The 72,089-nt window shown below is 34.2% G+C and overlaps 1 protein-coding gene across 1 annotated transcript; it reads left to right on the plus strand.

Annotated features, from left to right (window-relative positions):
• Positions 1-9,689: 9,689 nt before the first annotated feature.
• Positions 9,690-48,168, plus strand: LOC120157416 (gibberellin 20 oxidase 1-like). Its single transcript, XM_039168540.1, has 4 exons — positions 9,690-9,774; positions 46,334-47,135; positions 47,228-47,546; positions 47,628-48,168. Exons 1-4 carry the CDS (start codon positions 9,690-9,692, stop codon positions 47,889-47,891), a joined length of 1,470 nt encoding a protein of 489 aa, XP_039024471.1. The 3' UTR covers positions 47,892-48,168.
• Positions 48,169-72,089: the final 23,921 nt, after the last annotated feature.

Genomic DNA, 72,089 nt, shown 5'->3' on the forward strand with positions numbered 1-72,089 from the left:
ACTCTTGATTTATCTAGCCAGCGAAACCGAAAATTTCGATATGATGTACGACATTACTACTGGGACGAACCATTTCTATTTAAGTAGTGCGGAGCCCAAATAATCTGAAGGTGCATTCCAGAAGAAGAGCAGCAAGATATCCTACTTCAATGCCACTCGTCACCATATGGAGGGCATTTTGGTCGGATGAGGATAGTAGTAAAAATGCTTCAGTCGGGATTTTATTGGCCAACCCTATTCAAAGACGCGCATGAATTCTACAAGTCATGTGATAGATGTCAACGTACAGGAAACATCTCGAAACAAAATGAGATGCCATGGAAAAACATTATGGAGATTGAACTTTTCGATGTATGGGGCATAGATTTCATGGGACCTTTTTCAACATCATTCGGAGATATATACATTCTCTTGGCAGTGGATTACGTATCAAAATGGGTTAAAGCCATTGCAACACCTAAGAACGATTCCAAGACGGTGTTGAAGTTTTTGCACAAAAATATATTCACCCGCTTTGGAACACCAAGAGCTCTCATTAGCGATGAAGGGACACATTTTGATAATAAATTAATTGCCAAGGCATTGAAAAGATATGGAGTACGATATAGAATTGCTATGGCGTATCACTCTCAGACGAATGGACAAGTTGAAGTATCTAACTGAGAAATCAAGCAGATCCTTGAAAAAATGGTCAACCCAAGTCGAAAAGATTGGTCGCCGAAGCTAGATGAAGTACTATGGGCTTATCGCACAACATTCAAGACACCGCTGGGAATGTCCCCGTTTAATCTAGTCTATGGAAAGCAATGTCATCTACTGGTTGAACTCAAACACAAAGCTTATTGGACAATCAAAAAGATAAACATGGATGCTCAACTTGCTGGAGAACGAAGACTATAGGAACTGAACGAGATGGATGAATTTTGAGCACATTCTTACGAGAATGCCCGTCTTTAGAAGGAGAAAAAAAAACGATAGCATGACAAAAAAATATTTCCTAGGCAATTTTATTTTGGACAACAAGTACTGCTCTACAATTCAAGCCTTAAGTTTTTCCCAGGCAAGCTAAAATCACGATGGTCAGGACCATTCATCGTACACCAAGTCCATGACAATGGAGCAATTAAAATTCAGAACCAAAATGATGATTACATCTTCAAAGTGAAGAGACAGAGACTCAAGGATTACAAAGGAGCCCCAGTTATGTGCGACAAATCGATATCGTTGGCACATGATGACCAAGAGTTTGCTTTTCTTAATTGAGCAAATATAAGTTGCCTAGGCAACGAAAATCTAAATTATGTACATAAATAAGTTAAGTTATTTTATGCTTTAATCTGTTTTATTTTATTATTTTCTTCTTTCATATTGTAGGCGAGCAGGGAACACGTGGCAGCATGGGGAGTTGAAGCATGCATGAAGAAAAAAGGAGAAGCCTAGGGTACGTGTTTTGGCGGAAAAATAAAGAGGGAAAGAAATCCATTCTTCCCCTTTATGTCTTATCAAATATTTCTCATTTACTGAGAAATCTTTCCCCCACCGTGTAAAGACCAAAATGCCCCGAAACCACCCATCACTTTCCAAGAGAAACTACCCACTCTTCATCTTCTTCATTGTGTTTCCTTCTTTCTTTATAAACTAGAAAATTTCTTTTCTTTCTCTCAAAATACCTCCCCATCGCCACCACTAAAATCAACCAAGAAAAATTGTGAGATCGAGACCAGCCCCAACCCCTAGACAGAGTTTCGAACATTTCCAAACAGCCGAAGAAGAAACACAATTCAAAACCATTCAGCAACGCCAAGTCTATTTGGAAGACAGATTCATTTTTCCAGCCGAAGGAGAAGAGCAGTTTGGCTATGAGGTGATGGACGTCATAAAGAAGCATAACTAGAGAAGTTTGCTCGTAATCCTAACACCGTAGCACCAACAATGGTGAAGGAGTTCTATGCCCACCTCGCTGACACCTCTAACCACACGGTATATGTTCGAGGAAAACTCATTCTCTTTTCCCCTTCTGCACTTAATAAATACTTTAAGTTGGGGATAGTGGATGACCGGCACAAGAAATTTGTGGTCGAGGTAGATCAAGAAACGTACAGTGGAGTTCTAGAGGATTTATATTTTGGGTGGGCCAAGTTCGAAGGGAATGCCCCCACAAGAAAGCGAGTAGATCGTCGAGCCCTCAAACCACACGTGAAACTGTGGAACCATTTTCTTAAAGGCAAGCTGATGCCAACGTCCCACAACACCACTGTCCTCTTCAAGCGACTGATGCTGTTACACTCGATCATATACGGTAGGACGATTGATATGGGTGAAATCATCTTTGATCAGATCCATGACTATGACAAGAAGAACCGTGGTAACCTAATGTTCCTAAGCCTTATAACCGCGCTGTGCATAAAAAAGGTTCTTGAGGATCCAGACTTCATCAAACCCAAGGAGGGTATTACAAAGAAAAAGGTCCCCGAGTTGATGAGTTTCAATAATGAGGACCCAAATGAGAGTCTGGAGCGAGGAGCAAAATCGATTGGCGCGGCTAGAATGGCCATTGTGGTCACGCACACACATGAAACATGTGAAAAGATCGGGCGCCTAAAGGACCACATGAAAATTTACTTTGATTACGCCAAGGCAAGGGACATGCAACTCAATGCCTTCATCAAGGAGTTGCTCCCAACCACAATGATCAGACTGACAACCTTCGCCAGTGTCATCCTCAACTACAATGCAGGCAGCAACACATTCCATGTCTCGACATCTTATGTACCTCTACACGTTCCACCAGAGGTACCCACCGATGTGCCACCATTGGCAACCCATGTCCCACCCATACCAGAAGAAAGCCACGGCGATACCGAGGAGTTCCTCAGTTCCTTATCCTTCTCCAACACCAAAATCAACAGTGATACTCTACCCCACTTCTTCACTGATGAAGATTTCACGCCAGCACCGAAGTAGCTTGAGCAGGATCCTATTCCATCCCCAGTTCGATCAACACCACCAGTTCCAGCACAACCGACTCTCGTGACCGAGTAGTCCACTCCAGCCCTAACTTCGACCAGCAAGAAGCGATACAAGAGAACGACAGAGCGTATACTTCAACCGTCTCCTTCTCAGCCAAAAGCAGTATACTCTGGATCCGAGAGCCCTTCCCATCCCAAACGACGCCGCACGAGGGCGTCCAGTCAAGCCACACCACCACAGTAAATTTTTGTAGTTTTCATTTTTTTTCGCATTTGTATATAACAACTTTTAGTGTATTTTTCATGCATCGAGGACAATACATCCCTCAAGTTTGGGGAGGTGTTGTCCATTCTGCCATACTTTTTTAAATAGTAATTGATGTTAATTGGTTGAAAATTTTGGTTGTCATGACATAAGCAGGTTAGGATTATTGTTAGGAATGAATTAGGGATGCCCAATGATGAATGTAAAATTTTATTGCCTAGGCCAGAATTATTGTAATGATTGTCTGAAGAAGAGAACCAACCCTAGGCTTAATCCTTTGAAACTTATAAACACGATTGTAGGTTGTCTTTGCTCTAGGTAATCTGCAAAATTTTTAGGAAAGAACTTTCTAATTACTGAGACTTCAAAAATATTTTAAGGGTAAGGTAAAACTCTCTAGTGTTTAAAAACTTGAAAAATTGAAAAATACAAAGGGACACTCCTCTGTGAAAAGGCATGAATAATAAAAACTCCAAAAGAAATTAAGAGTAGCCAAGGCATACGAGTGAATGAAAGTAGTCACAAGATGACTCTGCCCGACTAGCTTGGGGGTGGAAGGTATGCTCCCTTTCACCTAGAGTGTGGAACGGTAGTTGTGATGAGCTAACTCCCCTATATATAAAACAAATATGAATAAATAGAATAAAAGTTGATAAATAACTAGGAGTATAAACTAAGCCTATTGAATAATTTGTTGCCTTGACAACCTATAAGTGCTTACTGTAAGTTTTCTAATTACCTCTATGCATATATTGGTTACAATCACGCACACACAATAGCAAAGGATCCTGACTATGGAAGGGACTTGACTAATATAACTGTCGAACATGTTGAGGCCACATATTTTTTCTGAGGCCTGAAATCTCAAACCTGATGATGTTGTTGATACTGTTTTACCATGAAAATTTTGATTTTCTTCTAGCTATTATCCATTGCTTGAGGACAAGCAATAACTTAAGTTTGGGGGTGTGATAACTCCGTAAAAAGACTTAAATTCTAGTTTTTCACTTAATTTATTGCTCATCTAAACAAAGTGTGCACTGCATTTTTATCTTGCATTTAGTTACATATAGGTTGTGGTGGATAAGTTTTGCCTAGGAAAGATTTATTTGGCTTAACTGATGCTGTTGAAGAGAAGGGGTTGTTTGATTTGTGTTTGTGAAGGAATTCTACAGATGAAGAACATTTTAGTCATGACAATGAAAAGTTACAAAGGCCAATGGAGCAGATGAGAACGTGAGGAGCAGATTTATCTCGCCGATGCAAGATTTATCTCGTCGATACAAGATTTATCTAAAGAAGTCTAAAGCAAATTTGGCAAAACCACCTCTGTCACATGCCAGCTGGATGACATGCTTCACATGCAAGCAATCCTTGAATATCCTGACAACCGTCAGCCGCCTTTCCTTTTTAAGTTTGGGAAATTCGTAACGGCTAATTAAGAAAACTCCAAAAGCATACAAAGCCCTAGGAGATTCTCCTTATAATTACCAGCCGTAGCCGCAAAGAATATGAGACAAGGAAGAAGAAAGAAGAGCTTTACCTTAGGCGTGAGCAAGCAATTGCAGTGCTTTCCCTCCGTTTACCCCCCAGTCTTCATTGGTGTCCTCTATAGCCAGACGATAACAGAGCGGTGATCAGGCCTTGAGAGAGGGTGATCACCAAGACAGGCGTGGTGCTGATTAGGATTGTCATGATAGAGCCCCGATTTTAAGAGTCGTTCTTCCTTTTTTCTTAAACTCTTACTTTATTTGGGGTTGTATTAAACGATTTAATCTTGGATGATCTTTGATAACACCATGAATGTTTTACTTGGTGCTAAACTTTGTTTTTCATGAACAATGTTTTATGTTTATGAATGATGAATTATGTTTTCTTATGATTGTTTTGCTCATAGTTTAAATATTTTGCCTTAACACTGTAAGAACATCGAGAGATCGCCTGGGGTTTCGGTAAAACATGTCTGGGCATTGTAAGAGAATCGAGAGATAGCCTTTTGTCTAGAAAGTGATTCTTAAATTTAAGAGAATTAAAAGAGATCAACGTGAGGAAAGGAATGAATCTGGGATGGTGAAGTTCTAACTTGTCTACCTTAGAAATAAAGAGTGAGTTTCAAATGACTAAAAGGGATAAAAGCTAGAGTAGGTTAAGACAACATCTATAGTTAACGTCGAGAGGTATTGCCATAGCAACCGTCTAAGAAAACCTAGTAATCCTGTCGGGCAGTTTAGTGAGTCATAATAATTCATTTTGGGCATAAAATACTTGTTGCCAAGACAATGGTTTAACATCAATGCTCTGTGATACGTCTGAATATGTGAGGTTGTTTGCATTATATTTAATCCAATACTTGTTTTGTTTTATCTGTCTGCATATTTTCTTTTTCTCGACCACACTCGCTAAAATCATTGAATCATTATTCTTAGCTCCTTAATATTAACTTTAATACTTAGTAGGATTAATTTGTGGCATTAGTTCTAGTTGTGGTGAAAAGATATTTCTAATTCAATACATGTGGGGGACGATACTCACTCACTAATATATTACTTGCATCAATTGTGTATACTTGCACGTATTAGCTTGCCTTAGCATATACATTCATAAGCGATCACGTCTCATAGTTCTACTGTCTAAATATAGTGCTAGCAACCCTAACTGGCCCTCTACCCCTCTAAACAGATGGTTTTGATAGCTAAGTTACTACTGATTATTTGCCTTGGTTTCATAGGCAGTCTTTGATGAAGTGGTCTAATGGGCCACAACTGTAGCAACATATAACTCCCTTTTGCCATGTCCCCTAGTGTCTCTTCCCGTACTGAGAACACATGGGATGGGTGTATCCTCTAAATAGATCAATGGCGCTACTCCCAGAATCCCAGTTCAATGATATCCTTCTGGAGTCAGACCTATCTCAGCATGTGAAACTCTTCCCGATCCTCCTTGACTTTTTTGTTAGGGGCCTCAATGAACCCTGACTATCTCTGGCCCTATTAGCCAAAGTTTGACAAGGCCTCGCTGACACAGAGACTCTCATAGTCTTCCCCACAATCTCACTGAATTGTCTGGCCTGTCTATCCAGTGCTATCTTGATAACCTTCTCCTGGTGGGTCAACTTAGCAAAGACCCTAGAAGGATCGAAAGCGAGGTGAGTTAAAATGTCACATTGAAGATCTTCTCTAAACTTGTGACAGCGAGGATCCTTATCGGGATCAATTTTGTAACATATTTGCTAAGCCTGAGAAACTCTTGCTCATACTTCATCACTGAGCTGTCACCCTAATTCAGGTGTAGGAACTTCTCCATCAAGTCATTGGTATGGATCTACCCGATGTACTTTTCTCTAAACTCTATGAAAAATTACTCCCAAGTCATCATCTCTAGCTCCACCTCCATATCAATAGTCTCTCACCAATTTATCCCGTCACCCTTAAGCAGGGCGGTGACACACTCAAGGTTACCCACTGGGGTAAGATGAAACTATCTGAGGGTGCAGAGCGTCTCACGAAGCCACTGGTATACTGTTATGGGATCATCCTCTGAATCTAAGAACTCGGTTATCTTATATCTATAGAGTGACTCTACTGGGGATGATGTCCATGAAGAAATTCGCCTCCTTAACCCTCGCATCTAATGGAGTATGCCGCTTATAGGTGTCCAGGACAAATCCCTCACTGATATCTACTGGTGATAAGACATGAATCTCAACTGTGCCATTCTGACTATAGGTTGGGTTATCTGCTGGGTCATTATTGTAACACCTTGAAACCTTGGTAAGTAGAATAGGTCAACCCGAGATCCATTTTAGAGCCCGAAGGATTTATTAAAAGCTTGGACTAAGTTTATTTGGAATTGGGTTGAGTTGAGCCCAAAATATTTATGAAAAATAATCATATTTGTATGAGCTTGAAAGTGTAGGGACCTTGTTTTAAGATGAAAACTTCCCCTTATTTTTTATCATGTCACCTAAACTAGCCCCAAAATATCTCACCAACTCTTCTTCTTCTTCTTTCCATTTTCTTCTCTGCCACTTCCTTTCTCAAGTATAGATTTTTAAGCATTCCAATTCTAGTTGGTTGATCTAAGGTAAGAATGTGAATCATCTTTTTTCAATCTTTAATTTGATCTCCATATTGCAAGTTTTAGATTAAGTTTCAAAATGGGTTTTTGTAAGGTTAAAGAGAAATCTTGGATTCTAAGTTGTTTTGATAGATTTAAGTTCTAGGAAATGTTCCCATCCTTATTTTGAAGACTTAGAATTTCTTTTCTTACCCTTAAATAGTGAAACAAGTGGGACAAAGTTCAAAAGCTAAAGGAAAAGAGAAATCACCTCTTGAGTGAGTTGAGGGCTTTATATTTTAGCCAAAAAATACAAGGTAACCACACTTACAACTTCTTCATACTTCTAGTGGGTCATTAGAAGTGTTAGATAACATGAAAATTTAGAAATAAGCTTGATGAGAATGTTAATGGTATATTCAATGTTTTATGTTATAAGTATGTTTTGAAGCCTTATTTATGACTCTTATTGATCACATAAGACATAATAATAATTAGGAACCTTATTGTAGCATTGTGGGTGAGCTTGGGTGTAAATTTCGAGCCTAAGTAAGGTCTTTTTGTAAGGGGTATCAATACAGTAAGAATAATACCAATACTATTCTTCAGAAAGTGTAAAATTGAACTAGTTGAACGAGAGTATTGACTTCTTCAAAGAGTACTAATTTTGAGGAATTTTTTAAAACATTGAAGCTAAAATTGTATTGGTACTCATGGTAGTACTGAAATCAATGTAGAAGTATTGATACTCTCCACTGGAGTAACGATACTGAGATTATTTTCTAAAGATTGAATATAAATTTAATATCGATACCTTGTTTAGTACTGGTACCTAGCTTGGAAGTATCGATACTAGAAGGTAAGTATCAATACTATCCTCATTCAAAGCATGTAATATTAGGGTAGAGTATCGATACATAAGGCAAAGTATCGATACTTAGAGGTCAGTATTGATACTGAAAGGCCAGTATCGATACCAGTGTACATATTAAGTTAAGAATTTTTAGGGGATTGTAATGTGGAATGAGGTTCCCAAGATCTCTATAATTACTCTCAAATAAGGTTACTATAGGAAATAATAATAATGCCAAATAAAACATCGAAATGAGATAAAGTAGGGATAAATAAAACTAGCCTTGTTTGATGCACGAGAAATGAATCGGATACTGGAGTTCCTTTAGTTCAGGGTGTCAAAGTATAGAATCAATTCAGATATCCTTAGAGAGTGTGCAAGGCACTTTAAACTGACTGGCTAGGGCGTAAGATCCAATACTCGCAAAGGGTGGGCTAGTCGGGGGTGTGGTGTCCAATACACAAATTTTAGGAGACATATTCTCGGTAGACTATAGGGGTGTTTGAGCTCCAAGATGCAGATATACCTCCGCCTTAGCATGATATCTACCATAGTGTAGAGAGTGAGTATCACAAGGAAACTCGCTAATGATTGAAATTAAATAGATTCATTATTCATTTCTATCAGATGTATGATCATGTTATAAATGAAACCCTACTATTATGATTTAGTTGTTAGTGTGGCATTGAGCAAGTTAGCTCAGCGTTTAGAATTTGTTTCCTTATGCAGATTCTTAGGTGGAGCACTTGAAAAACTTTTGTATCGGGTAGATTTAGGCCTAGATTTTTGGAGCAAAGTACGCTTCGATTTCTTTTTAGAGGGCATGTAAATTTGTAACCTTTATTTTGTATAATCGAGTCGTAACTTGTTTTAAATTCAAATTTTGTACATTTGATTTTTGTATCCGTGGGAGCTCCCGACTGTAAACTATTTTGTAGGAAAGTTATTATCTATTTTAGCACAAAAAATCATTAATTAATGTTTATCCATTGAATATGCTAAAGAAAATTTTGGTTAGCCACTTTAGTGGTTCTATGTGATGCTCTCATCGGACGAATGTGTGTCGTATTAGTGTAGGGTGTTACATTTATTGGTACCAAAGCATTAGGTTTAGATGTTCATAGGACCCGTGGGTCAGGGTCAGAAAAAGCTTATGAATATACATGCCTCTAGGGATGTTAAAAGTACTTATGCTTTTGAAAATATCTATAGTAACCCCTCTTATTGCTTAAATTTCAGAGACTAGATATGGATTAGAGCCCATGCCACAGTTAGGATGGTAGACATGAGAGTGGGAAGTCCCTTGCAGAGGATCTAGGTGATAAATTTGTCCTCGATATAGACTTTGAGGAACGTGAGGATGTGGGGTCGAGAAGGCGACATTCTTTAGAGATTTGACGAAGACCTTTAGGCGTATAGCCAGAGCCCTACCTCAGACACCATCTACCTTACCTACCCAGCTAGTTTAGCCAGCCCCAGCTGATATATAACCTTAGGAGAATCTAGTTGAAAGGCTCAAGAGATATCGAACCTTAAATATTTCAGCATGGAAGACGACAATTCAATAGCAGTAGATCAATGGCTTAGAGAGACCCTTCAGACTCTTTGCCAGCTACACCTCACTCCTGAGGGTATGTTAGAATGTGCCACCTCCCTGCTAAAAAACGTCGCCATATATTGATAAGAGATGGTCAAGATGTCCCTACAGCCGGAGCGACCTACCTGGGATCACTTCCTAGAAGAATTTCGTCAGAAATATATTAGAGATGCTCATATGGATGCCTTGAAAGACCAATTTATCCATTTCACCTAGGGGATCGTACATTGTTTGAGTATGAGGTGGAGTTCCTCCGTCTAAGACGATATTAACCAAAACAGTGTCGATAGAGTATCATCGCTGCTGAAATTTTAGAGAGGGCCTTGTTTGGATATTTTGACCCACTTAGCTGTCGATCCACTGATAGTATTTATTGAGTTAGTCCGACAGAAAAAAGCTATCGAGAGGGTTTTGGAGAAGTGAGCAACAGGGCAGAAGCTACCTCTAGTTAAAATAGAGGAATTGTAAGGTCATCATGACTTTACCAGTAGCCGAAGAGGGTGAGAGATTCTCAGGGGTATTGTAGAGTTCCAGCAGGCCAATCAGCAGGTCTGGTCACAGTGTGAGTAGAGGTGGTGGATGATCTAACTAGCGTAGGAGGTCATTGGCCACTGTATCAGTTAAGAGTTCTAGAGGTTATTCAAGGTCACAGTCTTATCCCAACTGTTCCACCTACAGTAAGAGGCATCTAGGGGTTTTCCAGAAGGGGACCAGAGGCTGTTATTGCTGTGGTTCCTTGGACCACTTTGTCAGAGATTTCCTGGTGGCTTAGGAGGTGACCCCAGGTTTGACCCAAAGATCAACAACATCATTTCAAAAAGGTAGGAGTTCTAGATCCGGTCAGTATGGTAGGGTACAACCAGAACTGGAGCCAGTACTGAGCCCAGAGTAGTCACTCGTCAATATACCATCCAATATAGGGAGGACTGTAATGCCACTGATGTGATTTCAGGTACCTTTATCGTATTTTCCCTTCATGTTATTAGATTAATTGACCCGAATCACCCACTCTTATATTTACTATGATCTAGTGCAAGAAATAAATATCCTAACTAAGAACCTCAACATAGGAGTGCGAGTGTCCACCTTTTAGGATTAGACTTCCTTGTAGACAAATTCCATCGTAGATGCCCAGTTGAAATTCAATATGAGATTTTTCCTGTTGATCTTATAGAGCTGCCTTTTAGAGAGTTTGATCTTATTTTGGGCATGGAATAGTTGTTAGAGCACGATTCGAGTTTGAGATGTAAGCTTAATATGGCTTAAACTTCAGAAGAGATGGGACTAAGATCATCATGTTTGGCATAGAAGTAGTATATGGGTTTGCTTCAATGTCCATTGCTCGCTACTAAATGAAACTGATGGAACTAAAGGAGTTAAAGTCGTAAGTTCAAGTGTTCTCGATAATGGGTTTATCTTTCCAAGTATTTCTCTTTGGGCATCTTCATCCTCTCCGTTAAAAAGAAGTACGGGTCGATGAGGCTTTGCATCGACTATCGTCAATTAAAAAAACAAGAACCATTATCCCCTTTCCAGAATCGATGACCTCTTAGATCAGCTTAAAGGAACATGTGTTTTCTTATTAGGATGGGAGAGTTGTAAGGCCCCGAAACCAGGGTCAGTAGTTTGGATCAACCCGAGATCTATTTTAGATCCCAAATGATTTATTAAAATCGCTTGGACTAAGTTTATTTGGAATTAGGCTGAGTTGGGCCTAAAATATTTATGAAAGGTAATGATATTTGTATGAGCTTGAAAGTGTAGTGACCTAAAGTATAGTTTACCGTTTTTTAAGATGAAAATTTCCCTTTATTTTTATATCAGGTCACGTAAATTAACCCCTAAATATCTCACAAATTCTTCTTTTTCTTCCTTCCATTTTCTTCTATTTCTCTTCATTTCTCAAGTATATATTTTAAGCATTCCAATTCTAGTTGGTAGAGCCAAGGTAAGAATGTGAGTCATCATATTTCAAGCTTTAATTTGAGCTACATATTGCAAGCTTTAGATTGAGTTTCCAAAAAAGGTTCCTGAGAGATTAAAGAGATCTTGGATTCTAAGTTGTTTTTATAGTTTTAGGAAATGTTCTCATCATTATTTCCATAACTTAGTTCAGTTATAATTTATATTCTTACCCTTAAGTAGTGAAAGAAGTGGGAGAAAACTCAAAAGCTAAAAGGAAAATTAAAGTACCTCTTGAGTGAGTTGGGGTTTTACATTTAGCTAAGAATACATGGTAACCACACTTACAAATTCTTTATACTTTTAGTGGATTATTAGAAGTGTTAGATAGCATGAAAATTTAGAAATAAGCTTGATGAGCATGTTAATGATAGATTCAATGTTTTATGTTATAAGTATGTTTTGAAGCCTTATTTATGAGTCGTATTAACAATATATGACATTAATAATAATTGGGTACCTCATTGTAGCAATGTGGGTCAGTTTGGGTGTAAATTTCAAGCCTAAGTAAGGCCTTTTCGAGAAGTAGTATCGGTACTGCAAGAATAATACCAATACCGTTCTTTAGGAAGTGTAAAATTGACTTAGTTTAATGGGAGTATTGACACCCCTTAAAGGAGTATCGATACTAAGGAATTTTTCAAAATATCAGAGCTAAAATTGGTATTGGAACTTATGGGAGTATCGATACCCATGGTAGAAGTATCGATACTCCTATTGAAGTACCGATACTAAGATTATTTTCTAAACATTGAATCTAAATTTAGAATCGATACCCCGTTTAGTATCGGTAACCTAGCTTGGATGTAACACCCCCAACCCGTATCCAACCCGGATACGAGTCCGAAGTGTCGCATTGACTTTTCAAACCTTTATTCGTATAAAATAGTGAGTAATTTTAAAAACTTTTATAACATTTAACTTATTCAAAATATTTACAAAACTATTCAAGCTTATTCAATATATTCTTTTGATTAATGCCAACTAGAACTTTATATATAAAAAATATACATATAATTCACCTTTCTTCTGATTTGACATTCGGTAAGGAGAACTGACCTGCCTTGTTCCTCTTTACTTCTTTTTTGCTTTCCAAACCTACGTGTGAAACAATCACACGCTAAGTCGATGACTTAGTGAGACATATAAAACATATAATATTTCATATAACATAAAGCATACATAAACATATACCATCATTATCATAATCTCTATCATTATCATTAAGAAACACATATAACATCATATGGTTCATGTAACACATTTCAAACCACTTACTTTTGATAACCATTTATAAACCCATCGTATATATATCATATTCAGTATGTTTGTTTAATCTCTTTATTAGCCCATGTACACTAGTGAGAACTTAAGGTATGTGAGTACATTGAGGTTGTGCACACATATGCTGTTACCACAGCTCATATAAATGTCCCGAAGGACCACATATCATTCCTTAAGAATCATATACATATGCAAGGATCAAGTATGTGTCTCACCAGACTTCACACATGTTCCAAAGAATACATATAAGTCCCGAAGGACCTATCCAGAGGTCATAAAGATCCTCGGTAACTATCCTGAGGTCATAAAGATCCTTGGAAACTGTCCATAAGTTCCGAAGAACCTAGGTAAATTGTCCATATGTTCCTTAGAACATAGGTATACTGTCCATATGTCTCAAAAGACATAGGTAATTCTGTCCATATGTTCCGTAGAACATAGGTATACCCTCGACTCTTGGCATGCTAACTATACCCCTAGCTCTCATATCACATAACATGGGCATTATCATTTATAACATTTCATATCACTTGTTATTTCTCTTCTGTCACATACCACATGTATGTGTAACCATATATCTCATATCATATCACATGTATCACAAGTGCATGTATTCACGTAGATCGTTTCATATGACTTATATCATTTCTCATTTGTTCATGTAACTTGCATGTCATATCATGTAACATATAACACATAATCATATAGGCTCACAGTTTTATCACCTATCATGTTATTTCACATATACACTTTTATATCGCATAAACTCATATATATCATATCACCTATAATAACATATGACACATATACCCATAACTTCATATCACATACTTATATCAATTCACACTTAGTCACATGGGTCATTTCTCATAACATATATCACATCACATATGTTCATGGTTATATCCCATAGCATATAAAATAATATATAAACTTATATATTTATTCATGTGTATACTTTCATTTGGCCTATATATCAATTTCATATAACTTATCTCATAACTTATTTGATAATCATATATATTCTCATCTTATAACTTATATTACCTATGCATATAACCTTATGACTTATTATCAAGTACTCAACTAATGTTCCTATATGGTTCCATCTTTATCATATAACCTATGAGCTATTCTTATATTACCCTATATCAACCATACTTTGTTTATCTCACTTTTCATATCATTCATTTATCACATATATGTCACTTTTCACTTATCACATAGTTTACATCCTATGATCATAGAATCATATCAATAACACATATACTCATGCACACATATAAATCATAACAAACATATACCTCTATGAATTCATGCATTTTACTATTGGAAATAGACTTATCATAAGTCTTATTTTCCATTTAACATAATATACTAAATAATGTGCACTCACCTTAGCTTTGCTTTGATTCGATTCTAATCCTTCAATTGATTTAGAACGGGATCACGTTATATATATACATAATCATACATATATCTATATTAGTATTATAACTAATATACTCTAATGGTTCACTCTTTAGATTAAGATAAATGTCAATTTCTTCTTTCAATAAGGGTATGCATCGATACACTACTGATGCATCGGTGCATAAAATACATTCGATGTTGTATTATTATTGGGATGCATCGATGCACTAATTGCATTCGATGTTTCTATTTTAAAAGAGTGCATTGATGCACTACCTGTGCATCGATACACCTTCAAACAAATTTCTGGGTTTTAACCTTGATGCATCGATGCACAATGAATATGCATCGATGCACTCTGCCCAGAATCCTCTTTTTGAACCCGAAAATTATTCATTTTGGCTTAAATCCTTCATGTTTCATCCCCTTTTTCATTCTTAACTCTAGTACACATACTTAAACCAATCTATACTCATTTATTTCATCTTAAACCTCAAAATCCTATATTCCATATGTAATTCAATAATTACATCAATTTTGCAACATGTTTCAAATCCAATTATATTACTTCATATCTCTTACTTAGATTGATGACAAGTCAAATCCAACTTTCAATTCTTATTATAAACTCTATTTCAAGATTTCATTCAAGAACCACTAATCTTTAATCTTCTCTATCTTACTTATCTTTTGATTTTAGGACAACCTAAGCTTTCCATAAGCTTAGTTATCATCTAATGATCAAAACTCAATCTTAAACTTAACAAATAATTAACTAAGTAGAAGACTCACCTTTGAGCTTGGAGATACGGGAGGAGAGGAAGAAGAAGAAGAAAATAGAGTTTCTGGAGAAATCTCTCAATCTTATCCCATATATATCATTATCTTATCCTTTCCAAGTCAAAAGACCACTTTGCCCTTAAAATCCTTTAATAATTACTAACAACTTTTAGGATTTATTTTCAGATAAATCATTGAACTAATTCATTCTTCTACTTTAATCATCAAATTCTGAAACTTTACAATTAAGTCACTAACCCATAGTTTGGGATGTTACATTGGAAGTATCGATACTAGAAGGTAACTATTGATTTTATCCTTCTTCAAATCATGTAAGGGTAGAGTATCAATATCTAAGGAAAAGTATTGATACTTAGAGGTAAGTACCTATACTGAAAGGCCATTATCGGTACTAGCGTAGATATTAAGTTAAGTAATTTTAGGGGATTGTAATAGGGAAATAAGGTTCCGAAGAACTCTATAATTACTCTCAATAAGGTTTCTAGTGAAAACAATAATAATTCCAAATCAAACATAGAAATGAGATAAAGTAGGGATAGATAAAACTAGTCTTATTTGATTCTCGGGAAATGAATTGGACACTCGAGTTCCTTTAGTTCAGGGATTTAAAGTATAAAATCAATCCAAATATCCTTAAAGAGTGCGTAAGGTGCTTTAAACTGACTAGATAGGGCGTAAGGTCTGACACTCGTAAGGGTGGGCTAGTTAGGGTTTGGTGTCTGATATAGAAATTTCAGGGGCCTCATCCTCGATACACTAGATGGGTGTGTGAACTCCGAGAAGCAGAGATCCCTCAACTACACCATGATGTCTACCATAGCGTAGAGAGTAATTATACATTTTTATCATATATATGATCATGTTATTAATGAACCCCTGTTAGTATGATTTAGTGGTTAGTGTGGCATTGGGCTAGTTAGTTCAGCGTTTGGAATGTGTTTCCTTATATAGATTCTTAGGTGGAGCACTTGAACAACTTTTGTACCAAGTAGATCCAGACCTAAATTTTGGACAGAGTACGTCTCAGTTTCTTTTTAGAGGGCATGTATATTTGTAACCGTTATTTTGTATAATCGATCGTAACTTGTTTTAAATTCAAGGTCTGTACATTTTATTTTTGTATGCGCGAAAACTCACGACTGTAAACTATTTTGTATGAAAGTTATTGCCTATTTTATAAAAAATAATCATTAATGAATGTTTTTTATCGAATATAATAAAAAAAATTGGTTAGCCCCTCTAGCAGTTCGGTGTCATGTTCTCATCAAACGACCGTGTGTTGTACTGGTGTAGGGTGTTACAATTATCGCCATTCCAATATTTATAGTACTATTGAATCCCTAGAGCCATGTACATATACAGACACTGACTGACTCTAACTCGCTAGTCCTAGGAATGACTAAACTTAAACGTTTAATACAACTAAATGTAACACCCTAATCTAGTTTGACCCAAAGATCAACAGATTACAAAGTTACACGGGATTACTGAAATAGTGATCCAAAAATTATCTTTAAAATATATTTATAATCATGAAAATAATCCATCTATAGGAATGAAAATAAAACATGATAATATGGGTTTACAAAAAATAATGGAGAGCTCCCAAAACATATCTCAAAATAATACAATACAAAATACAATTTAAAGATACGACTGAATACACACAATGGTCCATAAATGGTACATTCCCTTTAAAGATGACTCAAGACATACTCTGATGGTCTCAGCTGGTTTGTACTGTTGTACTGGAATGTCTGGGGAAGATAACTCCCTATGATCTACCCCTATGAACCTGCGCACAGAAACACATTTTGAACACTGAGCTTACGAGCTCAACGCCTCACTAATAAATGTACTATACTATATGCATTCATTTAATGAAAAGGCTGGTGGCATATTTTTGAACATGCAACTAATGAATTACTAATTGTGGCTGGCATCATAGTGCGACTGAGGGATCTGCATCTTGGAGCTCACGTACTCCTCTAGCACTATTGTTATACTCTCGGTACACCAGGATGAGATATAGAATCTGCATCAGAAACGTGCACTTGCCAACTTACTCCGTTGAGTCTTGGAGCATATATTCCCAGTCGGCTACTGAAGTGCCTTGGAACTGACTTTGATATCCACTGATTATCCTATTTTGATGAGGAGGAACTTGGGTGTCCTTGTTATTTCCCGAGTGTCAAACAACACTTGTTTTATGTAACCTAATTGTTATTTTTTCTTCTATTATGATATTAGTTATCGTTATCACTGGAAGTCTTATTTGAGTTTATTATGAGTTTATGGGGTACTTCGACTTTGATCCCTTAACCCTTGGATTATTTATCCAAATCTGCTTGTGGGTATCGATACTGATCATTTAGTATCGATACCAAACATTTGGTATCGTTACCCCCTGACTGATGTGGCTTCTTAGATTAAGGCATTATTGATACCCTAGGATGAGTATTGATACTATGGTGTTGGGGTATTGATACTCTCAGTTCGATGCTTTGAAAAGTAACCCAACATCGATATCACCATGGGGAGTATCGATACTCCTTCACTAGTATCGATACTTTTTGAATGAGTATCGATACTACCCTTTTAATGTTGCTAATTTTTCTAAATAATGAACAATATCGATATTGTTCTCAATATATCGATTCCATCTCTATGAAATACATTTTTTTGGCACGAAAGACCTCATCTTTCTACCCTAAATGCCCTAATTGAGGTTCCCAACTAATGTTTAAGTATTTTATTTGATATTAGGGGTCATAAATAGGTCTTAACACATGTTGAAACACCCAAAACATGAATCTACCATGAAAATGCTTTCAGCTCATGCAACCTACCAAATCTCATCTAAATGAGCTATACATGGTATAAGTGAGTTAGAAATGAATTACCTGAGTATCTAGGATGCTAGAAATGTCAATGGTTCAACCGAACGTAAGCTTTTTCTTCCCCTAGCTTTGGAGCTCTCTCCAACTTCTTTCAGTAGACAAGAACCAAATAATGAAACTGAATGTGGAGGCTACAAAGGTTTTAAAATCACTTTCTACAGCTAGAAACACAAAAAACAGACTAGTTTCTCTGAATTTCTTAAACCCTATCAAAACCCCCCTTTTTGGCATCCATCACCAAACCTTACAAGAGTGGGATTAAAATGAAGTTTAGAAAGAGGTGAATGTGGTTCTTATCTTGGTTTATAAAATAAACAGGAAATAAACTAAAGCTTCCAGCTTCGCTCTAGTTTTTTAAGAAGAAACATGACCTTGGGAAAAAAGATGAAAAAAGAGAGTTAGTAAAAATGAGGAAGGAAATAGATGTGATATCACCAAACTTAATTGGTTTTCAACTTTATTTTGGAACAATGGTATAATTACTGTCTTGGTCATTCTGATTTTAATTACAAACTAAAATCGCTCATTTTACTCTCTATTGGGCCTAATCCAAGCCCAAAACCATTTCACTTAGGTCAAAGCTTCCTATAACCTAAAGAATTAATCTAAGGCCCATCTCGGGTTAGCCCAAACTCCAAACTCTGGATCAGGGACTTTACATGCCCATATGTGCTTAACTGAAGATACTTGGATACATTATTCCTGTTATGGTTGCTCTGGTTGTAACCCACTCCTACGAGTGTCTCTAGGCCCCTTTGGCCATTTACGTCCCTCACGGACTAAGTTTTATCCTTACGGAGCTCCCTAACTCTTATAGACCTGAATCAGGTTCAATCTGATCATCCAAGATGGGTAGTATCAATACTCTACTTGTAATATCAATACACTAGGCCAAGTATCGATACTTCTATGAGTATTGGTACCAAAAAAGCATTTTGTTGTAGAAAATGGAACTGAGTATCGATATTGTCACCTTGAGTATTGTTACTGGAGGGGTAGTATGTTGGGATCGTCGACGCACACACAGCAAGCGGAAACAAAACTCACGGTCTCACCAGCGATCCAAGTACGTAAAATCAAAATCGAGAGGAAATGATGCGAATACTTACAATGGGTTCCTTGAAAAAACAACAAACACAGAAGCGAGAAGTCGTGATCACGAACGGTTCGAATTGTAAGCCTCCACAAAAACACGTATTGGCCTCTACTTAGTTCACCCGATTGAGAGTTAAATTTTCTTTTCCCAAAATCGGTTTTGAGAAAAACGGCTAAAGTAATCGGATGCTAGACCTTACTTCACTTAAATATATCAATTACCCTAAGACTTACGGGTTTTTTTATTTTGAATAATAAATTTCTTATTTAATTAATTTAAATTAAATATACATTAAAGACTTATAATCTGAATTACAATCTTTAATGTTTATTTAAAATCTTATTTAATTATTTCGATATAATTATCAATTAAAAGGGTTGTAATCAAAATTACATTCTTTTAATGTTTACTTACAATATTCGGGATAATTAAAATCATATGTATATCAAATATACATATATTAACTCTAGATATATTTTATACAACAAATTGTACATCTTTTCTCATTTCAATCCTAGGGTGTGACCCTGTAGGTTCTTGTAACGTTAGTACTAATTATTAGAACAATTATAATATTACATACAATGAGTGACATCTAGCAATATATCATTGTCACCTAAGTTATAAGAAATTATGATTCGACATATCATATTAGTGATTAACACTTTTAAGTATTACATCATTTTGTCATTTATATCTAGAATAGGGACAAGTCTTAGAATAGTCACACTTGTATAGCCCATATATTGTTTTTGATATCTAGAGTAGACTATAATTAACGAATAATTTATGCTATCACATATCAACTTCTTCAAGCGTGGCCATGCATTTCTAGTCTTACTCATTCAATTGGAATGTGATATATTTATTATTATGTAGGAAGGACAAATCCTATCTTAATCATACACACCCCACTACATATATTGAGATATATTCAATAATAGTCTTTATAGTGCAACCAGTTACGGAGCATGTTTAACTATATCAAAACATACAACAATATATGTTGGGATGATATTGATCTCAAGTCTGAGGATCATACATATAGTCATCAGCATTAGCAAAGTTATGATCGTTACTTAATAATCCAAGACATATGCTCATGATGGGTCAATCCAATACATTTTTCTCCAATAATATAATCATGTATCAATTCTGACATCTCTATGTCAATGACAACTCCTTGTCATCAATCGATAACACGTTAGTCTTAAGCGTATTATTATTGTCCATGTCCATTATAATACTTGACTATGGATCTTTAATAATGTTATTATATGGACTTTATTATCTTTCAGTTTATGTTAAAGACAAACATATAACTGAAAATAATAGTGGCAATGCCTTTATTCAATAAAATCAGTAAATAAATATTATTATAATCATCCTATGATTGGTCTTTGGGCATACTCTAACCATCTCCCACTAGCACTAGACCAATCACTCACATATCTAATACCAAGTGACTCAGTGTAACGATAATGCCTCTGTTGTATTAGAGGCTTTGTCAAGGGATCATCAATGTTGTCATCCGTGTGTACTCTTCATATTTCCACATCTCCTTGATCTATGATCTCTCGAATGAGATGAAAGCGCCTAAGAATATGTTTGGATCGTTGATGAGATTTGGGTTCCTTTGCTTTTGCAATGGCTCCATTATTGTCATAACAGTGTTCTACATCATCTGATATGCTGGGAACAACCCCTAATTCCAATATAAACTTCATGATACAAACAACCTCTTTTGTTGCTTCACTGGCTACAATATATTCAGCCTCTATTGTAGAATCAACTATTGTGTCTTGCTTCGAACTTTTCTAGCTCACATCACCTCCATTAAGACAAAACACAAAACCCGATTGTGATCATGAGTCATCTTTGTCAGTTTGGAAGCTGGCATCAGTATAACCTTTTACACTAATCTCTTCCTCCCCTCCATAGACAAGAAATTTATCCTTAGTTCTTCTTAAGTACTTAAGGATATTTCTAACCGCAACCCAGTGATTTTCACCAGGGTTTGCTTGATATTGACTCATCATGCTCAAAGCATACGATACATCTGGTCGAGTATATATCATGGAATACATTATAGAACCAATAGCCGAAGTATATGGAATCTTATTCATCTGTTCTCTTTCTTGTGGAGTTGAAGGCACATTTCCTTTGAAAGAGAAAAGCCATGTCTCATAGGCAAAAATCCTTTTTTGGATTCTTCCATATTGAACCTTTTCAGCACTTTGTCTATATATGTACTTTGACTCAGACCTAGAAAACATCTTGATCTATCACTATAGATCTTAACTCCTAAGATATATGCTGCCTCACCTAAATCTTTCATAGAAAAAAAGTACATAACCAAGTCTTAATAGACTGTAAAGTAGGTTTATCATTTCCTATGATGAGTATGTCATCTACATACAAGATTAGGAAAGAAACAATGCTTCCACTAGCTTTCTTATAAACACAAGCCTCATATTCATTTCTGATAAAACTAAACTCTTTGATTGCATCATTGAAACGAAGATTCCAGCTTCGAGAAGCATGCTTTAGTCCATAAATAGACCTTTGTAGCTTACAAACTTTCCAAAATTTCCTGGAATGACAAAACCTTCTAGTTGTGTCATATACACATCCTCTTCAAGTTTTCCATTCAGGAAAGCGATTTTGACGTCCATTTGCCAGATTTCATAATCATGGAATGCATCTATTATGAGTAAGATACAGATGGACTTAAAATAGTTATAGGGGAGAATGTTTCATCATAGTCTACACCATGAACTTGTCGAAAACCTTTAGCGACTAATCGCCCCTTGTATGTTTGTACATTACCATCCATTTTCGTTTTCTTCTTGAAAACCCATTTACACCCTATAGGTTTGACCCCTTCAGGTGGTTCAACCAAACTCCATACTTGGTTTACTGACATGGAATCCATCTCATATCTCATGGCTTCAAGCCATTTCTCAGATTCTGGGCTAGACACTGCCTCTTGATAAGTCCTGGGCTCAACTTGATCCATAAGAAGATCATCTCCATGTGTAGTAAAAGAAATCCAAATCTCTCAGGTGCACAACGTTCTCTTGTGGATCTGCATAGTGGTTGTGTTTCTAAATCTATTAAATATTGTCAAAAACTTGTGAAACATGCTCAACTTCAGGTTCATTGATCTTTGTTTCTTGAAATTCTCCAAGTTCAATATTTCTACCTTTCCCTTTCTTTGAGAGAAATTCTCTTTCGAGAAAAAATCTTGTTCGAGCAACAAACACTTTGTTCTCGTTAGGATTGAAGAAATAATATCCCTTAGTTTATTTAGGATATCCAAAAAATATACACTTATGAGATTTAGGTTCAAGCTTTATAGACATCTGATGTTTTATATAAGCTTCACAACCCTAAATCTTCATAAAAGACATACTAGGATGCTTTCCACTCTATATCTCGTATGGTATCTTTTGAACCGATTTAGATGGAACACAATTTAGTGTTAAAGCGTCTGTTTCAAGTGCATGTCCCCAAAAAGAAGTCAAAAGATCACTATGACTCATATCGATCGAACCACGTCTAATATTATTTGATTCCTTTTTCAGAAACTCCATTCCAATATGGTGTACCAGGTGGTGTAAGTTGTGAGACAATCCCACATTCTTTCAAGAGTTTATAAAACTTTATGATTAAGTATTCATCCTCGATCTGATCGAAGTGCCTTAATACTCTTGCTTAGTTGATTTTGTACTTCATTTTTAAATTCCTTAAACTTTTCAAGGGCTTCAGATTTATGGCACATAAGATAAATATACTCATACCGACTGAAGTATAGGTGAAAGTAATGAAGCAATGAAATCCATCTCTGGCTTGTGTATTCATCGGTCCATATACATCACTATGTATTAACCCCAATAAATCACTTGCTTGCTCACTTTTACGATTAAAAGGAGCTTTAGTCATTTTTCCCAACAAGCAAGATTAGCATACATCATATTGTTCGAAAACCGATAAATCTAAGAATCCATCTTTATGGAGTTTTGATATGCGTTTCTCACTTATATGGCCTAAACGAAAGGATAAGTTTGATTCTAGTCATTTGTTTTTTATCTCTTAGTATTTATGTTATAAATGGTGTTTTCTTGATCCAAAATATATATACCATTAACCAATTGTGTCGAACCATAAAAAATATTATCGAGATAAAAAGAACAACAATTATTCTTAATAATAATATCAAAACCAATCTTGTCCAAAAAACAAATAGAAATAATGTTCTTAGTCAAACTAGGCACAAAATAACAATCCTCTAAATTTAAATCAAGTCCACTAGGAAAAGATAAAACATATGTCCCTATAGCTAGTGCAACAACTCTTGGTCCATTTCCCACTCGTAGGTCTACATCTCCTTTAGCTAAATTCTTTCTCTTTTGCAGTCCCTGTACGGAAGTACAATTATGAGAACCACAACCGATATCTAATACCCAAGAAGTAGTTGTTGACAAATTAAAATCAATAATATAAATACCTGAAACAAACGTTCCGTTTCCTTTTTACTTCTTGACCTCTTCAAGGTAAACAGGGCAGTTTCTCTTCCAGTGTCTGGTCTTATCGCAATGGAAACATTTTCCTACCTTGCTAACTCCCCCTTTGCTTTCAATGCATTTTTACCTTTCGGTTTGGCCTTACCATTGCCCTTAGACTTTGCCGCTACCTTTTTATTTCCCTTTCCATTATCCTTGTGGACCATCAGAATGGGCTTAGGTCCAACCTTTTTCATGTTACTTTTAGCAGTTTATAACATGCCAAGTAACTATGGCAAAGTCTTGTTAATTACATTCATGTTGAAATTAAGAAAAAATTGGATAAAGCTATATGGAAAAGATTGCAGGATAACATCAGTAGCCAATTCATTTTTTAGAGGAAATCCCAAATTTCCAATGTTTGGATGTATCCCATCATCTTGATGACATGAGCTCCTACAGGAGTTCCCTCTGCCATTTTGCATTGAAATAGAGCTTTAGAGGTCTCATATCTCTCTTGACGTGCTTGCCCTTCATATATTTCTTTGAGATTTTGAATCATCTCGTATGAAACCATGTCCTCATGTTGCTTCTGAAGCTCAAGAGTCATGGTGGCAAGCATTAGACATCCAACATCTCATATATCATCCATATTTTCTTGAATTTGTCTTTTTACTCTTGAAGCATTAGTTGTTGGTTCATTAGGAACAGTTCTTCAATGACATATTCCTGTCTTTCCTGTTTGAGAACATTTCTCAAATTATGAAACCAATCAAGGAAGTTTATGCCATTAAGTTTATCCCTCTCAAGGAGTGATCACAGTGATAAAGTGATGTTTGTCATTAAATCTTTAACAATGGAAATATTAAAGTAAGTAAATTTACCAAATTAAAATTTATAAATAGGTCTTTATTTACAAATTACACCCACTATTTTATTCAAAAATTAAAAACCCTCTCTTTTTTAATTTTAAAAAAAGTCAACGAAATTTTTCTAGTGGGTGAGGATTCATAATACATCAATTTCCTAAATTAGCTTTGGCTTTTCTTTTAGGATAGTGATTATTTAGGTAAGTAACACTTTACTAGTTACATCTCACGTAACTCCTTCTTTTGGTGAACAACTCTTGTTCAAGTCATCTCATGACTTATCCAAATATTTAACCTCTATGTTTCTAATCCTATTAGAATAACCTAGTTAAGTTATTATCAATATCTCAACCGGTGAATATCACTTGCTTATTCTTTGCGAATGATTTGGCAAAGCCCACACAATATCGATCGAAGCCTTAACGAGGGTAAATATTGGACAGTTAAATTAACTTAGATTATAAAGAGGGATTTGCGTAATTATCTCATCATTGTTCGTTTTAATATTAGGCCCTCATTGATCTCATCAATATTAATTCTTATTTTATCATTTGATTCATTGTATACATAGCAGATATGAAAATAAATAAGATGCAATGGTTATAGCCCAAAAAACAATGACTAAGGAGGCTCATCCCAAGCCAATGGGAGAACAAAAAAACCCTAAAGCCTAAGACTGCTCTCTAGGTATATTCTATCCATTCTTCTGCTCCTTGTGAATCTTCATAGGATTACAAATTTAAAAGAAATTCGTGTTACATACGAGGGAGTAAGATGAGAAGAGAAATACAACTAAGATATAGAAAGGCATGACTCACAAACCGTATTTCAAATTAAACCATTGTAAAAAAACAGGGGCTATAACCATGCATGGCAAACACCGTACAAAACAAGCATATCATATATATACACATTGTTACGCATTTGTTAAAAATATTAATATGGTCCTTCAATTTGTACCGCGACGGCCGGTGGGATTTTTTTTTAAAAATACTTCCGTTTCTATAGAATAACCTCACGATTTTATAACAATTATCAACAAAATCGTGCTTTTAGGATTTTCAAACCCTAAGGTTTTCTGCATCGAAACAACCATTGTTCCACTGCTAAACGCAATTTTCTATCGCACTCCCACGGATCATCATATTAACAATTGACATATGGATTTCATTAAATCCTTGCAGCAACAAATAGATTGAAAAACATATTACAATTTAACATATTAATCATTGCGGTTATCGATTCGAACAATGATATCATGCATATTTTCCAAAAATGATAAAACTAGAACATACATCTCATACATATTGCGTCAACCAAGAATTTAAAATGAATTTGGATCGTAAAAGTGGCTCTAATACCACTGTTGGGACCGTCGGCGCACCCCAAGGTGCAACGAAAACAAAACTTGACGGTCTCACCAGCGATCCATGTACGTAAAACTGAAATCGGGAGGAAAAGATGTGAATACTTACAATGGGTTCGTTGAAAAATAGCAAAAAGACAGAAGCGAGAAATGGTGATCAGGAACGGTTCGAATCGTAAGCCTCCACGAAAACACGTCTCGGCCTCTACTTAGTTCACCTGATTGAGTGCAAAATTTTCTTTTCCCAAAATAGAATTTGAGAAAAATGGCTAGAGTAATCGGCTGCTAGACCTTACCTCACTTAAATATATCAGTTACCCTAATAGTTAGGGCTTTTAATTTATTTTGAATTAATAAATTTCTTATTTAATTAATTCAAATTAAATACATATTAAAGACTTATAATTTGAATTACAATCTTTAATATTTATTTAAAATCTTATTTAATTATTTCAAATTAAATATCAATTAAAGAGTTGAAATCAAAATTACATTATTTTAATGTTTACTTACTATATTTGGGATAATTAAAATCATATGTATATCAAATATACATATATTAACTCTATATATTTTATTAACATACAACAAATTGTACATCTTTGCTCATTTCAATCCTAGGGTGTGATCCTGTAGGTTCATGAAACGTTAGTAGTAATTATTAGAATAATTCTAATATTATATACAATGAGTGACATCTAGAAATATATAGTTGTCGCCTAAGTTACAAAAAACTATGATTCGACATATCATCTTCGTGATTAACTCTTTATGTATTACATCCTTTTGTCCTTTATATCTAGAATAGGCACAAGTCTTAGAATAGTCACATTTGTATAACTCATTTATTGTTTCTTGATACCTAGAGTAGACTATAATTAACGAATAATTTGTGATATCACATATCAACTTATTCGAGCATGGTCACGCATTTCTAGTCTCACTCAATCAAGTGGCTTGTGATATATTTTCTATTATGTAGGAAGGACAAATCCTATCTTAATCATACACACCCCACTACATATATTGAGATATATTCAATAACAGTCTTTATAGTGCAACCAGTTATGGAGCATGTTTAACTGTATCAAAACATACAACAATATATGTTGGGATGACATTGATCTCAAGTCTGAGGATCATACATATAGTCATCACCATGAGCAATGTTATGACCGTTACATAATAATCCAAAGCATATGCTCATGATGGGTCAATCCAATACATTGTTCTCTAACAATATAATCATGTATCAATTCTGACATCTCTATATAAATGACAACTCCTTGTATCAATCAATAACATATTAGTCTTAAGCGTATTATTATTGTCCATGCCCATAATAATACTTGACTATGGATCTTTTAATAATGTTATTATATGGACTTTATTATCTTTCAATTTATATTAAACATAGACATATAACTGAAAATAATAGTGGCAATGCCTTTATTCAATAAAATCAGTAAATAAATATATTATTACAATCATCATATGATTGGTCTTTGGGCATACTCTAACATAGTATTGATACTCCTTACTTGAAATCCCTAATTTTTACCCCAATTTATCCAGTATCGATACTCAAACCCTAAATAGTTAATTTAGGCTCAAGAAAACACCTAGACTTACTTTAAAGGCCATAGTTTGATTCTAAATCATGTATTAATGTTGTGGGTTATTATTTAGGGTCTTAAAGTGTCATTAAACACATTCTTTACAACAAAATTGTCATCTATGTCATGAATCAAATGTAAAACCCTAAAATACTCAGCTACCAAATCTTAGCAAATTCTTGAAATTTATGAAAGTTTAATCCTCCAAAGGATTAGAAATACACTACCATAATCTTTGAATCCCGAAATTAGGCTCCTTACTTAGCCACACCTTTTTCTTTCATACTTGGGTGAAAACCCATCACTTTTTCTTTGCTATGGAACTTGGGGAGAAAAATGGGACAAGGAAATGAGAAGAAAATAAGAGAAATGGAGAAAAGATGGAGATGAAAGGTATAAAAGCCTTCATATTTAAAAAATGGAAATATTTTACTATAGGTCATCCATATTCTTTCTATAGTTCATAAACCTCCATAAAATGTTTAATTTGGCCCAATTCCAACCAAATTAAGCCCAATGAATTAATTTATGAAATCTATGGGGTTCACAAGCCTCTTGGATAATTTTGAAACTACTAGCCCAAATTTGGGGTGTTACAGTTCCTACATCTTGAAATTCTCTCTGTAGAATTTCGTCGGCTTCTAGTTTTGGTTAATTACCACTGCTCCTTGACTCATATTCTGAACTAGAATCATCATTGTATTCTCCAAGTAGGATAAACTGGCATATCTACTGTCTCATTTTCTGTAAAAAAAAAGAAATGAAATTAGAAATAATTCAAATAAATAGAAAATTTAATTCTTGTTTATTTTAGATTTTTTTTATCAGACAAAATATTAAAAAAAATCAACAACCAAGTTACTTTCATGATAATTTATGTTATACAAATTGGTCCACTTTGAGATTTTAGCAAACTCGTTAAGATGACAAAATAAATCCCGAAAAAAAATTATCCGCTACCTCTTTTTCCCACAATTTCGAATAATCTCAGATTAAGAAAAATAAAAGAAGAAAAAATATCTTAAGATTATTATCCTAAATAATAATCCGAGATGAAATTCGAACATGAGAAAAATAAAAAGAAGAAATTAATTTCTTTAAAAAAAAAGAAAATGAATGGAAGATAAAATAATCTTTGGTTTTGATCTTGAGATCGGAAACAGTAAAGGCATGTCGCTACACAGTTTTCATAAGACATATTTTTGTCCACTCCTTGGTGGTCGAGATCTTTTGATTGTTTTTCTCCTAGGATACAACAACTAGATGATCAACTACATTAACACAACACTAGAGATCACGACCTATCCTTGCCTTCTACTATCACCGGAAAACTAAGAATGAAAGAAAATATTTTCTAAGAATGAGAGATTTGTTTTTCAAGAAAATAGAAGATCTTGAATCCTGATGTTGGAACTGCCCTCGAGAATTTTAGGACTATGGCGAGGAGGGATCCAACTTATTAAAATAATTGCACAAATAAATAGATTCGAAGTAGCCATCGACCTTTGGGTTAGGTTAGTCGAATACCTAAAAAATATCATTTAAAATAATTCTAAGAAAAATAATTTTAAAAGATAAAAAGTGATATGAGTTTAACCAAAAACTCGTTTTGAAAAATGGTTCGGGAGTCGATTACACGTGGGGAAGGATTAGCACCCCCACAACGCCCAAATTCGGTATCTAAGCGATTATATGTCATCTAGATATTGAAAATTATAAAATCAAAGGGTATATTTAAATTATGATCATCTCCTTTAAATATTTTTTTGAAAGGATATTCTTTTATACGAACAATCCCCGGAAACACACTTCTTGCCTGTTAAGGCATTTTTCCATTGAATCCCCATATAAAAGACCATTGCCTTGTTCTTTATAATAAATTGGATATATATTTGATATATTCAAAAAATAATCAAGTAGCAAAAGGATGTCATTTCATACGAACAATCCTTGGGAGACACACTCATTGCTAGTTAAGGCGTGTTTTCATGATTCCCCTCACGAAGTGACATTTCCATACATTTATTACTTATTCGAATATGGATCATACAATTTTGTACGAACAATTTGGCTGAGACACAGTCCTTGCTAGTTAAGGCGTATCTCCATAAATTATTCAAACAAAATAATATTTATTAATATTTTAAAAATATTAATATATGTATATTAATCGAACCCAAATATATTTAATAACTACCTAATAACATTCAACAAACAAGAGAGGTTAAAATGCACCATAAAACAAGTCAAACAAACCATACAAAAGTGTGACTAAAAAATAGAAACTTTAAAGATCAAACAGTAAAACCAACAAAGACTAGGGTAACCAATACAAATATTGTACAAACTAGGCACTGGAATTGTAAATGAACCAACATCACCATTCAAGACTAAAACATAAATTATTAAAATTTGAGGATTGAATCAATCATTTGAGCAAAACATGTAAAAGAGTGGGCAAGTACTAAAATGAAATGAAATCTAAATTTTTCAGGCATATATGGGTAATTAACCTAAGGCTAATAGTAAACCTCAAAATGATAAAATGCAAGCTTTGTAAATGGCGTACCCAAAGTCAAACATTAACAAAATAGACTATTAAACAACATAATGACTAAAATACAAATGAAATATAAATAAATACTCGAAATAAAAGGATGTAAAATTCTATTTAGTGACTAAATTGAACATTTACAAAGTAAGAAGGTTTGTAGAAAGGATTCTCCCATGCACCCAAAACGCATTACTTCGTCCCCCGAAACAATGTCGTTTCAGATTTGGTACAAATACCCAAAATATGGTCGAAAATGGTTATTTTTTTCATTTTCTTCATTTCAATCTCTCTCATCTTAAGAGGAGAAAGGAAATTCTCTATCTTTTCTCTTCGTTTCCTCACCAGGGGAGATTGAAAGCCTCCAATCACTGCTCATCGGAGCACTCAACTGCCCACAGTGGCTGGAGTTCAAGTAACCTACACAAAATGACCCTCTCTCTCCTGAACCCGGATCTGAAACCATTTAAAACAAAAAACCCACGAAACTCCCTAGATCTAAGAGTTTACCTTCGAATGACATAGCTCTCCGACGATGCTTGAAGACTCTAATGACAGAGAGGTAAGCTTATTCTCCTTTTCCCCTTTCTTTTTCTCCTTTTTATACTCGGGATTTTCCTCTTTTCTTTAAAAAAAGTTCCTTTTTTGTTGTTGTTGATTTTTAAGTCTTTTAAAGAAAAATATCACTTTTAGTGTTATGTTGCTATGATTTTTCTCTCTATTTTTTTTTGTTGATGTACTGCATATAGAGGGCCTTTTTTTTTACTTTTTTTGTTACATGTAAAGAGATCTCTAATTTTTATTTCTTTTCTCTCATTTTTTAGCTATGGGTGCTCTAACCGAGGGTGGTGATTCAGTGGGGACAAAGCCCTAAATCAGGCGGCTATGGTGCATGCAAAGGACAAGGTAAATATTTTTTACCAGAGCCTCTTTTCTTCCACCTTGAGGCAACCAACGATGAATTCGATGGTGGTGATGACAATAGATACATTTGGGGAATCAAAAGTGTGTGTATCGAGCTTAGCGTTAATCTCAGTCGCGGGTAGATCAACGATCGGGCTTCAGCGGCGACGGCGTCTGTTGGGTGCATTAGACCCTAATTTCTTTAACATCTAGGCCGTAGAATCTAAAATCATATCCAACGCATGGTATTCAGTTTGTATGGGTTAAGGGTTAACCCTAATATACTTTGATCTAGTTTATCAGATATTGTCTAATCTGACGGTTATAATTTGGGGCGGCGCTAGAGGTTTGGTGTAGCTAGGGTTTCCCAAACCCTAAACTCTTACACTACTATAGATTCAGACCTGCTACAGTTGGGCCACTTCAGGTTTAGGTCTGTATTAGAAAATAAAATGATTAATGCCTTGTATATATATATATATACATACATACTCAATTTATTTAATTAACATATATTAATGCTATGTAAAATTAATAATAATAATATGACCATATATAAATAATTATATATATATATCCCAAATGAAGCTTAATTGAAACCCTGTGCGAAATGAGCCTCTACAACTGCCCCTCTTTGCTCATTGTCGTGCAACGAGAATAAAACAAAGATTAACGGATGGTCATATTTGTCTGGTTATGATGAAGTTGAAAGGATAACCCACTCCACCAGAACTTCATGGTAGGTTGGACTTGATATGATCCACTTTTTTGGGTAATCAGATCTCAAAAAGCTCGACGCACTTCCCTGTTCTCAAGGAAAGGTAGAATCAGACTTGATTTGCTTCATTGCTCTTCAGGATGACCAAATCTAAAAGAAAAAGGTCTAAATCCACTATTTTTTAGGGCAGATCAGACTCATAGAATTGTGATCCAATTCACTGATCTTCAGGGAAGATTGAATCAAATTTGACTTGCTTCGCTACTCTTCAGGAAGACCAAATATTGAAAGAATTAGGATCTGCTCCACTACTCTTTATGGGAAATCGGTTTCAAAAATTGTGATCCACTTTGCTACTCTTCAGGGAAGATTGAATCAAATTTAGTTTGCTTCGCTTCTCTTTAGAAAGACCAAATCTAAAAGAAAAAGAATCTGCTATACTACACTTTAGAGGTAACCAAACTCAAGGAAATTTTGATCCACTTTACTGCTCTTTAGGGATTTGAATTCTTTTTAGGAAGATCAAATCCGAAGCTTTAGACTTTGAGAGAATCTTTGAAAATCAATTTCTCTGTAGGAACTTGTCTCGAAGCCACTAGATATGGGAACTTGTCACTTGAATCTTTCCCTCTTAGGACTTTGAATCAATTGCTTTTATCTTGAAGTTTCAGCCTCACCCACTCGTGGCTTTTTTCTTAAAAGACATGTAGGTATTTAATTACATCTGTCATCATGCATTTATGAATGTCATGATCCTGTTTATGCCTAAAATGTATGCAATAATGAAATTTTAGTGTATTTTATTTTTTGAAGGATAACCATTTTATTGGACATCTTATGATTTCGTCCAATCTTGGGTATATGAATCACGACCATTTCGTCCTAGCTAACAACCTCGATCAGATACTCTTTGGTTGGACATGACTTTGGTTTTCCTATTTCTTGAAACCCGATAGTATTCATGACCAACTACTTGATCAGTGAAAGGTGTCTTAGATTATCTCCAATCTGCTAAAACTTTCTATGTACCCCAAGGTTTCAGTTTCATGTAGCCTATCATCATGTAAACTCTATGTTAAAACCATTGTCAGCTTCAAAACACCTGCACTTTTCCAAAATTTTTTGCACGATAATCTCATGTTTTTCAAGTTAAACTATGTGTTTTTGATTTTCAAAGTAGGATGCTTGGAACAGGGTGTTAATAAAAAAGACCTATTTTTATTTATATAAATATAAAGATTTTTTTTGGGTAGATACATGGCAAACTTTTAACTGGAAAAGAAAACAAAAGAAAATGAAGTAGGTGTCTTCAGATATCAATAATAAAAATGCTTTTGGACTAGCACACTGCAGAGTGATTCAAGTGTAGCTTATGTTGAAAAGACCTCGAGAATTGTGACAACGGTTAAAGGTGTGAAGTTTCCTCTAGACTACCAAATCTCCAAACCATAAACTAGTATTCAATTTCTTTTCCGGTTATTTCAAACTGAACTTTTTCAGTCTTCAGTTCTGACTATGACCATCATTTGACGTTACTACGTAGACTCAAATTCTTTTCAACTTCACTGTCAATTCTGGACCTCCACCATGCACAAATCCTAAATGATACCAAGCCACCCTTTACGGGTTTTCAACTTAAGGCCTTATTTGGTTTCAAGACGCCATTTATGAATTTTCATCTTGAACCCCCTTTTATTTATTTTGATTTTTTTCCTCTTTTTAATTTTTCTTTTAATTAATTTTTTTATTTCATCGTTTTTCTTTTATTTTCTCTTTCAAGACGCCCATGGTGGTAGTAATTTGACTAATCTACCCCAAAATAACCCCCACTCTCTGTAATACCCCAAATATCAAGTTAGAGACTATATTGAAAAGATTTGGAAATTTAAGATTTATTTTAATAAGTGGTAAAAGATGAGAAAATGATTTGGAATAGTGTTTAGACTAATTTGTATCAATAGATAAATTAAGAGGGAACTTTTGTCTTTTAAGAGGGAGAATGAATTTAAAATGTATTATTATTACAGATTTTAAATAGGGGAAAAGAGGAAAGTAAATCATTTTTGTACTATTCTTCTTCTTCACGTGGGTAGTGCTTTTCGCTCTAGCATAAGGTAAACTTCCAGTAGCTAGTTCTTCTTTTAAATTATGGGTTGATTTGGTAACATTAAGTGATATGTAAGCTTAAGGAATGATTAAAAAAGATTAAAATTAAGTGGTGGATGTTTTATATGAGATTTAAGGAAGTGGTTTTTGAATGATATGTTGATATATGTGTTTTTATTGAGGTTTATTAGTAGAATTGACTTTTCAAATGATTGAATAAGAGATTAAAAGTATGAGATATGACTAAAAACATGCTTAGAAAAATGATATGATTCTTGAGTTGATGTGTTCTACGAAGATTCTAGAAGTTACAAGAGGTTAAATGGAGTAAAGTTAGTTGGGTTAAGTAAATAGGAGTTTAATAGCATTTTCGAAGGTAAAAGTATAAGATTTGAGGGGAAAATTAAGTGAAAATTGAGCTGAAAAGTGGTAAATCTGGGCAATGGTATCGGTACTGATAGAACAGTATCGATACTATAGGTGTAAATAGGTTGAAATGTGACGAACAATATCGGTACTGATGCAAGTGCTATCAATACTGATGGGGTATCGATACTAAAAAAGGGAGGTATCAGTACTAACAAAGGGAAGTATCGATACCATGGATCAAGAATGTCAAAATGGTATCGATACTGAAATGGAGTATCGATACCATAGTATAGTAGTATCGATACTGAAAGAAAAGTATCGATATCGTGCAACACATAATATAGAAATAGTATCGATATTGAAAGGGGTATCGGTACCATAGTATAGAAGTATCGATACCAGAGTAGTAGTACCGATACTAATGAGCTTGGAACTATAAGATAAATTTAAATTGTTATACAAATTGAAAGAATAGTACTTTTAAGTATTAAACTATAAATATTAGGAAATATACTAACATTTGGTATGGAATATGTCTTGAATAGATGATTGTGTAGATCATAATCAAGCTTCTGAATCTAGCAAGAAAAGGGGGAAAGATAAAGTTGCTGATTAGCCAGACATATCTACATCTTATTAGTAAGGATTATAAGGTGAGTACATTTATTGTAGGTGATTGAGATGAAGACGATTCACAATGACTCAAGTTAGAATACTGTAATTTAATGTATGTTTTACAGCAGTTAATATGCTTTCATTTCATGTATGGAAAGGATATTGTAAATGTGTTTTCAATGAATTTTAATTATTGTGTTAACTCAGGTAGATTTATGATTGAAACAAAATTTTACGGGTTTTCAAATGAGTAAACGTTTTTAAAGTGATGTGACATTTGTATTTCGTGTATGAAAAAGTATACGGGATATGGGTGTTACATTTATTGGTATTAGAGCTACAAGTTTAGCCGATTCTCGACCGAAACCAGATCTAATTTAAAATAGAAAAAGATTACATGCCATTAAAATTGTCAATGTTACTGATATGGTGTTATTAGAGGGTGATTGATAACACTCCTTACTAATTATATTGTTATTATTGTGTATGTGTTAATAAATGTCAGAATCCTCAAACTCGCGAATAACGGGGGAATAAGAGATGAGAGAAGAAACTGGTAGTGAAAATTATGAGGGTAATAGTGAGTAACCTCTCCCATCTGAAAACGCTAGTGCACCTGCACATCAAGATATTCTTGTGCCTGAGTTTGTAACTTTCATGCAAGTCATTGATTCCATACTGACTCAATTTTAACCTCCTTCTGCTCCTCTAGTACTGAGAATATTGATCCTAAAAGAGCTGAAGAGTTTCGGAACTCTATAGTTCCAAGGAAAAGAGGGTGAGGGTCCTATAGAGGCCGAATTATGGTTAAATGATGTTTTGATAATACTCGAAAGTCTGTAATGTTAAGATCCAAAAAAGTTAGATGGAGTTGTATCTTTACTAAGAGGATTAACTCAGGGATGGTGGTTAAATACTACGATGTATGCACCACTGGAGCAAGTGACCTGGCAATTCTTCCTGGAAGAATTCAAGAACAAGTATGTGGGTGAACAGTTCAAACGGGCAATGCTGTTGAAGTTCCTTAATCTGAAGCAAGGTGATCGAGTCGTACATGAGTTCGAGGTTGAGTACAACAAGTTGAGTCATTTTTCTACTGAAGTAGTTCCAAATAATAAAGTAAGACGTGATTGGTTTATAGAGGGTTTGAGGCTAAAGTTGAAAGAGATTATTTTGGCTTTGAACTTATCGAGTTTACAAGAAGTCATAAACCGAGCAAAAGCTATTGAAAGAGCTTAGGAGGAGACCTTAGCTATGAAATTGAGTTTATAGACGAGGAAAAGAGTGGGAATGCCTTGAACTCCTCATCATGTTAAAAGAGGCAAGGGCTCGAGTTCCAGATTTTCAGATAGAGATAGTTATGTGGCAGCTTCACAAAAAAATAGATAATCTTAGTCTTTTGCTGTTAGCTCGGGTAGAACATCTGGGGAAAGGACTTTATGTCAAACATGCGGTAAATTACAAAGTGGAGTATGTAGATTTATCAGTGGAGCTTATTTCCGATGTGGCGAGACAAGTCACTTTGCCCAAAATTTTCCTAAGAAATATGGGAATAATTCGCCACAATCTGAAAGATCGGTGGTAGCCTCTAATAGAAGAAAAGGAAGAGGTAGATACATGGGATAATATGAGTTAATCCAGTGATAAAAGACTCGGGGAGTTGTTAGAATTTACAACATTAAGACCAATGAGGATCAGGGTGATCCCGAAATCATAATAGGTACTTTCCATCTTTTTGATAAGCTTGTATTTGTTTTAGTTGACCCTAGTTCTACACACTCATACATTAGCACAAAGTTGGTTAGATCTAGAGGAATTCCTTTAGAACCAATTGTTAGTGAGATGATTGCGGTAAACCATATGGGTCACAGTGCGAGAGTAACTCGAGTATGTAGAAAGTTCCCTATAAAGATCAAAGGTATTGTGTTTCCGGCAAACTTGATGGAGTTTCCCTTTGATGAATTTGAAATCATTTTGGGCATGGATTGGTTGTCTCCACATTATGGATAGGTTGATTGTCATAAGAAACGCTTGTTTCTAAAAGATACAGAATGTTCAGAAATAGTAGTTATTGGCGAAAAAGCGAGATCACCATCAAATATGATATCATCATGACTGCAAGGAAATTGATGTCGAAAGGATATATAGCTTTTCTAGCCAATGTGATAGATACTCGAATACCGAAAGTTAGAGTAAATGATATTCCCATTGTTAGAGAATTTATGGATGTTTTTCTCGAGGAGTTATCGAGATTACCTATAGATCGTGAGGTAGAATTTAGGATTAAGGTTTACCCAAGTACCGAACCTATTTCTATGGCTCTATATCGTATGGCTCCGATTGAATTGAGAGAATTAAAAGCCCAACTGCAAGAGGTACTCGATAAAGGATTTATAAGACACAGTGTTTCTCCTTGGGGAGCACCTGTGTTGTTTGTGATAAATAATGACGAGTTAATGCGATTATGTATTGATTATCGCCAGTTGAATAAGGTAACGATAAAGAACAAGTATCCTCTTTCGAGGATTGATGATTCGTTCGACCAACTTAAAGAAGCAGTGGTGTTTTCTAAGATAGATATAAGGTCGGGGTACCATCAGTTAAAGATCAAAGATGATGATATCTCAAAGACAGCTTTTCGGAATCGGTATGGACATTATGAATATATAGTGATGCCATTTGGTTTGACTAATGCACCTGCAATATTCATGGACCTGATGAACCAAATATTTCAAACGTATTTGGATCAATTCGTGATTGTATTTATAGATGATATTTTAGTATATTCCAAGTCAAGAGAGGAACGTGATGCTCATCTTCGAATGGTTCTTCAGTCACTTCGCGAAAAAAATTGTATGCCAAATTGTCCAAGTGTGAATTTTAGTTAGCGGAGATTTATTTCCTTGGTCATATCATCTCCACATAAGGCATAAGAGTAGATCCTAGAAAGATCCAAGCTATAGTGGATTGGCAACCCCCAAAGAATATTTCTAAAGTTTGGAGTTTCTTGGGGCTTACTGGTTATTGTAGACGATTCGTGAAAAACTTTTCAATGTTAGTGTTGCCGTTAACTAAGTTGTTATGAAATGATGTACCTTCTTTTGGATGGAGAAATGTCAAGAAAGTTTTGAAAGGCTCAAGAGAATATTAACATAGGCCTCTGTGCTTGCACAACCTGAGTCGGGAAAAGACTATGTTATTTTCAGTGATGCATCCTATAATAGACTGGGGTGTGTGCTGATACAAGATGGAAACGTTGTGTCTTATGCTTCAAGATAGTTGAAGAATCATGAGAAAAATTGTCTGTCTCACGATTTAGAATTGGCAGCCGTTGTGTTTGCATTAAAAATCTAGCGTCATTATTGGTATGGTGAACGATACACAAGAGTCTAAAGTATTTGTTGACTCAGAAATAACTAAACTTGAGGCAAAAAAGGTGGATCGAGCTTTTAAAGGATTATGATCTAATTATCAATTATCATTCTGGAAATGCGAATGTTGTAGCGGATGCACTAAGCCGAAAGATTTTTTCCTCTCTATGACCTTTGGATACGCATATGTCGTTAAAAGGAGATGGTGCCTTAATTGATGAACTTAAGTTAAAGCCGATGCTTTTGGATCTGGTAAAAGAGCTACAAGGTCGAGATGAGAATTCTTGGCGAAAATGGCGCAAGTTGAAAAAAATAGGCTAAAAACTTGGAGATGAGAGTCGATGGATGTTTATATTATCGTGGAAAACTTTGCATTCCCGATAATGATGAATTGAAGAAAGATATTATTTTCGAGGCACATTATAGCCCTTTGACGATGCATCCAGGCGGGAATAAGATGTATCAAGACTTGAAGAGTCGTTATTGGTGGCCTGGTATGAAAAGAGATGTAACGGAATTTGTTGCCAAATGTTTGACATGTCAGCAAGTGAAAGTTGAACATCAAGTGCCCTCCGAATTTCTACACTGATATTTATTCTTGAATGGAAATGAGAATGAGTTACAATGGATTTTGTTTCGGGTCTACCTTTGACCCTAGGTAAAAAGGATTGCATATGGGTAATTGTAGATCGATTGACAAAGATAGCTCATTTTATTCCGGTTTGAGTAGATTACTAGAAAGATAAGTATGCAGAGTTGCATATAAAAGAGATAGTTAGACTGCATGGAGTGTCTATTTCAATAGTGTCTGATCGAGACCCAAGGTTTACTTCAAGATTCTGGAAGTCGTTACATGATGCATTGGGTACTCGATATAACTTCAGCACAGCTTTTCATCCACAGACAGACGGCAATTAGAACGAGCTATCCAGATACTTAAGGATATGCTTAGGGCATGTGTGATTGAGTTTAAAGGATCATGGGAAAGGTATGTGCCTTTAGCGGAATTTGTGTATAATAACATTTATCAATCGAATATTAAGATGGCCCCGTATTAAGCTTTGTATGGGAGAAAGTGCATAACAACATTAAATTGGTTTGAACTAAAAGATCGAGACCTAGTTGGTCCGGATTTGATGAAAGAAATGGAAGAGAAAGTGAAAGTTATCCAAAATAATTTAAAAATAGCCTCCGATTGACAGAAATCTTATGCGGATTTGAAAAGAAAAGAAATCGAATTTCAAGTGAGCGACAAAGTGTTTCTGATGGTATCGCCTTGGAAGAAGGTATTATGATTTGGGCATAAAGAAAAGTTGAGTCCGAGATTCATTGGACCTTATGAGATCTTAAAAAGGGTCGCACCCGTAGCTTATCAATTAGCGTTGCCTTCGGATATGGACAAGAACCATAATGTTTTCCACATATCAATGCTCAGAAGATACCGATCAGATCCGTCCCACATTATCACACCCAAGAAAGTAGAGAAAACAAGGAATTGCGTAACAAGAAGATTACTTTAGTGAAAGTGCTTTCGCAGAATCATAACATTAAATAAGCTACTTGGGAAAGAGAGGATGACATGAGGAAACAGTTTCCATACCTCTTTGTTTTAGGTATTTATTTAAATTCAAGGATGAATTTTCTTAAGGGGAGAATTATAATACTCCAAATATCAGGTCATGGACTATATTGAAAACATTTGAAAATTTAAGATTTATTTTAATAATTGGTAAAAGATGAAAAAATGATTTGGAATAGTGTTTAGACTAATTTGTATTAACAGATAAATTAAGAGGGCACTTTGGTCTTTTAAGAGGGAGAATGAATTTAAAATGTATTATTATTAGGGATTTTAAATAGGGAAAAAAGGAAAGTAAATCATTTTTCTGCTCTTCTTCTTCTTCACGTGGGTAGTGCTCTCCTCTCTAGCATAAGGTAAACTTCCATTAGCTAGTTCTTCCTTTAAATTATGTGTTGTTTTGGTAACATTAAGTGATATCTAAACTTAAGGAATGATTAAAGAAGATTAAAACTAAGTGGTGGATGTTTTATATGAGATTTAAGGAAGTGAGTTTGTTAATGATATGTTGATATATGTATTTTATTGAGGTTTATTAGTAGAATTGACTTGTCAAAGGATTGAATAAGAGATTAGAAGTATGAGATATGATTAAAAACATGCTTAGAAAAATGATATGATTCTTGAGTTGAAGTGTTCTACGAAGATTCTAGAAGTTATAAGAGATTAATGAAGTAAAGTTAGTTGGGTTAAGTAAAAAGGAGTTTAATAGCATTATTGGAGGTAAAAGTATAAGATTTGAGGGGAAAATTAAGTTAAAATCGAGTTGAAAAATGGTAAATTTGGGTAATGGTAACAGTATTGATAGAACAATACCGATACTATATGTGTAAATAGGTAGAAATGTGACGAACAATATCGATACCGATGTAAGTGGTATCGATACTGATGGGATATAGATACTAACAAAGGGAAGTATTGATACCATGGATCCAGAATGTCAAATTGGTATCGATACTGAAAGGGAGTATCGGTACCATAGTATAGTAGTATCGATACTGAAATAAAGGTATCGATACCGTGCAACACATAATATAGAAATGGTATCGATATTGAAAGGGGTATTGGTACCATACTATAGAAGTAACGATACCAGAGTAGTAGCACCGATACTAATGAGGTTGGAATTATAAGATAGATTGAAATTGTTATAAAAATTGAAATAATGGTACTTTTAAGTATTATAGTATAAATGTTTGGAAATATACTAGCATTTGGTATGGTATATGTCTTGAATGGATGATTGTGTAGATCAAATCAAGCATCTGAATCTAGCAAGAAAAGGGGGAAAGATAAAGTTACTGATTAGCCAGACATCTCTACATCTCATTAGCAGAGATTATAAGGTGAGTACAATTGTATGTAGAATATTTTAATTTAATGTATGTTTTACAGTAGTTAATATGTTTTCATTTCATGTATGGAAAGGATATTGGAAAGGATGCCATAATTGAAATGCATATGGGTGCATTACTGGCATGAAAATATATCATAATTGAAATGCATATGGGTGCATTATTGGCATGAAATGATGCCATAATTGAAATGCATATGGGTGCATTATTGGCATAAAAGGAAGACATAATTAAAATGCATATGGGTGCATTATTAGCATGAAAGGATGCTATAATTGAAAATGCATAATGGTGCATTATAAACATGAATGGATGCTATCAATGAAAATAAGGAATAGTGACTAAAGAGTTAATGGGAAAAGAAAAAAATATAAATAAAGATAAGTATGCTAGGTATACTAAAATAATTATGATAATTTGAATGAAATACGTTTTAACTAATGAGGATTATATAATCCTTAAAGAACATACAATTTAGTGTGAACTAAATAATGACATACTTATGTATACATAAAGGTTACTTTACAATAATATGTCTCACTAAGAAAATACTTAACGTGTGTTACTTTCACGCGTAGGTAAAAGTGGAGAATAATCAAGTAAGGAGTGCAGCCGTAGCAGCATATATCATCAACTAAGGTTGACTCGTCAGTAATATTAGAACAATAGTAATCATTTTGAAACTTATCTGGCATGCAATTAAACTTAACAAAATATTTTGTAATGTGTTTTCAATGAATATTTAATTATTGTGTTAACTCATGTGGATTTATGATTGAAACAAAATTTTACGGGTTTTCAAATGAGTAAACGTTTTTAAAGTGATGTGACATATGTATTTCGTGTACATAAAGGTATACGAGATATGGGTGTTACATACTCTCCTATACCCGGATCTGAAACCCTTTAAACCCAAAAATGCACAAAGCTCCCTAGATCTAAGAATTTACCTTCGAAAGACATGTTTATCTGACGACGCTTGAAGACTCTAGTGACGGCGATGTAAGCTTCTTCTCCTTTTTCCCTTTCTTTTTCTTCTTTTTATACTCAGGATTTTCATCTTTGCTTTCGAAAAGTTCCCATTTTTTGTTGTTGTTTTTAAAGTCTCTCAAAGAAAAATATGATTTTTAGTGTTGTGTTGCTATGTTTTTTCTCCCTGTTTTCCCGTTTGATGTGTTGTTGTATTGTATATAGAGGTCCTTCCTCTTTTGACTTTTTTTATTGTATGTAAAGAGATCTCTAATTTTTATTTCCTTTCTCTCCTTTTTTGGCTTTGGGTGCTCTGACCGAGGATGGTGATTCGGCGGGGACAAAGCCCTAAATCGGGCAGCTATAGTGCATGCAAAGGATGGGGTACATATTTTTTACCCATAGGCTCTTTTCGTCCGCCTCGAGGCAACCGGTGATGAATCCGGTGGTAGCGACGACAATAAATACATTTATGGAATCGAGAGCGTGTGTACTGAGCCAAACGTACATCTCAGACGCAGGGTAGATCAACGATCGGGCTTCGGCGACAACGATAACTACTAGGTGCATTAGGGTAAACCCAAATCTCTTTAGCATCTGGGCCGTTGGATCTAAAATTAGATCCAACGGCTAGTATTCAATTGTGTATGGGTTAAGTGTTAACCCTAATCTGCTTTGATATGGTTTGTCAAATCTTGTCGAATTCGACAACTGTAATTTGGGGCAACGCTAGAGGCTTAATATAGCTAGGGTTTCCCAAACCCTAAACTCTTAGACTACTATGGATTCGGGTCTGCTTCAGTTGAGCCACTTCGGGTTTGGGTCTGTAACAGTAAATGAAAAGATTAATGCCTTATATATATTCAATTTATTTAATTAACATATATTAATCATACATATAATTAATAATAATATGACCATATATATATATATATATATCCCAAACAAAGCTCGATTGAAACCCCGGATGAAATCAACATCTACACTCGAGATATGAAAAACCTAACAGGTTTACTCATTATTTATAGGGAATTTTCAAGATAGTTTTACTCCAACCAGATATCTTTTAATATCTAAATTTAAACATATAATAATATCTTTTAAATTTAAAATATTAAAAAGATATACACTCCTTTTATTATTCAAACTTAAACAAATATTATTTTAATTTAAAATATTCAAAAGTATATAATTAAGTTAAAAAGATAATAATTATCTTTTTAAATTGGCATATTCAAAAAATAATTAGCATACTAATATTCAAATTAAATAATATCTTTTAATTTATAATATTTAAAATCATTCTAAATTTAATATAAATATTAAATCTATAAATGTAATTCACCTTTTTTTTCCCAACATCGAGCTTTGCAATGTCGGAACAACTTGCAATAGTTGTAGGCTTCAAGTCAATATTTGAAGTTGCTTTAATAGAATGAAATGCATCTAATACATTGATCTTTTTATGATTTATTTATCCTTTCTCGTGACCTTCTAAGATGCTAGAATAAAAGTGACGCGATAATAAATCTCAAGTAGAAGGTTAATCACATATATTGCTTGAACCGTTCTGGCCCATCACTTCAAAATTTAAATTTCGAATTTCTATAACCATATATTTCATGCATAAACATTTTTTCTTTAATTTGAATAATTTCTCTTAATATTTGATAAATTACTCCTACAATACCTTCTCTAATTCGAGATATTCGGCTGATTTGTGTCTTTTAAAATTGCTGTTTTTATTTTTTTTAAAAATATTCAGATGTGTACTTGATATTTTTAATTGGCTATTAGAGAGATCAAATGTTTGTTTTCCTACTATTGCAAATCTTTTTGACTTGAAGAGGGATGCTCAATTTTATACTCATATAATATTTTTCCTCATCTCATCTGTCAATTTGAACTTTTTTACGCCTTATAATGGGGAGCCACGGAGGAAAAAGTTGTACCAAATACAATATTCAGTGGCAGATGTAAAGTCAGGATAAATAAATTTCATTTTTTTATATTAGTTATTTATTTTATTTAAAATGCTCAACGTGAAATTTTAATTGTTCCCACCACATACAAAAATTGGTGTTATTAATATATATGTGTCCATTTAAAAAAAATAAATCATCCATTGTTGACAGATACAGGTGTTTATTTATAGTAAAATTTTAAATTTATCCAATGAATATATATATGTGGATTTTGAAACCATTAACTACTTTTTCTTTTGGTTACATGAACCAATTAATTAACTTTTTGTTATATGAACCAATTAACTTTGATACATGCACTTACGGGATTAACTTTGATTCATTGCATCTACATGTATATTAGATTTTGACCCAAAAAAAACACACATTCATAAAGTATGAAATATTCTCTAAATTAATAAGTATTCATTCATTTATCGATAAACAAATAACTTCTGATAAAATAATAATTTTTTCGGATCCAAAAGGTATTGTTTTATATAGTTTTTACAGTAGTAGTTTCCTGACGGTCCTTTTCTCCTACTAATTAACTAGTAAGAAATTTTCATAAGAATCGTATTGATAACATAATATACAATAAAGATAACAAAACAAAACAATATGTAAAACAAGAAATATGGAGAATTTTTTATTTTTAAATAATGTATGTGCCATATTTCCTTTAAATTTTATATTATAATTATAACTAAATATCATATAAATTCATAATTTTGATTTTCATTAATTCATTAAATATTTTTTTATGAATTGATTACTTATAAAATTTAATATTAATAATTTAACACTAAATTTTTCAGTTTATCAAGCAACACCCTATATTTTCTTTTATTCTTATTTCCATAAATATATATATTTTATTTCAAATATAACTTATTAAACTTACAATGCGTAATATTTCAAAAAATATTATTAAAATTATTACTGTATAATTATTATAATATGCATGCGAATTTTGATGTTTTCAAACTAATATTTAATTTTAACAATGGTAAACATTTATTTTTGGAGAAATAATAGGCACGAACAGATTATTTTATTTTAGGGATATTCTTCTAAATTTTTAAGAATGGATGAACTTATAAAATTTAGGGGAAACAAAAATATTTTTTTAATAAAGTACATAAAAATATTAAAATATATTATAATTTTATATTTTTTGAAAAATAACTGCCCCACCCGCCCCTTCGATCCATTCTTAAATAATATAACTCGTAACAATAATTACTTAACAAAAAACAAATGATAAAATAGCCTCCAATGATTTTCATTTTAATATAAATATGATTTTAATTGTTGATTAAATATTAATTTAATTGATATAATTTTAAGTATTTTTAAGTAAATAGTATCCCCTACTATAATTATTTAAGGATTGAAAGTTAATTCTTAGTTTAAGAAATATGTAGAGAAAAAGTTATAACCATTTTTAAATTATGAGTAAACTCACCCATAAAAATAAGGAGGGTATAGATTTTATCATGGTGGCGAAATTTTAAAATTTTAGAAGAGGTTGAACTTGTAAAATTTTAGAGATGAAAATATATTATCAATAGAAAATATATTATCAATATAAAATATAAAAAATCTAAAATATATGATAATTTAAAATTTTTAGAACAACGACGTTTCCATCCATCCTCTTCAATTGATTCATGCATAGGAATAGTAGCATGTTACTTAATTTTCCAATTGACAAAGGAACAATATTGCAATTTCCACATTTGAGTATCACCTTATTTGCAAAAACATAAATAAGAGTGGGGAGAAAGGTTATAGGTTTAGGGATGAGAATTTAACTCGAAATTGAAATCGATCCTGATCTAATTTGATATGGTTGAATTCTTTTAAAAAAATTAAGTTTGGTTTAGTCAAGTTTGATTTTTAAGGGAGTAAGATAGTATCGGTTTGGGTAGAGGGTGAAAAACTCCGACCCGAGGATAATAATATAATTTTTTTTAAAAATTAATTAAGCTCTTATTTTATACCGGATCGGATCAGGTCGGGTCATATTTTTTAAGGGAGCGAGATATTCTCAGTTCGAGTGGAGGGTGAAAAACTCCGACCCAGATATAATAATGTAATTTTCTTAAAAAAAATATTATTTTTTAAACTAAGTCCTTATTTTATACTAGGTCGGGTCAGGTCGAAGTCGATGGAAGATATATATTTTTCGAATCGGATCAAGTCGAGTGAAAAATATATTAATTTTGGATCGGGTCGAATTTAAACAGAAGATACATATTTTTAAGGTTCAATCAAGTTGACCAAAAATCCAAACAAACTCGACCCGTTGCCTGCACTATAAGATTCCAATATTTGTTCACTGATTTCCCCAATGAGAACGGGCTTGGCGTTTCTTTTATCCCTCCTCTCCAGCTTCTCTTCCCTTCTTTTCCTTTCACTCACTATTCCCTTCTCTGTCTGTCTTTTAACTCATCTCAAAATCACTCATACATACAAATATATAAAACATCCTTTCTAGTCATCACTATATTTACTCTTCATGCAGTGGCTATTGACTGCATCTCCAGCATACCATCAATGCCTCGCCATCCAAAAGACGAAGAAAACGATGAGCTGAGAAAGCTTGTTTTCGACGCGTCGGTCCTTCGGTTCGAATCCCGAATTCCGAAAGAATTTATATGGCCTGATGATGAAAAGCCTTGCGCAAATCCACCAGAACTCCAAGTACCCCTCATTGATCTAGGAGGCTTCCTTTCTGGTGACCCTGTTGCCACAATGGAAGCTTCAAGGCTTATCAGCGAGGCGTGTCGGAAGCACGGTTTCTTTCTCGTCGTTAATCACGGAGTCGGTTCGAAACTCTTGACCGATGCTCATGGTTATATGGATAACTTCTTTGAATTGCCTCTATCCGAAAAGCAAAGGGCTCAAAGACTATTCGGTGAGGATTGTGGATATGCTAGTAGCTTCACAGGCAGATTCTCCACCAAGTTGCCATGGAAGGAAACGCTTTCGCTTCGCTATTCCGCTAAGAATAACTCATCGAAGATGGTGGAAGACTACCTCGTTGATAAAATGGGAGTCGAATTCCGGCAATTCGGGTGAGAAACTCGCATGTTAAATATCGAAAACCGATCTATTGTTGTGGTAAAATCTAAAGTTCCTTTTTTGTGTGTGTTTTTTTGGCGTGTAGGAGGGCTTACCAGGACTACTGCTTGGCGATGAGCAAGCTTTCGTTAGGGATAATGGAGATTTTAGCCATTAGCCTGGGCGTAAACAGATCACATTTCAGGGAATTCTTTGAGAAAAATTCAATAATGAGGCTAAACTACTATCCACCTTGTCAAAAACCGGACCTCACTTTAGGGACAGGGCCTCATTGCGATCCAACGTCCTTAACCATCCTTCACCAAGACAGGGTCAGTGGCCTTCAAGTGTTTGTAGACAACGAATGGCGCTCAATCAGCCCGAAGTTCGAAGCATTTGTCGTTAACATTGGCGACACCTTTATGGTAACATACTTTTTTTTTTCCTTTACATATTAATTTACTGTAGTTGGTGAACGGAGGGGGTTATTTTCCTTCTTCTCTCAGGCACTGTCGAACGGGAGATACAAAAGCTGCTTGCACCGGGCGGTCGTGAACAGCCAAAAGACAAGAAAATCTCTGGCTTTCTTTTTGTGTCCATCGGGTGATAAAGTGGTAGCCCCACCAGCCGAGTTGGTGAACCAAAACAGTCCACGAGTGTACCCAGATTTTACATGGCCTATGCTGCATGAGTTCGTACAGAAGCATTACAGAGCCGACATGAACACTCTCCAAGTGTTCTCCAACTGGGTTCAACACAGAAACAGCTGAACCTCTTCTTGTCTGAAAATAAAAACAGACTTGTTACTTTGAAAGGAAGACCCAAAGGCCAAAAAAAATGCTTCTTTTTTCATGTTCATGGCGTGAGGTGGTGATAAAAAGCTCATTAGTGATGGACAAAGGGCCTTCAATTTCCATTGATAATACAGAATGGCAATCAGTAGAATCACCTCTCTTCTACATGTAAGAAAACAAAATTAAGCTACTTAATTAATTACTACTAGTTCTTTCCTCAACCGACTTCAATTCATTGCACAGACTGGTTTTATATTCTGTCTCATTCTCTTGCTTACGTTTTTCTATTAAACAAAAATTTTAAGGGTAAATTATGCGTTTTTGTATCTAAACTATCATTGTTTTCAAAACCATACTTAAAGTTTAATTTTTTGTTTCACTTTAGTACTAGTTCAAAATTTAGCGTTAAGTTTTGAAAAAAAATGAAAGTTTAGTTATTAAAACCGTTCAAAATTAATAGTTAGGTACTAAATGCATTATTTTTTAGTGGTGGGATACTAAAATGAAACAAAAACTAAATATTAGATATGGTTTTAAAAAAATGAAAGTTTAGGTATTAAATTGGACAAAAATTGACACTTTAGGTGTTAAATGTGTAGTTTACCCAAATTTTAGCCACATATGCAAAAAAAAAAACTTTGTTTTATCCCATAATTTAATCCAAGCATATCATTACAATCCATAAAATATCTGCATCTGAAGGAACCCATTACAGACCATAAAATATCTGCATCTGAAGGAACCCAAAAACCTGTTAAATAACATGATCATTCATTTTCTAAAACAAATACGGTAATTTACACATTTCATAACCCCAACTATCATTTTTATTCCATTTTGGTCAGTAAACTATTTTTTTGTTCCGAAATCATACCTAAGATTATATTTTGATCACTCACCGTTAAAAAATTAACGGTGAATATGATGTCCCACCATAAGGTAATACTACGTCATCATTGAAAAATTTAAAAAAAATAACACACCACCAGTTTATTTAATTTTTTAACAGTAAATGATGAAAATGAAACCAAAACTAAGTTTAAGCATAAGTATGAAGAAAATGAGAGTTTAGTAATCAAAATGGAACAGAAGTTATAATTATGAACCAAAAAGCATGTTCCATTTGAAGTTGTTGGACTTACATGGAATAGGGGTAAGGCTGTCAAATAAATTAGAGAGGAGGATGTGGCCCACTGATTGAATGATTCTGAGGAACAGGGTGCTAGAATCCATTGAGGATTGGCAGAGCTTTCACTGTAAAATGTATTCTTGTGTTACACATATAGATTTGGAAGTTTATGGCTATATAGAGAGCAAAGGAATACTAAGCAAAATTTGTCGTGATGTTTGTCCTTAAATGCTGCAACATTCTTTTTCATAATATATTAATACTGCCATTTGTTTTCCAAAATGAGTGGTCTCACACCTTAAAAAAATCTCAAGATTTTATTCAACATCCGAGAATGATATGTTTTAAAATAAAATATTACGATTATAAAATTGTTTTCTGATATTATATTTATTTCATATATTTGAAATTATTTTATATTATAAGAAACAATAATAATTTGATAGATTTTTATATTTTACATTTTATTTTTTTATAAAATATTTAAGAATATAACCTGTATATTTTAGGTCCATTCATTTAACTACTAAGAATTGCCAATTAATCACCGCATCTACTAACCAATGAGCATCAAACATGATTTCTTTGTACCGATTTTTTTATAAGAATTCGTAGCTCTTATAATACTTTACTATTGATTATCCTAAGATAAAATGATAAAGAATATAATCAATTAATGCTGTCAGAAAATATTTCTTTTGTGCATATGTTCGACCCTCTCCCACCTAAAGAATAACCAATGCTTATATGTAGAAGGTAGGGTGATATTTGAGGAATGGACTGTTTATCGAACAAGTATCACGATTTCAGCAGTGTTCGATTCAATTTGTAAATTGTTTAAATCATGTTCGACTCGATTTAATACTTGTTAAGTTTAATAAAATTTTATTCGACTCGACTTGTTTCTCATTAAACTCGCTAGAATTTTTATCTTATTTTTTAAAATATATGTAAAATTTATCAATGTTATATAGATCTTAATATAAACATAGATTACTAAATTTAACAAAAAAAAAAGTAAAATAGCGTTTGATTCAATTATAAATTCTAAATTATATAGTAACATCCAAAGATGCACCAAAATAACATATTACAACCAAGTAACAATCTACAAATACATCACACTAATATATTACAATCATTCTTGAAAAAAAGGATTAACAATAGATAATCAAACTTAAAAATAAGACAATGAACGTCTTAAAAAATTTTAAAAAAAAATGACAAATTGCCCGTAAATTTTTCGAGACAAATTGATCTTACTCAACTCGACTCATTAAAGTTTCGAATCAAATTTAGGTTGATCAAATTTTGACAGAGTCAATCTCGAGCTACTCAACTCAGTTAAAATCACCATTTGAGGAGCTCAATGGGAGCATATTATATGATTAAGTTTAGTCTAAAATACCAAACGAGCCCTTGAACTTTGTGACTTTATTTGAACAAGTCCGGGTGCTTTTTATAGACCTAAACACATATATGGAGTTGTGATTCGTTCTAAGTCAATGAAAATCGAATAAAAGTAGAGAAGGGCAATCCTAATTACATTTAAATTTATTATTTCGAATTGGGTTTTCTTGTATTAAAAGAAAATGATAAGGATATACTGTGAAGTAGGGTAACAAGTGAGGAAATTGAATGATTAGAAGTGGAATATGAAATAGGGGAGGGGAGAGTTGCAATGAGATGGAGCCGCCACAGGTAAGGACAATGACAGTCCCATTTTCGTAATCACGTCCAAAAGGCCCGGAAGTTCTACCGTTAAATAGTCTTAATATATGATTAAGGAAATATTTTATCGGTTTTGTTATTATTTTTAATAAATGGTAAAAAAATTACATAAAAATTATTATTTTTACCTAAAATATTAATATTTTTTTAATATTTTCAGTAAAGTACCTAATAATAACAAAATCGATAGAAAAAATAACAAAACCGATAGTACTTTATCGAATATGTTAACAAAACCGGTAAAACGTCCAATAATAATAAAACCGGTAGAAATAATAATGTTTCTGATAATTTTTTACAAATTTTGTTAAAAAATTAATAACAAAACCAATAACATATTTTCTTGATTGAATATTAAATTTGACGTACGTGAGACTTTTTCCAAAAGACACGCATCATGTGGAACCTTTTGTTTCTTCTGTCACGCCTTTCTTTCTTAACAACTACATATCCCCATCCACCATTTAACTTTTCTTTCCAACATATTATAAACCATATCTCTTCTAAATATTGAGGTTAACTCTTTGTTTATATTTTCTTTAATGAATGTATTCTTATTTATTACTGGTAATATAAACTTTTAATTTCTACTCATCCAACGATTCTAAAATTGTGTAATTTTTTTTTTAATTTTACACTATATAATACACATAGTACATATATGATGATCTGATAACGATGTAGTTGACTGTTTGACACAATTGAGTCGCAGGGATCCAATTGGGGAGAGGATATTTCAGACAGTTTTTTATTATATTGTTACGGATGAATGAAGTAATCATAGATTAACTGGTTTTATTTTTTTTAACACAACTAAGATAAAATCTGAAATTTATTGTATATTAATCATAAATTTAGTATATTAAAATTTGTCAAACTTTTATCTTACATGCTGGAGCTATGGGGTTGCCTTTTTTCCCTCCTTGTTAAAGCGCTTTCGATTAATAATATAGATAAATGGGTTAATACCCAAATAACTGCCCAAATTATATTTTTTGTGTCAAATAGTGCTTACATTGTTTTTGGTCCATTCAATCTCCTAACGTTACAAACATTAGCACTTTAGGTGCCCGGACCATCAACGGCGTTAGTTTCTCTCGTTAAGTTACACGTGTCATATTCTTGTAATTTTAAAAAAAATTATATAAAATTTAAAAAATAAAATTATATATTTTATAAAAATAAAACACATACATTTTGAAATAACCCCTAAACTTTGAAAACCTTCATTTTAATACCTAAACCCACACCGACCGCCACCCTTTGCAGTCGAAGAAGCTCTACCTGACCTCCCCTCCTCCCGACGACCAAAACCCCTATGAAATCATGAGTGGTTGACGACCGATCGACAACAAATTGATGTTTTAAATCCTGCAAACCCTAGGATGAAAATGTGATCCCACACGATTCTGATGGTGAATAGGCAACAACTACGACAACATATAACTAGGATGATGGCAATGGCTACATTGACGGCGGTGGTCGTGGCCGAAGAGGTCGACAACAGTGGATTAAGGTTAGGATTTAGGGTTTTGGGGTAGTTTTTAAAATAAAAAAAAATTAGTTTATAAAAAATTAAAAATTACCAAGTTTTGACAGGTGTTACTTAACGGAAAAAACTAACGTCGTTGACAATCTGGACACATAAAGTGATAACATTTGTAACGTTAGACAGCCATATGGGCAAAAAAAATGAAGGCACTTATTTAGCTCAAAAGGTATAATTTGAACATTTATATAGGAGATGTCTAACGTCAATATTTATTCAAACAAAATAATACAATCTTAATAATGCAACTTTTGAGCCAAATATTTAATACTCAAACATCACTTACAAAATTAGCCTACTCAAAAGCTGTCTATTTATAGCTATAATTATCAAGGGATGAAAATGGAGTTGTTAATTTTTTAAATAATTAGGGGATATAGGTTTACATAATACATACTAATTACGTGCAAGGATGTCCAACGCATATAAAAGGGTTAATAAATCACGCAAAATCTTATTTCTTCTATTTCCATGTCTTTTGTCATGGCCATTTCTTTTCTCAGTCTATATTTTTTTTAACTCTGGAAATAATACTGAATTTATTCAAACAAAATAATACAATCTTAATAATGCAACTAATCACAAAGAAATTTTAGGGATTATGATCATAAAAAAATTGAAACCGCAATAACAATTGAAGTCTTCTTTTGAATCGTATGTCATCATACATAATAACCTAATCATCATCAGTATTACTCCTTTATCAAATAAACGTTTTTGGAAATGATGGAGTAGCAACTGAATTAAAGAAAACTTATAGGTTGTTTCTCCAAATAAATCTGAATACATCAGTAAACAACCACAAAAAAGAGTCTAACCACTGAAAGACCACTGATAATCACAAATTAGATACGAGCAACATGAGAATCTATTCATGATCACAAATCTATCACAGAGGTAGGCAAACAATGTGCCATAAGGAAGAATAAATGTGTTCCGAGAACAGAGTTAAAACTTGTTAAAAAATATGAATATGAATAAAATAGGTGAAAAGTAAGAAGTCAATAAAAATAGATTTTTATTAAAAATTAAAATAAAAACTGAATAAAATAACAAACCAGAGCAAGATACGAAAAAATAATTATAAAGATGAACACTGATAGTCAACAACCAATCAAGACTGTTGGAAAAACTAATAAATTAATTGAAAAAATGATGCACTTTATAATAAGTCGTGTCACTTTGTGATTGAACTTATTTTTTGGTTTAAAGTTGCATCCATTCAATTATATCTATTAGCTTTTCAACAAATCACTTCATCAAATGATCTTAACTCTTCATCAAAATGTCATAACCTTTTGATTAATTTCCTCTCCTCTATATATATATATATAGGCAGTTAAGGCATAAATCTTAGTTACAGTTTTCACAACTTTGAATAAGAAATTAATTAGAAATTCCTTCTAGATCCATTCTATCCAACGATAGAGAAATGCAAGATTGTGTTCTACTGATCACTATGGTTGTTCTTACTATTGTGATCGTTTGTTGTTGTATCTTAGGAGACCGACGTCTAACGTTCTTCATCATGAGTAACATATAATAGTATTTAATCTCTATATCTTTCTACAATGCATCATCATGAAACACACAATGGTAGTACTCGATATCACAAAGACGCTAGGTACAATCACACAACAACAAATAAGCATCATGGTGTAGTTCAAGGTCAATTTAGCTACTAGAGGTACCTTAGGTAAGATCTGGGTCACACATGATCAACATCTCACAGGTACCCTAGGCGTGGTCCATGTCACATCGCATCGAAACCTCTGAAGATATTAGAATAGGCTCAAGTCACATAGCGTCGACCCTTTCTAGGCTAGTCTACTCCTCTAAAGTACTCAGAACATGTATGGGTGACATAACATCAATACAACGTCCAACTAGCATATGAAGTTTTAGAGTATGCCCAATCATAAGTGATTGTTATGATACATTTTAGTTACCGGTTTTATTGAATAAATGCATCGCCACTATTATTTTTCAGTTGTATTTCTCTGTCTAACATAAACTGAAAGATAATAAAGTCCATATAATAATATGATTATTATTAAATATCCATAGTCGAATATTATTAAGGGTATGGACAATAATAATGTGATTAATACTATCATGTTATTGATTGATGACAATGAATTGCCATTCGCATAAAGATGTCAGAATCAATGCATGAATATGTTTTTAGAGAACGACATATTGGATTGACCCACTATGAGCATATGTCTTGGATTATTTTGTGATGGTCACAACATTGCTTATGGTGATGACTATATGTATGATCCCCAGACTTGAGATCGTCTCTGTCTCAACATATATTGTATGTTTTGATACAGTTAAACATGCTCCGTAACTGGTTGCACTATAAAGACTGATATTGAACATATCTCAATAGGTGTAATGGGATGTGAATGATTAAGATATGATTTGTTCTTCCTACATAATAGGAAACATAACACATACCACTTTATTGAGTGAGACTAGAAATGCATGGCCATACTTGAATAAGTTGATATGAGATATCACAGATTATTCGTTGATTATAGTGGACTCTAGATATCAAGAAATAATAGATAGGCTATACAAGTGTGACTATTCCAAGAATTGTGCCTATCCTAGATATAAAGGACAAAATGATGTAATACATAAAAGAGTTAGTGATGAAGATGATATGTTTAATCATGACTACCTATAAAGGTAACAATTATATATTGCTAGATATTACTCATTGTGTAATATTATAATGGTTCTATTTATTAGTACTAATGCTACAAGAACTTATAGGGTCACACCCAATGGTTGAAATGAACAAATATTAAATGGATTTTATTGTACAATTTATTGTATATAATTGAAGAATATAATTAATATATGTATATTTGATATATATATATATATATAATATTAATTGTCCTGAATATAATAAATGAATATTAAAATAATATAATTATGATTATAACTCTTTTAATGGGTATTCAATTCGGAATAATTAAATACGAATTTAATTAATTCATAATTATAAACCTTAAAGGTTAGGGTAGCTCATGAATATATAAACATAAGTAAGGTCTAGCTGCCGTTTTTATCTTTAGTCGATTTTTCTCAAAAACAATTTTGAAAAAAGAAAATATTTGCTCTCAACCGGGTGAACTGAGTAGAGGCCGAGATGCTTTTTGTGGAGGCTTGTGATTCGAACCGTTCATGATTAATATTGTTGTTGCTGTATTATTATTTTTCAAGGAACCCAATGTAAGTAATCGTATCACTTCCTCTCGATTTCGGTTTCATCATACATGGATCGCTAGTGAGACCGTCGTGTTTGTTTTTGTTGTGCCATGAGGTACACTGATGGTCCCAATAGTGATATCAGAGCCACTTGTATTATCTAGATTTGGGTTAAATACATGGTTGATACAATATATACGAGATACATGTTTGATTTTCTTGTCTTCGACGAATATGTGATATATAGGTGTTTGATTCAATGGTTGTCATGATTAATATATTAATATGATTAAACAAGTTATTACAATCGCTGATTAAATGTTAATTAAAAGTTTGTTGATGTATGATATTGATGTTCGTATGTTAATTGTTAACATGATGAACAGTGGGTATGTAACAACATATCGCTTTCGACAGATAAAATGATGGTTCTTCAAGTGTGAAAAACTTTGGGTTTGAAAAATCTCAAAAACAAAATTTTGTTGATAAATGTTATCAAATCGTGAGGTTTTTTCATATTGATTATAGGCCATATCAGTTATTAATAATAAACTTGTAATGGAATATTATGATATGCTTGTTTTGCACAGTGTTTGACATGCATGGTTATAGCCCCTTTATTTCAATGGTTGTAAAATTTTAAAATACGACCTGCATATCGTTCCTCTCTACACTTCTGTTGTATTTCTCTTCTCATCTTACTCCCTCGTACGTAAAATGAGTTTATAAAGTTATAATCCTATGAAGATTTAAATGAGCATAATAAGGGATTGACCTAAAGGCGAGAAGATGCTTGAGAAGCAGTATTAGTTTTAGAATTCTTGGCTTTCCCTTTGTCTTTGGATGGGTCATCTTAGTTGTTATTATTTTGGGCTATAACCATTGCATCTTATTTACTAATATCTATCATGTATGTGATGCAATGAATTATATGTTAACATGATAATGTTATAATTAATATTGATTAGATCAATAAAGATCTAATATTAAAATGAATATCGATGATATAATTATGAAATCCCTCTAAATAATCTAAGTTAATTTTAACAGTCTAATATTTACCCTCGTTAAGTCTTTGATCGATATTATGTGGGTTTTGCCAAAGCAATGACACATAAGTCTATCTTAGTTAAACCCAAAGAATAAGCAAATGATATTCACCGGTTGAAATATTAGTAACAACTTAGATAGGTTATTCTAATAGGATTAGAAAACTAGAGGTTAATTATTTGGATGAATCATGAGATGATTTGAACAAGAGTTGTTCATCAAATAGAGGAGTTACATGGGATGTAAGTAGTAAGGTGTTACGTACCTAAATAACCATTCTTGTAAAGGATTATAATTTTACACAAAGCCACTTATGTGGCCAAGCATTACTTTTCTCATTTAAAACACCATATATTTATGAAAAATTGTCAATAATAGTCATAAAATACTTTTACAAAATGGAGCTCCACGACACAATTAAAATAAATTAATAAAACTCAAAGTTTACAACTCATAATACATAAGTAAAGATCCTATGAATACATATGCCCATTACAATTAACCAACCAGTACTTTGTGAGGAAATGTTGGAAATCCTACTGTGATGGTGCTCTTCGAACGAATCAATATACTAACTTGCGAACAGAAACATCTAAATATTGATCCTAGAAAGCCCAATAGTATTATCGATAGTCTAAAGCAACATATGAATCTATAACCATAAGTATGTTAGAAGACATGGTAATAATCAGTTACCTACTTTAGGTTCAACAATTCTATCTCTTTAGTGTAAGTCTCTCGCTTCCCTTAGTCTCTTCTAAGGGCCTCGCCATGAGTAACATACTAGACCTCTATCCTTAGTATCTTTCTACAATGCATCATCATTCAACACATAATGATAGTACATGGTATCATAAAGACGTCAGGTACAATCACACAACAACAAATAAGCATCATGGTGTAGTTCGTGGTCACTTTAGCGTCATAGAGCTCACACCCTTATTTGCTTATTAGAGGTACCTTAGGTAAGATCTAGGTCACATAGCATCAACATCTTACAAGTACCCTAGGCATGGTCTGGGTCACATAACATTGGCATCTCGCAAGCATTTTAAGCTTGTTTTAGGTCACATAATGTCATCCCATGCAAGGCTAGTCTACTCCTATAGAGTACTCAGAATATGTCCAGGTCACATGGTATCAGTAGAGCATCCAACTAGCATATAAAGTGCCCTCCACTAATTTGGATATATCTGAATATTCTATGTACACAAGATGATCATCTTACTGCTAAAGATTGTTTCCCGAGGGGCAAAAAAGGTATAAGTCTTATGGAATCTCACCTCACAAGGCTCTTATGGTTATCACACAATTAATGTTATTATCTCGTTAGTATTATGAAGCTTCTTTCTAGGGCTAACATCTCAACAAACACGTCAACCAAAGTAACACAAGGGAAAATAAAGTAGTTTGGGTACCCCCTATCGAACTTATCAAAGTCAGGTGAGGTTACCCCCTCATTCAACACTATCTCACTTGCTCTCTCATCTAAAACGTATTAAAGAGCCTCGTTATTCTCATAGTGTTTCATACATTTAAGGTTGTTTTTCACAACGGTCCTTCGGGTTATCTCGGATTCGCGCTTCAACTTGGAATCGTGATAGAGTTGCCACCGATCATTTTCGAGTTAGGTAGATCAGACACCTAGAATGAGCACCCCCGAATCACCCTTTCGATACCAATTAATTATCCAGTTGTCTTAATTGTGAATACTGAAATTTAAAATAAAAAATTAAAAAGTAGATTCAAGATTTACTTACCTTTGACGAGCTTTAATATCAATTAAATTCCCTTTAAAATGTTAAAAATAATAAAGATAAAAAGTTGTAAAACAAAAAAAAGTAAACTAGGACACCAATTTATATAAAAAAATATAAAAAAGAACTAAATTAAATTAAATCAAAATTTAGTGGCCAATTCAAAGTATGTAACCAAATAAAACTAAACAAGAGAATTCCAGGGACTGCGGGTATAATTTAAAAATCTTGAAATTCTAGGGAGGCCCTTCGTATATATAATCCCCAAACTTCCCATTTTTAATTCATCTATAGTATTTCTCAAAACCGAAGCCTCCTCTCTCTAAAACAGTCTCAACTTCCTCTTCCCCCGATCGTCTTCTCCGACGAGGCTCCGCCAAAATCACCATTCAATAGCAGCTCTGACCACCACTCTAGACACCGTCCACAGTAACTGAAAAACTAAACTTTACCGAAAGATACTCCATGTCTAACTCCTAATCCTATTCTTGTGACCAAACAACCGTGAAACCACCATCAAAGCCTATATCTAAAATAAAAGACTTGGCTTTTACCTTTGGTTAATGGAACTCGAGTGGTCTCCTTCCCTCCAGCGGTTACACACTCAGGTAAACTCTCATTTTTTTCCTTTTTCTTTCAGTTTTTTCTTTTTTCTACCACTAACCCCCTTTGTTCTCATTTTGCAGGTATTTATATAGGCTCAAATGGGGACTTTGTTTCCCTCTGTGCATGAGTTTAATCCCACAATCTTTGGGATCTATTTTTTTTTGGATTTTCCTTAAAATTGAGACTTGGTTCAAAAGTTTTTTTCCCCTTGATGAGCATCGATATTTTATTAAAAGGGAAAACTTTTCCTTTTTCCTTTTATTTTGTATTATTTTCCATATTTGCAAGCGATATGTTTCTAGAAGGTTTTATTTTTTATCGGCACGTGGCCCTCACGCACGACCATTGTGCTTCTGTGATGCTCTGTGGATCGTTGGATGGCCCTGGCCAGATCCAACGGATTGGGCTTGAGGTGAAGTGATTGTTAGGGTATTATTTAACCCTAAATAAGAACTTTAATTATAATCGTTTGATCATTTCCCGATCGTGTAGCTCTCCTTCGTGGGGTGCCCTTACTAACTCTAAAAACCTTAACTCACTAGGTCTGGCGAGTGGGTTTCCCTGATTGGGCCTTGTATGCCAGCTTTGTGTTTTCCTCTACTTGATCACCTTTTGGACCTTATCCAATCTGTTGGGTCAGGTAGATTGGATCACGTGCTAGACCATTGTTGCATCGAACTGTGGATTGGACTTCGACCTAAACTAAAATAAAAATAAAAACAAAGGGAAATAAAAAAATAAAATTAAAAAGGTAGAATAACGTATATATATAATATAATATTTTCAAAAACTATGTTATATATTTTTCAAAACCACATATTACATATTATACATACATATGTGTGTATATATATATATATATCATATTTTAAATACTATATAATAACAATAATTGAGGTAACTTTCGGACGAAAATAGGTGTCTACAGCTGCCCCTCTTTGTCTATTTTCCTGTAATGATAATAGGACAAAGATAAAAAGAAATAAATTTTCTTCTAGTTCTCAAAATAAAGTGGATTTTGAAGGCAAGCTTGCTTCTCTAGTGTTGAGACATTTGATTTTCTTCAAGAATAAAATCAAACTTTTTGAATCTGAGTCAAAATTGTCAGATATCTCTTGACTTCGGGAGTAAGTGACTAGAGACTAGATCCTCATTACTATACTACAGTTAATTTCTTCTTCCATGGAATTTGAAATTAACTTTGAAGCTTTCAATCGGATGATATTTCCTCACTACTATCATGCAATTGATGTGCTCTTGAGCTGAGTGGAATCGAACTCAAAAATTTGGTCGATAGATAACTCCTCTCACTTTAAGCTGTGTAGAAATTGACTCGGAAGTGATTATTTGTTGCGAAATCGTGGTCAACCTTGGTATTCTTCTTGGTTTAAAGACCTCAGTTTGAATTTTCTCTGGAAGGTAGTTCCTCTTTACTACCATGCAGTCGATGCATTCTCGAGATGAGTGGAATTCAACTTGAATGTTTTAATCGACATATAGCTTTTTCACACCTTCAGCTATGCCAGAACTTGACTGGGAAGTGGTTTTTCAGTTCCACATCGCAATCAACCTTGGTCTTCTCATTGGCTTAAAGACCTAAATTTTTATTTTGATCATAAGGCAATTCCTCACTCCTACCATGCAGTTGATGCTCTCTTGATCTAAGTGGAATTGAACTCAAAAAATTTGGTCAACAAAATAGATCTTCTCACTGCTACCATGCGATCGATGCTCTCTCGAGCTGAGTGGAATCGAACTCGAAAGGTTTGGTCAACAGATAACTCTTCTCGCCTTAAGTTATGTCGAAACTTGACTGAGAAGTGGTTATTTTAACATTACAGTTAACCTAGGTCTTCTTCTTGGCTTAAAGACCTCGGTTTGAATTTTGAGCGGAAGGTAGTTCCTTGTTGCTACCATGTGGTCAATACACACTAGAGCTGAGTGGAATCAAACTCGAAAGGTTTGGTCGACATATAGCTCTTATTACCTTAAGCTATGTCGAAACTTAACTGGGAAATGGTTTTTTGTTGCCACATCGCAGTTAACCTTGGTCTTCTTCTTGGCTTAAAGACATCGGTTTGAGTTTTTAATGGAAGGTAATTCTTTGTTACTACCATGAAATTAATGCATTCTCGAGCTCAGTGAAATCGAACTCGAAAGCTTTGGTTGACAGATAACTCCTTTTACTTGAAATTTAGGTGGGGAGATAGTTCCTTGTTGTTAAATTGCCACCTATTTGGGATTTCTTTTGGACTTGAAGACGCAATTCAAGTAAGGTGTTCTTTGTTATAAGGTTGAAAAAAACTCAAATAACATGAAAAATGGTATATGTATAATGTATGTGATAAATGTCTTAGGGTATGCCTAAAATGTAAATGTCATTTTAGTATTATGTTTTATAGAGTGAAGCCTCGATCTTTTTTGGTTAATCGTGAACTTTTCTCCCACCTTACCCCTCTTTGGTATCTCATAAATGACTCTAAGTATCATGAAATCATGAATCTTGTATTTCACATTTTTTAAGAATAAAGACATGAATGTCTTTTTGATGTGATATCCAAACCATTTCTACTTATTCCATATCAAAGTCCCTTTCAACTTCTGAAATGCCTACGTTTTTCAAGAAACCTTTTTCATAGTAATATCCAATGATCTCTATTCAATGCAAATAAACTATATGCACTCATTTTCAATGCAAATTGCAAAATAACAAATATGTTTTCGAAAAGAAATTTCTTTTTTATTTATATAGAGGAAAATAATATTTTTTATGATTAGATGACAAACATTTGAAAGAAATAGATAAATAAAACATAATAGGCCCCTTATATATCAATGGCATGGGTTATTTTGAATTGGCACGCCATAGGAATGATCGAGCACCGCTTGTGCCAAGAAAATCTCGAAGGTTGTGACAATGTTTAAAGAGTGTGAAATTCCACATGCATTCAACTATAATCTGGTGCTTCTATTATTGGTGCCATTTGATCCAAGATTTTCCCTTGTATAAAGCTTGAATTATTTTCCAAATCACCTTTTATGGGTTTTCAACTTGATACCTACTTTGGTTTCAAGACACCCTTTGTGGGTTTTCATCTTGAACCCTCCTTTTTTTGTACCTATAGTACCCTTTGTGGGTTTTTTTTCTTGAACCATCCTTTTTTACACTCAAAGTTCCCTTTACGGGTTTTCACTATAAATTATTTTAGTTTTTTTTAGCTATTTTTACATCAAGCGAATCATATCTTGACGATATATGAATTTACAGGATTGGATAGTTCTGGTCCATCCATTTCACTCAAGATTAAATCACCACATGAAAAGGCTTTCTTCAGGACATAAGGTCCTTCCCAATTTGGTATCCAATTTCCTGGAAAGTTGTTATGAATAGGTAAGATCTTTTTCAAAACTAGATCACCCTCATGGAATTCACTTGGACGCATTTTCTTGTTATGTGCTCGGATCATCCACTTTTGATATATCTGGCCATGGTAGATAGCTTTCAGCCTCTTCTCCTCGATTAAATTTAGTTGGTCATATCAGGATCCAGCCCACTCAACATCTTCCAACTTTATTTGTGACAATACTCTAAGTAATGGGATTTCTACTTCAATCGGCAGCATGACTTTCATTCCATATTCTAAGGAAAATAATGTTTCCTAAGTCGAAACAGGGAAACTGTAACTTCTCGTGCCAATCTTTATAAGTCTCGACTATTTTCTCCACTATATTTTTGATATTTTTGTTCGTACATCTGCTGCTCAGTTTATTTTTCGTCGATAGTAGTCGAGTTATGGTGTTTTATATTAAACTGCTTGCACACCTCGTTCATCATTTTTGTTGTTTAAGTTAAGCGCATTATCTTTGATGATCATTTCCGACAAACCGTATCGATAAATGATTTCTCTCTTTAGGAACTTACAAATGGTCGACTACGTCACATTAGCATATGAAGACGCCTCTACCTATTCGATGCAATAATTAATCACCAGAGTATGAAACGATGCCCATTAGAAGCCTTTAGATAAATATGTCAGATTACATCTATGCCCCACATTGACAAAGGTCAATGCGCTATCTTTATATGAAGTGGGTGCGGGGAAACATGTATTTTATATCTATAAATTTGGCATTTGTGACATTCACGAGCATAGCTGATACAATCCCTTCCATTGTAGACTAATAGTAGCCAATTGTCATAATTTGTCTTGCCATCATATATCCATTAGCATGAGTAACGCATACTCCTTCATGCATTTCTTTGAGTATTATTTTGGCCTCTTTCGTGTCTACACATCTTAACAAGATTTGATTGTGGCTTTTCTTATAGAGATTCTCCAATAAGAACATATCCCATGGCCACCCTTATGATTATTCTTTTATTATTCGCATTTGCTTATTTCGAATAACTTTGATACATTGAAGAACATCAAAGTACTAAGGGTTCTCCCTCTTCACCGATATAGTAGCAATGATTCGGTAGTTTGTAGGGTTATATTTCAATTGGCATCATGTTCGTTTCTTTACTCATCTTCAATATTGCGGTCAAGGTAGCCAAAGCGTCAGCTATTTAGTTTTCTTCTCTAAGAAAATAATGGAACCTGACTTCAAATTCCTCAATTAACTCTAAGATAAGTTTTTGATATTTTAAAAGCTTAACATTTTTTGTCTTCCAGAGGAATCTCTATACACCTTTAAAGTTTTTATTTTCCCACCTATTTTTGCTCGGAGCCCTAAAACATATGCATCATACTCTATCATGTTATTAGTGCAATCAAAATCCAATATGCTTGTGAATGGGTAGTGATTTCCCTTAGGTGAGACCAAAATTGCCCTGATTTCATGCCCTAGAGCATTAGATGTACTATCAAAATTCATCGTCCATTATTCAAAAGTAGGAATGTTGGCTTCTTCTATAGATATAGCCATCAAGTTTTTATCGGAAAAATCAAAGTTTAAAGGTTCATAATCATTTTAGGCTGTACTGGCCAAAAAGTTTGGTATTACACTTTCTTTTATGATTTTTTTACTCACATACTGAATATCGAACTTCGACAATAACATCTACCAAGGAGCTGTCTTTTTGAGAGAGCGGGTACACTCATCATGTACTTTAACATGTCCACCTTTGAAATTGACCATGTGGTGTGGTACAACATATTGCATGAGTCTCTGAATTGCCCAGACGAAGGTACAACAGACTTTCTCAATTGGCAGATATCTAGCCTCATAGTTTGTAAACTTATTGCTTAGGTAGTAAATCACCGTCCCTCTCTTTTTCTGGTTTCATCTTGTTGTCCTAGTACATATCTCATCGAGTTTTCGAAGATGGAAAGGTACAAAAATAATGTTTTGTGTGAAACCAGAGACACTAGTATGATAGTATTTGTCAGATACTCATTCACATTCTTAAAGATGTATTGGAAAGCATCACCACATATTCAAGGTCATTCAGTTTTAGCAGGCGAAAGATCGGATTACATTTGTTAGTCAATCGTAAAATGAATCTAGCAATATAATTTAGTATTCCTAAGAATCCTCGAACCTCCTTTTGTATACATAGTGGTGGTTGGTTTTGTATTTCTTTGACCTCACCTGGATCAATCTCAATGCCCCTTTTGCTTTGCTGATGACAAGCCTAAAACTTCCCAAATGTGACCCCCAAAGGTGCACTTGTTTGAACTGAGTTTCAACTGCTATTTTCTCAAACTTTGGAATAATTTTCTAAGGATCTCGATATGTTCTTTTTCTGTTTTTGCTTTGACGATCATGTCATCGACGTACACTTCTATTTCCTTGCGCATCATGTCATGAAACAAAGTTACCATGGCTTTTTGATATATTTCCCCTACGTTCTTAAATCTAAACGACATCACCTTGTAACAGAACATCCCTCACATAGTGAAGAAAGTGATTTTTCCATATCTTCAGGATGCATCTTATTTTGGTTGTACCTAGAAAACCCATCCACGAATGAGGTCCCATCTATGAATGAGGAAAGGGAATTTCCAGCTATATTTTCCACCAACGTATCTACGTATGAAAGTGGAAAATTGTCCTGAGGACTTACTTTCTTAATGTCTCGGTAGTCGACACACATGTGCACTTTCCCATCCTTATTTGGTATAGGTACTATATTGGCCACCCACTTCCGATATTTAGCCACTTACAGGAAACCAATGTCAAACTAATTATTGATTTCTTCCTTTATCTTCAGAAGCATTTCAGTATAATTCGTCTCATTTTCTATTGTACAAGCCTGCATTCTGGCTTAATTAGTAATTTATGCACTACCATGTTTGTGTTTAGTCCTAACATATCCGGATATGACCATGAGAACATATCATTGTACTCTTGGAGTAACCCTATCAAATCTTGTCGGGCTTCATCAGAGATAGTCGTGCCGATTTTGACCTCATTCTTATCTTTCTTGGACCATAGGTTCAGGATTTCAATAATCTCTTTGTGAGCATAATTTATATGTCTTCTTTTTCCACCATTCATAATAAATCAAGAGGCAAGTCATATTCTTCCCCATTATCACACTCATCGAATTCTCCTAGATACATAGGTTGCTGAAAGTTGATCTCCGAATCATAATCATTGTTATCTATATTATTGATATCTAGTGACCTCAAGAAAAACGAAGGAATATATATAGAAACTATATCACATAAAGAATAAAAAATAATATATATGTACATACAATAAAGAATGAATAGAAAGGAAATTTGTCACGTGAGAAACAAGAATACAACTTTTATTGAAAGCCGTTAAAAATAGTTCTTTAACCCTTAGAAGAGATCACCTATTACCCCCGGTATGAGAAAATAGAGAAATATTTTAGTATTACTCTAAATATTTTTTGAAAAACACATGTAGTTCTTCATTAGTCCAGTTGTTTGGTACGGACCCAGAGGTAATGGGTGAATCATAGATCAATCAACCTTTCGTGCGTCATCCTTTCTCACAACGTTGATGTCTAGATTTTTCAGAGATTCTTCTATGACAAAGGGAACCGCTTCTGGCTCATCTTTAAAAGCATATCCTTCTGATACGAAAGTTTCATGGATAGACAAAAAAAACCCATTGGCTCCCACTAGACTTCTTCACCAAATAGTCTTGCCCTTAGTCTCTCCTGACATTTTTGGATTTCTTTCCTTTTATGCCGTCGAGTTTAGGGTAGGGTAGATGGGGTTGATTCTTCCTTTTAGGAATTTCCAGAGTCCTTTTCCTGTTTTGGCACCTCTTCCAAGGGACAACAAGATCTCCAACTTTGTGCAATCTGATAGTCGAGGTATATGGACCTTGTTTCCTTATGCCAGAAAATGGTATTGACAAACTCCAAAGAGCGAAACGACCATTCTATAGTGTCTCCATCCACCGTAATGTAAGGGGCACCAGTGAACACACTAGCCACAATGCCTTCTTCAACATTGATGGTCACAAGATCTCCATCAATGATAAACTTTATTTTTTGGTGGAGTGTGGACGATACCGCCCCAGCTTGATGAATCAATGTTCTTCCCAGAAGATAATTGTAAGATGGCACAATGTCCATGAGTACAAATTTTATGTTATAAGTGATTGGTTCAATAGTCACTGGGATTTCAATTTTATCAAGCACTTTTTTCTTCGTTCTATCAAATGCTCGGACCACACTTTGACATACCCTTATGCCTAAAGTGTCTTCGATAGCCTCTTGAGGGTGACAAGTGGCATAACATTGAGCACAGAGCCATTATAAATCATCACACTAGGTAAAGCATGACCCTTACAATGAGTCATGATGTCTAGTGCCTTAGTATTTCCTCTTCTATCTAGTAAAATGTTTTTATCGAAGAATAAAATGAGGTTGTCTACCTGAAAGTTATTAACCAAACGACCAAACTTACTGAATGGTATATCTTTTAACACGAATGTTTGGTTTAACACTTTCAGCAATGCCTCTCAATATGATTTGTTGCTTAGTAATAATTTCAACATTGAAATACAAGCTCGTATCTTGTGTAACTGATCTACGGTGTGTCCTCGCTGTGTTTCATAAATTTCAAGAATTCCAAAACTTCATCCTATTTTATTGGCTCACTAACCACCGTTTCATCTCCTTTGAATGGATCTAATGTTTTCTGGGATGGGCCAGGCTTTTGCGAGTAGCACCTCTCGCTTCTAGTGAAGCGCCCCACTTCGTTAAAAGTTTCCACCTTATTGTCATATTTCCAGGGCATTCACCTACTATCCTTGTAAGGGAACGGCTTCGAGGCTATGATTACTACAATATCAATTACCTTCTCTTGCCTTTATTGCGTGCATATCACCAGAGGGTGACTAGCATTATACCCTTCCTCAGTTGTATACACATCTACTTCTAGAGTTTTCTCCTAAAACTCTTAACTCTTTATTATCCATTAATTGTTTGATTAATACTTTGAAGGTGATACATTCTTGTATGGTTTACCACTCTTTATGATGATAAGGACAATAAACCTCACTCATGCATTCTATCATATCTGGGTGTGGAACTATTAATCCTACTTTAACCATTTGCCCCCATACCCATATCAGTGGGGACTTTACTTCTGACACCTTTGTCTTGGTATGACTCCCTATTTCCTAGATAACATCATTGATTCTGATCTCCCCGTGATTTGGGAGAGTGTTTTAGGATACATTATGAGTGTCAATGAAATTTATCCAGTCTGTATTTTGCAATCTTTGAACTAGCCTCTTGAAGGCGATGCAATTGTCAATAGTGTGTCCGGGGACATCCCCATGGTACCCTCAATTAGAACTTTTTTCATACCATTTTGGATATGGGAGCTTTAAAGGTGATACTAGGTAGGGTGACACCATATTATTGCTATGTAACTGCTAAAATAGTTCTCCATATGTCATGGGGATTGGATCAAAATGTTCACTCTCTCTTCTTTGGTTTTTTGAGTCTTGTCTAAAGGGGTTTGAGGCTGACATGATAATGCCTTTTACAGAGTTCTCCACTTTTGATTTTTCCTTGCTTGATGGCCATATCCACCATTTCTCCGGCTGTTACTATGTTTGTAAAACTTCCAGAAGTGATTGCTACAAGATGTCCGAAATAGGAAGCTTTGAGAGTATGCACGAAAAAAATTTCGGGCTTTATTCTCGTCTAGTGAAGGATGCACTTACACAACTACATCTTTCTAATATTGTGTATATTGTCATAAAATTTTATTTGCCCCTTTCTTCATCTGCAGTAGTACTACTTGATCCGGTCTCATCTCATTTCATATGTTTATACTACTCCAGGAATGATTTAGCTAGGTCTTTCAGGTTCTTATGTGAGTCCTGCTCAATTGATTGTACCATCGAATAACTAAACCCGATAATCTTTTCTGAAAGCAATGGATCATAAGTTGAACACTCTCAACATGCCCAATCATCTTCTAACATAACATGGTTATATGGACTGACAGACAACTATTTCCATCAAACTTCTTGAAGTTCGGGACCTTGAACTTTGGCAGTAATATAAGATTTAGGACCATGTTTAATTCTGAGACATCGATCTCGTAGAAGTATTCATCTCCTTTGATCGCTTTTTATTATATCGTTTAATTGTTTTATCTTTTTCTTCCATATTTGTGACTTATCTTCCTCGTCAAAGTCTGGGATGTAATCTTTGTTGTTTTTAATAGGGTTGGTTATCCCAACTTGCCCCTTAGTAACAAAACAATCTACCTGATACCCAAGCTTAATTACCAATTTTGGTGGTGGTATTGTTGTTTCCTCAATAACTCTTGTCCCCGTAGCATTAGCAAAATTCACCCCTATCATTCTTTCCAATAGTCGCTAAATCAGAGTATCTTGATTTTTGGCGATAGAATCCAGGGTGGCCTTAAGGTTCTGACTTAGTTTGTTCTCCATATCTTGTTGTAGCTTAGCGAAGTTCTCTTCAAGCTCTTTCATTCTAGTCTCCATCTGTCTTGATTTGAGTATGGTGTTATGCAGATGTGATGTGTCCAGTGCTTTTTACTTTGTGGGATGAAAAAAATTATTAGTCACTTAAAGTTTAATCATGATAGCATATTGGGAAATTTGTTAAAATGCATGATGAATGTGTAATAAACTTGACCCATTGATCTAGAAAGTGTTTGACATAATGAAATAGCGTTTATTGAGACAAAAGTGTAGCTATAATGAGATAAAAAAATCATAGATAGACTCAAGCTAAATCTTTAAAACTTTGGTATGCTTCCAAGAAGTTAACAAGCCTTAGGGCTTCATTGTTCACTGGATGAATTCCTTGCTTTACACTATTCCAGCTTCTCTTGCCAAACCGTATAAATGACGAGCTATCTCTTGAAATTACTAGAGGAAGTCTCGAATAACTACATCTCATTGTTTTACCCTTTGTTGAGCGTGCTCCCATAAAAAATGCCACTAAAGTCCTCCATCGTCGGAACTATCTGGAGCTCATTTTCTTGTTTCTTATAACTATCCACAATATCTTCTAACTCATCAATGCGCTTCTTCGGGGTCTTATCACTTCACTTGTGCTACTTTTGGAGAGATTCTCTAAGTTAGTTACTGTGGTCTTTAGCCTCTTATTCTAGTGGTGACTCTCATATAATTATCTCTAGGAGGTTTTCAACTATTCCTTTAATACTTCCCAGTCACCTCGTGCCTCGGCTTTTTTCTTTAGTTTGTGCACTTCATTCTTCCAATACTCTGATGACTCTCTCAGGTTAGTAATTACGTATGACTAATCCTTGAATCCTCTCCCCACATCTTCAAGCTCGTCATGGACTTTCTTTCTCTGTTCTACCGGCTTTGTCCTTCTAGATTTCAATATCCATTTTCCATTAGAACCATTCATCTTCAATCTTTTTCAGTTTTTCTTTCTATTCCTTTCATTCTACCTCAAACTCACTTCTTTCCATCTCCAATTTGGATAAGACTGCCTTCAGACGTTCCTTCATGGGTCGAGTATCTTTATAGTCAGCTACTAGGATATTGTCATTTATTCCATTCAATTTAGTCTAGTGTGGGCATATCTCAGGCTCTTATGGCGTCAGTTCAGAATATTCTCTTCTAGAACTCATATATCTTTTTGACCTTCTTATTGTATATGTCCTCATGATATGCAAACTCGGATTTCTAAAGCTCATGAGTGACTGGAATAAACTGTCAGAGGACCAGAAGTTAAGTATAACCAACTCCTCCTCAAAACCCAAGGAACATCACTACACTTGAATCTTTACATCAGTAGATTATATCACTGTACGTTAACGATGAGACCCACCACACATTTTCTTTGTCCTAGAGGTAAGTGAACATCTTTGGCCACCTTTCTCTTTGGATACCTTCTCGCCACTGTTGTGCAAGGAAATCTTTTAGCAGTGAATACTCATCATCAAACAATGATAAGAAATACCATTAGTCTTCCAAAAGTTATTGTGGATCCAAACTTTTAACAATTATATATAGCCTATGAGATAGCCTCCTCATACCCTTCGATAATGGTTCAATGATCATAATGTTTCTACTAGGATCATTGGAATAGGGTTCACCCTCCTTGTTAATTGTTCAAACAATTCCATGACAGTCGCTTCGATGTATCCCAAATTCTTTGGGAAGATAACCAGGTCTTAGATCCCTAGTGAAAAGAGATATATCACTTTCCATTCATCAGGGTGATCCTTCATTAGTCGCTTATTATGGATCCAATAAATTCCTTCACCCATACCCTTGTCTTTCATTCGGTTGACTACACAATTTTCGTTTACCCATGCGATCTTTGTGAACTTATTTTTAAAAGGCGAATTACTGATGTATTTGATGAAGAACTTATCCAAACAAAATCTCTCACAATTTAACAAAGTCATATACTCCTCTATTATGGGCACCATGTATTCTTTGTTGAAAGTGAAACAATTGTATCCCGGATTCAACAACTGAACTAAGAATCAGATCAAGTCTAACTTAACATACAACAGACGCGCAATGTCTACAAAGTGCTGGAAAACTTCTTTCTTTTCTCATCATTTCAGTTGTACCAAATACTCTATAGTTCTTGGATGTTATTGTGTTTGAGACTAACTGAGGTATAATTCGATAACCGTGACACATAGTTGTCTGACAAACTGTGGTCTTTTTATTTCTGAATGTTTTCAAACCATAGTCATACTTTAGTATTTCTGACTTATTCCATTACAATCCCTTTATCCATTACTAAAGGCTATCTTGAGCTTGTAGAACACTTTACGGATCAATGTCTCTTTAATATGATGAAGAGAAGAAAAAAGAAAAGAAAAAGAAGAAAAGAAAATAAACAGGATACATAGATTTAATAATTAAGGTAAATATTATAAGTATTTCTACCCCGCATGATATCTACTCCACATGCTTTTATTCCTATCGGATCATGATATCTAATCACGCATGCTTTCACTGGAAATAAATCATAACCGCATATATCTCTATTTTGCATGCTTTCGATTAATAAAGTAAAGAAGGAAATAAAATAGCATTATCCTATGGTTTGCATGAGGTTTAGGAGTAGGCTCTAATTCTCCCAAAGGCATGGTTCGGGTTCTAAAAAGGGACGCAAGTTCTCCTTACTGGTGCCCCTTTGGGCTTACCTAACCCTTGATCCTAAACCCATCACAGGCTTGTATGGATCGACTCAAACTCAAGGAGACACACTTCCCTATGTCTAACATGAGGAATAAATTCCTACGAATACATAAGGCATGTGAATCCTGAGCTAGGTCTGACATTGAGAATAAATTCTCCCGAAGGCTTCGCATTAATCCCCACTTAAACGAGTTCAGAGCTCAAGTTTAGAGCTTTGGAAAACTTTAAAAAAATAAATGAAAACACTGAAAGAAAATATCAGTACAACCATTTACTTGAAAAAAGAAAAATAATCAAAGGTAAATAAAAATGAATCGAAAATAAATTCAAAACTTAAACTTATAACCTTCGTTGCAGAAGACAACCATGTAATTAATTTTGGCCTAGCTCTCAAAGTCCCCAGTGGTGTCGTCAAGCTGTTACAAAGGTCCTTCGATTGTTCCCAAATTTGCACTTTGACTTGGAATCATGATGGAGTCACCTTAAATCATTTTCAAGTTAGATAGATTGGA

This window comes from Hibiscus syriacus, unplaced genomic scaffold (assembly GCF_006381635.1).
Source record: "Hibiscus syriacus cultivar Baekdansim isolate YM2019G1 unplaced genomic scaffold, ASM638163v2 tig00111254_pilon, whole genome shotgun sequence".
NCBI classification, from domain to species: domain Eukaryota; kingdom Viridiplantae; phylum Streptophyta; class Magnoliopsida; order Malvales; family Malvaceae; genus Hibiscus; species Hibiscus syriacus.

Bases quoted from the DNA above. Each gene is read 5' to 3' on its own strand.
- LOC120157416 (XM_039168540.1), top strand. From the start codon at position 9,690: ATGGAAGACGACAATTCAATAGCAGTAGATCAATGGCTTAGAGAGACC. The intron at 9,775-46,333 runs GTATGTTAGAAT...GGTTCAATCAAG, and splicing joins GCTACACCTCACTCCTGAGG to TTGACCAAAAATCCAAACAA. The intron at 47,136-47,227 runs GTGAGAAACTCG...TTTGGCGTGTAG, and splicing joins GTCGAATTCCGGCAATTCGG to GAGGGCTTACCAGGACTACT.